Here is a 72,089-nt window from a genome sequence, read left to right as displayed (position 1 = left end):
ATGCAAGTGTATACAGTAATTGAAATGGTTTCATCAAGAACAAATTGTGAGCATGCTGAACCTACGTCAGTAATTTGACCATTATATTTTCACATATGTACAGTGGAGTATTTCACTCCCTGGAATATTTTTTTCTCTAAGATGTTTGGTAAACGTTTTAACCACAGACCCTAACAGTAGCTCAGCTATTGTAAGAAGTATGGTAACAATCTTCTCACAGAATGCAATCATCAACAAAGAGCAAAAGTTATAGGGAAAATACCAGCCAAATCTTAGTGATGAAAATAATAAAAAAGTTAACCACCTATTTACAACACAACATAGGTTTTAGTTTTTGTTTAGAATTGAATTATCTAATTACAACCAAAACAATCACAGTTGTGTCTTAAAATCTAAATCTCAAAAATCATTACTTTCAAATTTCATTTAAGGTGATTATTTTCACCGGCAATTTTAAATTAATTTAGAAAAGCTGTCCTGCCAGATCTAAGCAGAAGCTATACATATTTATTTTGAGATTATTGGACAGACATCCCTTTGGATTTAATGAAACGGACAGGTAGGAAGCATTTATCACAATTAACTAGTTTCCTTTTACTTAAACTAAATTTTATTTCGGCAGTTTGATAGTTGAGAGGGTGGGTGCTGCTGAGGTTATTGTTTTTTTTTTGACTATAATGGATCTTACTTTGATTCCACTGTTAAGTAGCATTGGAAAGAATGAGAGTTTGATCAATGACAGTGACTTTCCTTGTCATTATTGAGAAATATGGAACTGACAAAGGTAAACGTTACACTGAAAATAAATGACATTTTCAGCATTCTACATTTGCTGCATTTACATTTTGTAAAGAGCTGCATTTATATATCACCTTATTACATCTCAGAAACTGACTAATTGCGTATGAAGCACTTTGAAACCTCATAAATTATGTTGGCAAATGTTGCCGACATTTTGCATACAAGAAGATCCGATAAATAACAATTAAACAAATGACTAGTTAATTTAAACAGAAAATACTGGAAATACTCAGCAGATCAGGCAGCATCTGTGCTGAGAGGAGCAAAGTTAATGCTTCAGGCTGATGACCTTTCATCACTACATAATTTGGAGAGAAGAGTAGAACTTCTTCAAGATGAGCGTTCCTGGAAGAGAAATGATAGTGAATTAAACACTAATACAAAAGCAAAATACTGTAGATGCTGAAATCTGAAATACAAACAGAAAATGCTGTAAATACTCAGCAGGTTAGGCAACATTTGTAGAGAGAGAAACAGAGTCAATATTTCAGGTTCTGATCAAAGGTCAACTGTGTCCACCTGAAGTCTTTGAACAAGCAGTTTGACATCTCATCCAAAGAGTAGAATCTCCAACGTGCTCTCAGTACCATAATGGAATGTCAGCTTAGGTTATGTTTTCATGTCCTGGTGTGGGTTTGAACTGATTCAGAGGCAAGAGTGTCACCAATTGAACCAAACCAAGAAGCCTTGGCATTCATTTTGCATGGGGAGAGACTATTCTAGCTGAATTCTTGGGGCAGCTAAAGAAGCTGACTTCAAATATCCACTAAGTATTTGTCAGGTTGCTTACTGGGGTAAATTTATGCTGCAGATTGAACTTTTTGCTCATTAGTGTGGAACTAGATTTTAAAAAGATCCAGCTGTTGATATATGCTAGTGTTCTGATATTGCTTTGCCAATTGTGTCATTGTGTAATCCTTTGTTTACAAATTTGATAAATTGTCATGCAACATACTTTACCAGAAAAGATGATATCTTTAAACAATTGGATTATTTAGTCTTCACTTTTATTCCTACTTAGTATTTAAATGGATGTCATATTGGATACATTTTGCATTCAAATCTGACCCTATCTTTGAAATCTGTCCCTTTCCATCTGGGACAGTTTTGAGAGCTGTTAGATAGGGGGGGAAATGACAGTTATCTGCCAAACTGCTCCTTTTCTTTACATTCATTTTGCACTCTATGTTGTGCTAGTCTCACACACACCATTTTGTGTGGAGGAGCTTCAGAAATCTTGAATTTAATTTTTAAAAAGAAAAATTATTCACGCATTAATATTGCCTGCTGACATATTCTTTTTTTAAAAAACCTTACTGTTGTGTGAAAGGGTGTGATCAGATGGTGAAGGTTGCTGACAGGTTACCCATCCAACAGCACCATCACACCTTTACAGAGAACTTTGACCTGCTGGGAGACCAATTTCTTTAGAAGTAGCTTCCACTTTTGAAAGAGTTGCCCAGCGAAAAAAACATGAGCAAGGACAGTATTTAAAGATTATAGTTCTGAAAAATAAGAAAGGATAAAAATTAAGAGGGTAGATTAAATGCTAGAAAAATAAAAGTAAAGCTAAATTAATAAAAATAAGAGGAAACAAGAATAAGAAGGAGCTAGGAACGAGGGAGGGGAAAAGTAGTACTTAAATTGTTTTAAGATAATTTTTAAAAAAGAAATCTGCAGGGTTATGGTTTTCAGTATCACATCAAAGTAAAGATAGCCTATGTCATTATACTCATAATTCAATATTGTACCATGTTAATTATTTGGCTTAGGATCCTGATACACTGGCTGTGCAGTATTGTTTATATATTCAGTTTAGGGTCCTGAAAAAAGCAACAGCTTGTATTTAACAGAATAAACTGTCCAAAAGCACTTCAGAGAGGTGAAGATTACCGGATAGTGAGCAGGGTTGGGAGAAGGATTAGGGTGGTTGCCAGAAAGCATGATCAAAGAGGTAGGGTTAGATGAATTTCTGAAGGAGGGGAAAGAAATCCCAAGGCCAGAGAGGTTTGGGAAGAGTTTGGAGCTGATATGATTGGTGGTGAGGGTGCAAAGAATGTCAGAGTTGAAAGATAAGAGGGCACATACAGGAGCACACAGCTGAAGGAGATTGCAGAGGTAGGAAGGGGCAAGGCCAAAGAGAGGGTGTGGACGGGGACAAAGACTTTAAAACTGATGCATTGAGGAAGAAGGAACAAATAAAAATTGTTGAGGTAGTGAGTAATAGGGGAGCAATACTTAGAGCAGGATAAAATTTTAGCAGAGGAATTTTGGACAGATAGCAATTTGTATAGCGTGGAACTGAGAAGTTGGAATTCAGAATGCTGGAATAACTGAGCCTGGAAGGAGCAAAGTTGTGGATAAGTATTTCAGTGGCAGTAGCAATGAGGTAAGATGGAGGCTGGCAATGTTATAAAGGTGGAAATAGGCAATCTTGAGTCATTGTTTTTTTATTTATCAGCTCAATTTCAGATACCGACACTCATTGTATTATTTATTTCTTCATTTTAGAACCACTATACACTGATTGTTGTACAATATTCAAACATGATCTTTGCTAGGGTGGTCTTGAATCATTCTATGTTTGTAATCAATATTATTCACACATTAAATCCGTGAGCTATTATTGAGTCCTATTTGAAAGATTTCTTAAAATGTTTTCTATCGTCTATATAAGATGCTGGATAACTTTAAAAATGGGGCAGTTTGGCAATATGACATTAAATTATAAGTGGCAGTGACATTGAAGGAGGCAGCTGAGAAATTACAGAATGATCTGAACAAAATATGTAAGTGAACAGAACAATACCGGATGCAATTTAAAGCAGCCTAGTGTAAAGTACTGTACAGGAAAAAAAAATGTGGGCAACTTATGCAACATAAATGATGTGGAATTTTCGAGGATGAAGACACTACAGAGTCTTCGTAGACTTGATTCTCTACATTCTCTACAACCAATACAGAACAGCAATATATAAATCAAGTACAATGTTGAACTATATGGCCAAAACAGTAGAATGTAAGTCAGAAGTATCATAACCAAACTGTGCAGTGCTCTCGGCAGACCACATCTTGTTTACATGTCCAGTTTTGGCCACTGAGGCACAAGTGCGACATTCAAATACCGGAGATAGTGGAGAGGAGAGACACTGTGCTTATCCCTTGTGCTAGAGGTCTGAGTTATGAAGAAAGACTGGGAAGACAGGCTTTTCAACCTGGAAAAGAGAAACGTGAGAGATGATCTTATAGAGGTATGGAAGATAGTAAATGGTATGGAAAAGCTAAATCTGTGAAGTTATTTAAAGCAATAAAGTACTTATATTTATATAGTGCTATTCATGATCTCAGGAATCGCAAAGCACCCCACAGTCAATGATGTACTTTTGAAGTATAGTCATTGTGTAATGTAGGGAAATGTGTCAGTCAATTTGTGCATAGCATGATCCCACAAACAGCAATGACATAAATTACTAGATAATCTGTTCAAATGATATTGGTTGGTAGATAAGTGGTGGGAGAACCCCCATGCTCCTCTTCAAATACATCCTCCTGAATAGTGGGATGGGCCTCAATTTAAAGTCTCATCCAAAAGACAGCACCTCTGACAGTCCAGCACTCCCACATTACTGCACTGAAGAGTCAGTCTAGATTATATGTTCAAGTCTCTGGAGTGATGCTTGAACTTACGATCTTTTAACTCCAAGGTAAGAGTATGCCATTCAGCCAATCCTGACACCCAAATTAATTTGTGAGGGTTGGGCAAGAGGCCACAGGTTGAAACTAGTAAAAAGCAAATTTAGGACTGATATCAGGAAGTTCTTCTGCACACAAAATGGAAAGAACACCTTGAATGGGCACAGCCTGTGGGTAGAGTCGTAGAGGCAAGAATCCTGGAATTATTTAAAAATCAACTGGATGATACAGTGGGAAGATAATTAGGGCCAGTTTTAATGGGTGATCTAAGATGGGCTGGATAGCCTTCTTTATCTATGTGTAGCTTGTGATTTCCTGATTGAGTACATAGATTCATGGCAAGAATAAAGTACTCTAGATGACTTATTTTTTAACAGCCAAAAGACTTGCAGGTTGATAGGTAAATTGGCCATTATAAATTGCCCCTAGTATAGGTAGGTGGTAGGGGAATATAGGGACAGGTGAGGATGGTGGTAGGAATATGGGATTAGTGTAGGATTAGTATAAATGGGTGGTTAATGGTCGGCACAGACTCGGTGGGCCGAAGGGCCTGTTTCAGTGCTGTATCTCTAAATCTAAAAAAAATCTAAAAAATCTAATGGATATCAGTTTTATTTGTTAAAGTGTTTTGGAACTCATGATTTTCCCAATTTGTGGCACAGCATTTAATAAAGTATTTCATTTTTAATTGCATAAGGGTTGGGTATTATTACTCCAAAGTGGAAAGGTGGATTGAAGTTCATTTCATAATTGCCCTTTTGCCTCAGTCTTACTCATTAACTTTCTCTCTAATATGCTTCTATGACTGAAGTGTTAAATTGTTATTTTATCTGTAGTAGTTTAGCCAGAACAGGAATTTATTCTGGGATAGGGTCTGGTATTTCTCTTCAGAATAGAAGATACCTTGCTTTACGTGTAACATTCAAGAAGAAAGCTGTTTTTTTCCCACTTTTGCTTTGGTATTGTTGGTATATCCAGTAAAACATATGGCTTGGATTATTAAACCCAACTGCTTTTGTGAGATTTTCAGTAGCTAAGAAAACAATTTTTAAAACCTGGTACAAGTTTTAGCATCTGGTCCCATGACAGGTAAGAAATACCTCCGATGGCTTACTGAATGGCCCTGGGCCATACAGATCAGAAAAATCCCAGGCTTGATCCCAGGCTGTGCTGAGGTAGGTGTCTCAGTCAAGCCATGACATGACTGCTACAATAGAGTACAGTAGTATAAAGGTTATGTTACTGACTAACAATCTAGAGGTTTGGATGAATAATCCAGTAGAACATGAGTTCCAAATCCCACAATGACAGTTTGAGAATTTGAATTCAGCTTTAAAAAAAAAGAAATCTAGAAATAATGAGCTGTTGGATTGTCGTTAAAGGCCAACTGGTTCACTAATGTCTCTCAGAGAAGAAGACCTGCCATCCTTAGCTGCTCTGGCCTGTACGACCCCAGTCCCACACAAACATGGTTGATTTTTAACAGATCTCTGAATTTAAGTTCCCTGCCAGATAACAAGAGCCTTCTGCTGCTGGGCAAGAAGTTCACATCTTGTGAATGAATGATTTTTTAAAAAATGGAGTCAGTGGCTGCAGGCTAAACAAGCGAAAAATCTGTCAGGATTCATATTCATGATCACAAGCCAGTGGCCGCTGCTGGATGGTTGTCAAGGTCAGGTTCAGCTGCTATGTCCTCCACAGATAATCAGCCTGCCTGGGTTAACTGTCTAGATTCACCAATGAAGAAAGTGCATTTGGGTGATGGTGGAGTCCAGCCTACACATGCAGAATTGCACCCTAACTTCAGTACTTGAGGAGAGTGGGACAAAAAATCACAGGGCATGAATGGGCTCCAATATATCAGTCCTGAGATGAAAATATTTTGTCCCTATTTGAACCGGATGAAATTAAAAGGTTTGAAATTTTCCTTTAGTTATTGTATTACTCATTATTAAACTCTAACTCACTACATTTAATATAAATTGATAATAATATTATTGATTGCATGAAGTAGAGCTGACAATGCTGCATGAGTACATCATTGATTCTACAGCTGTATATGGATATCCAATCAACATGTAAGGGGCAAAATTACATGGGGCCAGAAAACAGCGATGCAGAATTACCCTGAGCTCATTGCTTCTGAAGAAATTCAGCACACATGTAAACCTCATGCTGCTGCTAATTTAAATGATTACAGTGTGCAGCCAGTGCTAACTATGCTGTTGAGTGGCTGTATGCCTGAGCAGTGAGTGCAAAATCATGAAAGGTTAGCATGAGTTAAAAAGTAGGCTAGACTAATTAAAGCCAACTTGCATCTCTTAAAGGCGAGGTGCATTGTGGCTGGAGCAGGTGCTAGAAGTCATTCCAATCGTGATTTTCACATGGAGGAAACTCAATAATGACACAACATGCCTTGGTGCAGGAGGTGGACAGGAAGACAGAGGTCATCTATCCACAGAGGGCCAGGAGGCCCTGCAGATAAACTTTGCAAAGGCACTGGGACCAGATAGCCATGGTGCTCAATGCCAGGAGTCAAGACCTGGATGCTGTGCCACAACAAGTTCAATGACCTCACACGAATGGTCAAGGTCAGTGAATACATTATCAAATGCCTTTTACCACCAACTGCACCATAAGCTTCAAACGCTTGCTCAATGCACCACACGCCCATTATTCACCTATGTACAATGCTTATCAATCACCACTCATACCTAACATTCATACCTAAGATTCACCTCACCCTCATGCTCACATGCTTAGTATTTCTGCAAGCCTCACACCCACACCTTGCAGGTTGTGCACACTGCCAGCTGTTCAACCATGACAGGTGCATCACCCAAACAGATTGTACCACTCTCATTAGTCTGGCACATGTTCCTCTCTATTGTAGGACAAGGTGGTGCACAACCAGCGGCAGGTGCAGCTCGGAGCATAGGAATATAGCAACAGGAGTAGGCCATATAATAGAATCATGGAATGTTTTCAGCACAGAAGGAGACCATTCAGCCCATCAAGTCCTTGCTGGCTGTCTGCAAGAGCAACTCAACTCGTTCTACAACCCCTCCTCTCCAAGCGCCCCCCCCCCCCCCCCCGGCCAACCACCTTTCCCCATAACCAGACCAATTTTTTTATCTTCAGGTACTTATCCAATTCCCTTTTGAAAGTCATGATTAAGTCTGCCTCCACCACACACTCAGGTAGTGCATCCTAACTACTCGCTACATGAAAACATTTTTACTCATGTTTGCCAATCATCTTAAATCCGTATTCTTGGGTTCTCGATCCTTCCACCAATGAGAACAATTTCTCTTTATCTACTCTGTTGAGACCCGTCATGATATTGAACACCTTCATCAAAGCTCCTCTTAACCTCCTCTTCTCTAAGGCGAATAACTCCAGCTTCTCCAGTCTATCCACATAACTTAAGTCCCTGGTCTCTGGAACCATTCTTATAAATCTTTTCTGCACTGCACTCTCTCTGAAGCCTTCAGATGCTTCTTAAAGTTTAGTGTCCAGAATTGAACACAATGCTCCATGTGAGATCAAACCAGTGTTTTGTAAAGATTCATCATAACTTCTTTGCTTTTGTACTCTATGCCTCTATTTATAAAATCCAGTATCCTGTATGCCTTTTTAACCACATTCTGAACCTGCCCTGCCTGCTGCAACGATTTGTGCGCATATACTCCCAGCTCTCTCTGTTCCTGCACCCACTTTGAAATTGTATCCTTTATTTTATATTGCCTCTCCTCAATCTTCCTGCCAAAATGTATAACTTCACACTTCTCTGCATTAAATTTCATCTGCCCAAGCCTCTGCCCATTCCAGAAACCTATCTATGTCTTCTTGAAGTTTATCATTATCTTCCTCACAGTTCACAATACTTCCAAGTTTTGAAATTGTGCCCTGTACATCCAAGTCTAGGTCATTAATATATATCAAGAAAGCGGTGGTCCCAGTACCGATCCCCAGTGAACAGCACTGTATATCTTCCTCCGGTCCAAAAAACAACTGCTTATCAGCACTCTCTGTTTTCTGTCACTTTGCCAACTTCATATCCATCTGCCACTTTCCCTTTTATTCCATTGGCTTCAATTTTGTTGCTAAGTCTATTGTGTCACTTTATCAATTGCCTTTTGAAAGCCAATATACACAACATCATCTGTATTACCCTTGTCATGGTCCTGTAGTTTTTTTTGGGAATATGCAGTGTACCTTTATGGTTTGCAAAGGATCAGTACTGCTTTAAGAACCAGCAGGCCGCTGGAGTTACCGAGAAGGTGCATTTTCGTTGCCTTGGATATAGCCATTCGGAGACTGCGATTCAAAAAGTACATTTTCATTACCATGGATACAGCCACTGGGATTGAGCATCATGCGATACATTTGTTACAATTCAATTTTGAACTGGCTTTTTAGTTGAAGACAGTCTGTTCTAACAGAACACACACAGACAGCTGTGGTGTTAGCACCTGAAAAAAGAGCTCTTAGCCATTTAAACCGAAGGAAGAGAATTTTAGTCTGTTTATTTATTATTATCTCTCAAAATTCTAAATAAAGTCAAGCCAAAATGGAGATCTCTGATAACTTGAACTGAAGGAAGGGAAGTTAGAATGTGACAATCTTTTATCCCTCAAAAGCTCTAAAGCCAGATTGATTCTATTGAAAGTGTTCACAAGTTGTTAATTGTTGAAAAAGAGAAGGAAAGCATTACTTACTGCTGGAATTAGACTATGGACTGTTTTACTGTTGAAGAATCTTTTTCCCCCATAGGACGGCTTGAGGACTTCACACAACATTGGACTGTAAATTTGCAAGGACTCTATTTTTTTCTATTTTAAATGTTGCTTATATCTTCCTAGTGTTTAAGAATTTAGTTTTTCTAATTAAACAGTTAATTTGTTGATTTAAAGACACCTGGTTTGGTTAGCCTCATTTAAGATGGTACAATTTGGCTGGGTCTTCTTTAATTTGGAAAGTTTAAAATGATATGTTAGGCGATCTGTGGAGTGACGGGATTGAATTAACAGTGCGTTTCTCCCACCACAATCAGAATCGTATATTTTGACTGGGAGCTTTGACTGGAGTGGTTGGTCTAACACCCTCACCAACCCTCTCTGTTGCTTCATCAAAAACGCAATCTAGTTAGTTAAAGATGATTTGCCTTTAACAGATCTGTGCTGGCTTTCTTTAATTAATCCATACTTGTTCAAGATTCTGAGGGGGCCTGACGGGGTAGATGCTGAGAGGATGTTTCCCCTTGTGGGGTAATTTAGAACTAGGGGGCATAGTTTCAAAATAAGGGGTCTCCCTTTTAAGATGGAAATTAGGAGGAATTCCTTCTCTCAGAGGGTCGTTAATCTTTGGAATTCTTTTCTCCAGAGAGCAGTGGCTGCTGAGTCATTGAATATATACAAGGCTGAGTTAGACAAGATAGTCAAGGGTTATGAGGGGCAGACAGGAAAGTGGAGTGAAGGCGACAATCAGATTAGCCATGATCTTATTGAATGGTGGAGCAGGCTCGAAGGGCCGAATGGCCTACTCCTGCACCTATTTATTTCTTACATTCTTATGTTCTTCTTATGTTAATTTTGTCCTGGATTATTATTCCTAAAAGCTTTGCCACCACAGGGGTTAAACTGACTGGCATTTACTTGCTGGGTTTATCCTTACCCTTTTTTGAACATTTTAACCCCTCGAGCCTGTTCTGCCAATCAGTGAGATCATGACAGCTTTGCGAACTAACTCCATATACCTGCCTTTGCCCCTTAATAACCCTTAATAACTTTGGCTAACAAAAAATATCCATCTTGGTTTTAAAATTGAGAATTGGTCTAGCATCAATTACTGTTTATGGAACAGAGTTCCAAACTTCTATCATCTTTTGTGTGAAGAAGTGATTCCTAATTTCACTCCAGAAGGGTCAGGCTCTAATTATTAGACTATACCTGCAGCCCTGGACTCCCCAACTACTTTCTTTCAATCTACTCTATTTGTTCTGTTAATATCTTTAAAACCTAGATCAAATCACCCCTTAACCTTCTAAATTCCAGCAAGTACAACCATAGTTAGTTTAATCTCTCCTTGCAGCTTAACCCTTGCGGTTCAGGTATCATTTTAGTAAATCAATGCTGTTCTCTCTTCAAGGCCAATATATCCTTCCATAGGTAAAGTGTTCAGAACTGCTCATGGTAGTCCAGGTTGCTGTAACCAGGGCTTTGTATAGCTGAAGCAGGACTTCTACATCCTTGTATTTTAGTACTCTAGATATAAAGGTCAGTATTCCATTAGCCTTTTTGATTATTTGCTGCACCTGTTCATGCCTTTTTAATGATCTATGTACCTTGATCCCCAAGTCTCTTGGATCTCTACTGTTTCGAGCATTTCACAATTTAGAAAGTACCCTGTTTTACCCTTTTTAGTTCCAAAGTGCAAGACCTCACTTTGAAATCCATTTGCCACAGTTTTGCCGATTCTCTTAACCTATCAATATAGCTTTGTAAATTTACAATTCCATCTACACTGTTTACAATATCACCTACCTTTGTGTCATCTACAAATCTGGATATGTGGCTTTTTATCCTATTATCTAAGTTGTTAATAATGTTACGACCAGGTGAGGAAGGGGTCTCGGGCTCCCCTTTTGTCCCTTCTCTGGTTTGACCACGACAGGGTTTATCTTTTTAACACAGTGATTTAACTTACAAACTCAGTGAGCACTTGCTCCTGTTACTCTAATATATATTTTCAAATGAATCAATCAGGCAGGTTTTCTTGAATTTAAACAAGAAAGATGTAAATTTATTAACCTTATCATTCTATACGGGTTAAAATTACTAAAATACATGACGCATTCATGCTCACATTCATACGAGAGGCACACACACACACAAACAGATACAGACAGGAAAAAGCAGAGTTGGGAGGTTGGAGTCAAGTCCTCAATAAAAGTGGAATTTAAATATAGAAGTGTAATCCCAGTGTCCTTAGGTGAAATTGAAGTCTTGAAGTCCTCGCTGGGTCACGTGCACAATTCGGGCTTGCTTCTCTGGTAAATAGAGTCTTTATCAGTCCTCCTTGTTAATGACTGTGAGAATCTGTAGATTTGAGGTTTAGCTGCAACCAAGGCTTTCCTGGAACTTTGCTGAAGAGGGAAAAAGGAGAGATGTTCCTTCTTTGAGTTCAGTTACTGTCTGCTTTCTGAGGCACAATTCATAAAATCAAAGTTACACCAGCAGGCATGTCATGTGACCACCTCTTTGTTCAAAACAGAAGTTTCTGGAAGGTTTTTTTGAATTCAAAGTTCTGCTCTCAATCTGTGCAAAAATACTAGGTGGGGGTTTGGCTCTTTAAATGCCAATGGGTGTCGATGGCTTTTGACGACCAACATTGACAAAACCATTCTAGGTAATTTAATCAGGGAGCACCCCCATTGTTCTGGCTAGACTGGGCAATTACCTTGGTCTCCCAGCTGGCCTTTGGCTTCTCATATGCAAATTGTGCGTGGCCATCTTTAGCTGTTCTGTTCTGCTTTTTGTCATGCAGACCCCCACCTGCCAAGAATGAGGCATATTAATTTTGTCATATGAACATTGATTTTAAACTATTGCTGGATTGAAGAAATGACTTGTTTGAAGATCACCAGATGCTGGGCTGGAAGGACATTTGCATGCTAAAAGACACTGCTTATGGAGACAAAGGACTATTCCCTGCTCCAATTAACCCAAATGGATTTTGAACGCCAGACATTGAAGGTGTAAGAAAGCACACTCCAGGGCCTGCTAAGATGATGCAATTCACAAAGCCAGGACTGGTTAAACCAGCTGGTCACATTGGCTAACTGGCTCGTCCAGATTTTTTGAACAAGCCACGGGACAGTTTGAATTCAGAAGGCAGTTGGCAATTGAAGCTGAAACAAGCAAGCCTCTCTCCTGGCTGTCTCTCCCACCTTCTCCCAAGCCACCGGACCCATGGAAGACACGTAAACCTCAAGAGAGAAAAGACTCTGACATTGAAACAAGTTGAAGCGTGAACGGGGCCCCAACGAATAGCAGGACTTACCGGCAACCAAAGACTCCACATTGAATTCAAAGGATAGTAACTAACTAACAGATATTGCCTCAAGCTTTTTCCCTTTAATCTTTTCTACTTTTTCTGTCTTTATCTGCATGTGTGTTTATCGCCTATGCATGCTAACATTGTCGAGTCACATATTCGTAGTCGTTAACTGGATTAGAGTTTAAGATTAATAAACTTCTACCTTTCTTGTTTAAATCTAAGGAAACCTGTCTGATTTCTTTGTCTTACAATTGGAGCAGTGAACAAGGATTCACTGAAGGGGGAGCTATAACACGGTGCTTCTAAAATTAAACCCTGTTACGGTTAAACCAGGCAAAGGCTGAGAGGGAACTCCTAGACCCCTTCTCACCTGTTCGTAACATTTTTAAAAACATTATTTCTAATAATGTCCAGTAAAAAATTCTCGGGCAGATTTCCATACGGCAAAATTAATATTTTCCATTGGCATGTGGGTTTTCCATCACAATAAATACCATAAGAAAACAAAAGACTTGTATTTAAATAGTGCTTTTCATATCCACCGTACATCTGAAAATGCTTTACAGCCACTGAAGTATTTTTGAAGTGTAGTCACTGTCGTAATGTTGGAAACATGACAGCCAGTTTGCACACAGCAAGCTCCCACAAAAAGCAATGTGATAATGACCGGGTAATCTATTTTATATAATGTTAATTCAGGGATAAAAATTGGCCAAGACACTGGAGATAACTCCCCTGTTCTTCTTCAAAATAGTGCCATGGGTTCTTTTATATCCATATGAGAGAGCAGACAGGGCCTCAGTTTAACATATCTTTAGCAAGACGGCAACTCTGAAGGTGCAGTACTCCCTCAGTACCATACTGTAGCGTCCATCTTGAGTTTTGCACTCAAGTTCTAGAATGGGACTTGAACAAGGAATCATGTGACTCAAAGATAAGCGTACTACCAATTGAGCTACAGCTGACACAAATGAACAGTTGAGGCCCCAACACAGAACCTTGTGGGACACCATTAATCATTTCCTGTCAATTAGAGTACCTGCCCATTAACCCTATTCTCTGTCTCCTTCTGCTCTTCTAACTGGAGGGGGACAGGCACAACTGCATGTCAATACCCCAGTGGAGGAGACAGTGGTTACCATCAATGGCATGGCCATTGATGAAGCCGGTGGGGTTGATACCATCAGAATCCTTATACCTAATTCTGCTTCTCATGTGCCCCCTCATCCCGCAATCTCTTTTGATGCACATGCTGTAGATGGTGTAATCATGCATCTCTCACTTTCCCACTCCTCTCAATACTACCAGCCCTTGTGCCTTTCTCTTTTCAAACCCCCTAGAACTGCAGTCTGGCCAGGCAGTGGTGGAAGAGCAAGAGGTGGAAGAGCGGGAAGACTGAGATGAAAATGAAACACTGTCACGCGCTCTCACACTTGCAACCGCTAGCTCAGATACTGACACCGCATGCAATTTAGAGGATAACTTAGAGGTAGGATCCACATGTGGTGAGACACTGGGCACAAGTGACCTGCAGCTGGACAGGGGGACAAGGGTTGCACAAGTGCCAGCTTGCAGGTGGGCAAAGCCGTATATAAATTCTGCTGCCGCGAACTCAGAAGGGGACCTTAATGGGGCGACAGACAGAAGAAGGTTGATGGGTATTCACAACGAAATACTTTGTGGATTTGTCAAGGAGCATGGAGGAGTCTGGCACCAACGTAGCACACAGATGTTGGGTGACTTTTGCTTGAAGCCCATCCTTTCCAACGAGGAGGTGGTGGCTAACTCCAATAGCAATCTCAGCTTCCATTGCAGCACAGGCAAAAGCCAACCAACATCTATGTGCCTCAGCAGAAGCTCAGAATTCCTTAATGCAAGGTCAACTTGCTTCCATGCAAACTCAGACTGCTCTCATGAATGCTTAGCTTGTTGCCATGAAAGCTCAGACTGCTGCCATCATGACTGTGTTCAAAATGGTTTTCAGGTTCTCACAGCATTTCAGCAATCTGTCCTCCAACAGATTAGTAAGATTGTTGAGGTGTTGCTCCAGGGGAGTGGCTGTGACTCTGTGGAGCACAAACTTTGCTGTGCAATCTCAGGATAACAGCATTCTTCCTTCCACTAATGCTGCTCCACCAGTGCTCTTGCGGTTGCCATCAGCCAGCCAGCAAAGGCTGCTGCTGCCCTTGCCATGATGGTGCAGTCTGAAGCTGGGCCTTCGAGGCCCAGAGCTGCTCAATGTCATCCTGTAAGGCCATCTGCACTGAAAGCCAGCAGCCCTTCAGCAGCCATGCTCCAGGCAAAGGTAGCACTGTACAGGAGCACTCGGACTGGCAACACACATGAAAGACAGACACTAAGGGAAAGCACAAGGGTTATTAGCCGACATTTGTATGCAATATGCCATGATTTCATTTATAAATTTGGTTTGGAATGTTTATTTTGTGTTGGCTTTTATTTTTACGTTGTTGTCAAAGTGGATACTGTGATAATAACAGAGGGAAGGCAAGGTGTGGGACTGTTGGTGAATGAGGAATTGCAGTTGTGTTCACATGTATCACAGCTGAATGAATCATTGCTGGACAGCCTGGTCAGAAAGGGACTGCTTCTTCCCTTCCTCCTCCTGTTCCTCCTCATACTCCTCAGCTGCTCAATGTATAGGCGGCATAGGCTGTGCCCTCATGATGATGAGGTTGTGCAGAATGCAGTAGACCATGACAAATCTTGCTCTGCTGAGTACTGATCCCTTTAAATATTGTTGCTGGGTGGGGTGGGGTGGGGGAGGGATCCTTCCTGGTGCTGAACACTTGTTCAACTGCATAAGATCAAAAGAGGACTTTAGCTGGACTGTTGAGCTCCAAAATGGCAGAACTGGGGTCAAATCAGTGTGATGCTTAATCTGCATACTTCCGGCAGCCACTCCCTGTGTGGACTAACACCCTCATCAAAATAACATCCAGCACAGCTTGCAGCTTGTACCAGAATTGTGTGCTAATGTGGCCTTCATAACACCGGAAACCCAAACGCCAAGGAATTGAATTTTGTGGCCTCAATGCCTTTAAATGCCAGTGCTGATATTTAAAAAATGCAACAAAATGATTTTTAAAAAATTCCCAGTCATGCTTGAAGCTATTGACTACCAAAATAAAATGTTGTCAGGCCTAAAACTCAGTCTAATTGCCATTTTCACTCAGACATCAGACTATCAGAAAACCTCATGAGCAGAGCAAGGGTGACTAGTTGTTGGGGGAACACATCAGCAATGAAGAAGTGTTGGAAGAAGGCATTGAGATATGCATGGATACCTGAACAGGGTACACAACTAGAATGGCTGAAAATGAAGTCCAAAAATGTTATAAAATAACAATGTGGCATTGATGGTTAAATAATTATGGATAAAATGGTCAACATTTGTTCAACACTGTTGATGGGTAGTGTGTCCACCTATGTGTTAATTGTATTTAATTTTATGCAGGTGGTGGGCATTCACTGGGTATTCACTTGAGCCCCCTATAAATAGTCACAGACTAAAACTGTGGTTGTTGGGTTAGGAAATGTATGCTTGTAATGTATAATGCTGTAGACAAATATAAAATGTGTAATGATTGGCTCCAATCTATCCTTCACCAACTGGCATTCAGGAATAGAACATTATGGATAAATTTTATCAACCTGTTTGTATTTTTACTCTTACAGTTACATTTATGCTAAGCTCTCACATTCAGTTCTGACTGGACAATCAGAATGTTAAGGATTAAATGCTGTTTATGGTGTGCACCCTCAACTTTCACCCATTTCAATTTATGTGGAAAGCCATGTTAAGTTACCAACTCAATATATGTTGTCATGATAGGCCCCCACCTGCCAAGAATGAGGCACATTCATTTTGTTATGAACATTGATTTTAAACTGTTACTGGAGTGAGGGGAGGACTTGTTGAACAGATCAGCCATGACTGTAAAAGACATTTACATATTAACAGACGGTGTTTAGAAGGACAAAGCAGCCATTCCCTGACATTCAACCCACAATGAACTTTTGATCACCAGATATTGAAGGTGGGGGTGCTCGCATTCCAGGTCGACTGCTAAGATGGCCGAATACACAAATGGACATGGCCAACCCAGCTATTCACATGACTAACCTGCTGGGCAACCTGAGTTTTTTAAATTGTACAAACAGTTTGGGCAGAAAGCAGAATGCTCCTAGACTGAGAAAGTCGCTCCTGGATGGCTTGCCACAGCCTTTCCTGTCTGCCTGCTCCCATCTCTTTCTCACAAGCCTCTTAATCCACTGAAGACACATGAACCCCAAGAGAGAAAAGTCTCCTACAGTGAACAAGGGTTTAGAAGAATACTGGGCCCCAACGAAAAGCAAGATCTACCTACAATCAAGGACTCTACAGTGAGCTCAAAGACCTGTAAGAAAAACTCTTCAGGTATTGGCTCACACCTTTCCACTTTATTTCTTCTGCTCTTTTCTGTCTCTATTTGCATGTGTGTATCGCATATGCATGTTAGCATGGGCGCGTCATGAATCCATTGGCGTCAACCAAATTAGAGTTTAAGTTTAAGTTTAATAAATTTCAACTTTTCTTCTTTTTAAACCTAAGAACGCCTGTTTGTGCTGGTTTCTTTGCCTTATAATTGGAAAGCGGTTAACAAGGATTCACCAAAGGGGAGTTAAAAACACAGTGTGTTTAAAATTAAACCCTGTTACAGTAAGACCAGGTGAAGGCTGAAAGGGACCCACTAGACCTCTTTGTCACCTGGTCGTAACAATATGTTATTTTTTCCACTGCAAAAGTGCTAGGAGATTCTCTCATGAGTTATTTATATCAGCCTGACATGAATCCTCTGATGTGCAGCAGACTTCATTTCCGTTATCCTGAGGTGGCAGTTTTTACTCCGGCTGGGATCAAAGTAAATAACTGTGCAGCAGTTGAGAAACCTGAGTAGGAATCAGCTGGAAATTCGCAACTAATTCCATCCTGCAGCCACAGTGTAATTGATGCTCTTGAAATGATAATTGGACAGGAATTGTTCCTTCTACGAAATGCAGTACAAAATATTGAGGTTCTTACTGAGTAGGTAAGTGAGGTTTGGACATTGACAGACTGATAGCAGAATAGAAAGAAGATAAATTAAGAGGACTTCTTAGTTTTACTTTATCACAATGTTTCTATTATTAAACGATGAATTTGGTGAAAGACAGTGCAAGGTACAGCAAACAAAACCAAAGATAGCACTTATCCAACAAGCTATGAAAATGATGTTCATATATTTAAGATACTGCTTATTCCATAAAGAAAGCTATAGAAACTATTAGTGCTTCTTGCAGTGGAGCCAGATCCTCAGTATCGTAGTCTGTAAGGTTTATAACAGTATCCATGAATATAGTGTCCTCTGGGTCAGTTGCTATGGAGACTTCAATAAGCGCCACAGTAGGAGTGTATATCTGCATTGGAGTTGGCACAGCAACAGCTCTAATGTTTTCAGGAATGTGGTTTAATAATCCTCTATGCTGACCCCTTAAAGGCTAATAGAGTGAATACAGATTGTAAATGTTAGCACAAAACTACACAAAAAGATTCATGTTGGCAGTTTATAGCATATTATTTGACAAGCTGATGTTAAAAGCAATCAGGCTAGGGAAGACTTGAAGAAAAACCTACAGTGACTAATTATATATTTATATGCAAAATACTTTTGAATACATTATCAGCATAAAATACCGGTGTTCATGACATTTAAGGGATTGTATTTCATTTACAGCTAGGACCTCTTAGTGACAGAATGTCACAGTGCTAGATTGCATTCCACATTTTAAATATCAGGAAGAATAAAATTGTATATAAGCTATGTTAACATCATTAACCAATTCAAAATTAGTACAATTGATATGGCTTAAAAGCACTTATTTTATACAAGTAATATCACCTTTTTTTGTCGGTACAATTGCAAATCAACTGCCATTGAATTACTTTTCATCCTCAGAAGAAATAGGTGATATAAATTAACCCAGCTCCATTCTTTACAAGGTTTGGTTAAAATAATTTGCAAGAGAGCAGCGTTTCAAGGCCAGTAGGGCAATATTTGAACTTAATTAACTCTTTGAGAGCTCTTGAAATTTAGGGCAATGATTTCAATTCTTACTTATACTAAGCAGTTACTGTAAATAAATAAATGCCTTTCCACATTTCCATAAGTTCAGTCTTCAACATTACAAAAGTATTTAATATTTTGCAGGCCTTAGCTGATTACAAATAAATACATGCAGTGAAGTATTTTTGTATGCAAGTATGGTTCACATATATTTCTGCCATGGATTTTCCCATGTCACCATTTCTTTATAGAAGTGTACAGTCATCCGTATACACATCTGATTACAGAGAAATTTTTATGTAACAAGGATCTAGAACAGTTTGAAAGTATCAGAAACAATTCAGTTCTGAAGGTATTGAAGTGATTTACATGTATTTGACATTGATTTTAAAAACTACAGATATACTAATAACAGAAATATTATTGAAGGTACTATATGAAAAGTTAGGTAACTTAGATCTAGTACACGAATCTCACTAAATTGAAAAGTGCAACAAAATAACCTAATTAGTATTTATGCATGCATTATCCTGATTTTATGTTTGATCTGCACTTTTATATAATGGAGTATAATTCACAAACTTACTATGAAAAACATTATGGCCTAAAAATTGATTTGTGCTGGAATTGAGGTGTAACCCTAATTACTAGTGATGCTGGAAGCAGGACCAGGGAAATTTGGTCCTCTGGCCTCATTATGACAGTACTAGTGAGTTGTGGGTGCCAGTCACAGCCCCAGAGGCAGCTTGCAGGTTGATGCGGGTGGGGTAGGTGGGGGTAATAGCAAGATCAACTGTAGGCCCCAGGAGATTTTGAATGGGGAGAGGTAATTGGAAGGTGGTGAGCAGTGGCTATCTGCAGCTGTGGTTTTAATGGGGAACCCAGAGAAGCATTCCTGCTCTACAATGAAAGAAACTTTTAAAACATTTTGGCTGACAACATGTTGCATGCAGCGATAAATTGCGTCTAATGTGGCAAAGGAACCTGAAACAGGCATTAGGCTCCTAATTTTCAGAAGCAATGGGCCTAACGCCAGTTACAGGCACATGCTATGGAAGTAACTGAGCACCTCTAAGCAATATGGCAACTGGCATACTTTTGGTGCAGATTGAGTGCACATGTGCTAAATTAAATCCTTAAGTGTCCATTTTATCTTTAAAATGAGTGCAGCACCATCAGATTTCTAGGTCATGACTTCATTACATAACTGCAGCAGATTTGACCTCTGTGGTAACATAAAATAACTCAAATTATCAAAAGGCTTTGAATCTCAATTGCCAAAAGTGTTATTTTGGTTGCTTTTGTACTTTTTTAAACTTTGAAACTGAAAAATGTGCTTATAATTTTTATTTTGACTCACTGATGCTGATTGTTGTGATTCAAGTACAAGGTATATTTATATTGATCACTGCAACTTTTGGAGTGATGTTCAAAAGAAATGAACAGAAATGTTCATGCAACTTGTAAAGGCACAGCCGATCTAATTTAGAACGGCGTTATTTTCACTTGAGTAGTTCCTTCAATAATGGACTAAAATCTGTCAGTTATTTATATTTCCAAAATTATGCGCAAGAGGTCAAAATACAGTATAGACTGCAGTCCAAGGCTACAAAAGCACAGTGGAACTCTGATACTAATATGTGGTATTTGCACCTTTGACATGTATAACTTTAAAGCAGACTTGTCACATCAAATGAATAAGTAGAGTGAATTCATATTTTATATATATATATATATATAAAAAACATTTCAGGATTGCTGGTAGATCAGTCTGAAGCATTCGCTTTAGTGTGAGTAAGCATCTTGGTTGATTACTTTTCAACTTTTGACAGCATTTCAAAGCTTACTGATAATAGCATTGTTGTGTATTCAGAGTAAAACTAATATGAGGTCTTAACTGGGAGCAGCTATGTTGCAAACTTTATTTAGAACTCCCAACAGAGAGGCCAGCAGACAGACAGTATACAAAAGTTATTACAATACAATAAATCAGTTTAATACAGTATACGACACCCCACCACCACCCCCCCTCCCCCCACTACTTAAAAAAATTAAATTGCATTCAGTTCATTTCTACATGGGAAATAATCCTGCAATTTCTCATCATCACACCCTTTAGACCAGCCATTTGTGACATAATTGAGTACTTTACTGAGCACCAGATCCTTGCAAGTTTCTTCAGAAATTTCTTTCGCAGACACTGGCATGACATTTGTGCATGTAAATTAATTTATAAGTAATTCATTTGCTAAAAATGAATCAGTGTTCACTACCTCAGTGTCCAACGTACTCTTACTAATCCCTACTGTAAATACACAGCCCAATTTAAATGTATGTTCTTAAGCCAATGGTCTTCCCATCAGGGATACTTTGTTCCCTGCTTCTACTACCAATGGCAAATAATAGGATGCATCATTGTATTCCACCTTAACACTCACTTCACCTAATACTGGAACACTGTTATTGGAATAACTCATCAATTTCACACCAGTTTTTCATAAGGGAATGTGATTTACAGACTTCTTGTACTCTCCTTCTGAGATAACAGACACTGTTGTGGCTGTATCAACTATGAAAGTAAGTTGTGAATCTCTGACTTTCATTTTTACTGTGAGTGCTGTAATTATATCTTCAGGCCTTTTTCTTCCAACTTTCATATGCTGTTTTTTCTGTTCTCTGAGTACAACTCTTGATCTTCCTGCTCGATAACATCAACTTCTGTTTCCATATCCATCATATGCACATTCAAGGACTCGCAGCATTGCTGCGACCAGGAGCTTTTCCATGACCTGGAGCATTACTGGTTCCTCTACTCCTGCATTCTGTCTGGATAGGACTGACTTTCCCACAGAAATAGCACTTTGACTGGACATGGGAGCATTTGGATGGTTGGTGGCTACCCTGGCAATGATAGCATGTAAACTTCTGACTCTGAGTCAGTGAACTTGGCTGCCTTGAACTGGTTCCTACTGAAATCCGGAGGACCTCCCCTACCAGCTCAGGAAAAGAACTTCCTTGCAATCTGCGCGATCACTTCCTGTCATTTCCATGGCTGTAGCCTCATTCCAGGCCTCCTTCTTGGTGCTTATTGCATTTACAAAAGAACTTGGCCTGGATTTTACTGTTCCTTAGATCTCCAATGAATGTGTCTCTAAGGTTGACTTCTAAGTTGGCACCAAGACCACAGAGATGAGACAGTTTCTTTAATCCAAGGATATAATGTTTAGTTTAGTTTAGTTTAGTTTAGAAATACAGCACTGAAACAGGCCCTTCGGCCCACCGAGTCTGTGCCGACCATCAACCACCCATTTATACTAATCCTACACTAATTCCATATTCCTACCACATCCCCACCTGTCCCTATATTTCCCTACCACCTACCTATACTAGGGGCAATTGCTAATGTCCAATTTACCTATCAACCTGCAAGTCTTTGGCATGTGGGAGGAAACCGGAGCACCCGGAGGAAACCCACGCAGACACAGGGAGAACTTGCAAACTCCGCACAGGCAGTACCCGGAATTGAACCCAGAATTGAACCCGGGTCGCTGGAGCTGTGAGGCTACGGTGCTAACCACTGCACCACTGTGCCGCCCCTGTAATAATCTGTAATAAACTCATGTGACAACTGCTTCCTTTCACAAAATGCAACTTGGAGCACAATTGTGTTCTTAGTCGAGCCATAATATGAGTCCAGAATCTCATTTATTTCAGAATAGTCCAAAGTACTGGGGTCTCGTGGACAACATCGGCTAAACATCACTTCAAAAACATCTGGCCCTATCATGATAAGGAATACCTTAACCTCAACTCGGATTTTATTACCTTGCAGCCAAATATGTCATGTTTGTTCATAATTACATCAGCCCTCTTTGTTAGGGTTGAATTCACCAATTGTCCCAAAATAAGTCTTCAGTGCCATTTTTTAAAATTACATGCTCACTGAGTTGTAGCTGAATACAAATTGCAGACACACAAAGCAATCTTTCAAATTGCTCAAACTGCCACAAAATAGACTTTGGGAATTTCAAAAGTACGTGAGAATGTTCTTCAGACTGTAATCTCTCAAATGAGATGTAAAAAAAAAATCAATCCCATTCTTTTGTCGCCATGTTTCTGTTGTGTATTCAAAATAAAACTAACATGAGGTCTTAACCGGGAGCAGCCATGTTGGAAACTTTATTTATATCTCGCAACAGACAGGGCAGCAGAGGCAGTACACAAAAGATATTATAATACAATAAGCCAGTTTAATACAGTATACTACAGGCATGATAGTCCAACATATGGAAAGAGCATTAGTAAATAGGAAATGCCCATAAATCATGACTAAAAAAAACACTGGCATTGCTTCCAAATCCAAAGTAACTTAGTACTGTAAGTTTAAACATAAATTAATAGCATTTGCCTCTCAAACATTACATATCCTATAAAAGTATCATTCATTTATTAAAGCTGTCATTTGTACCAGTTGTAAATGTTTATGTATTATTATAAAATAATTATAGGACTTGCTTTACTGTGCTGAAACATGAGTATGAAAGCACTACAAATTGGTAGTGCAGGGAAAATCAATGAGTAAAACTAATGTCTTTCTACTTTTCAAAATCTCTATCCAAATGTTGGAGAGATAAAGTATGAATTATATTGGTTAAATAAGCACTGGGCTACCAAAGATGCACTTGGGTAACATGTTTGACTATGAAAGAAAGACAAGAAATTGCTGCCCCTGCATAAAATCATTCTCACACATTTCTGATGTCATTGTGAGGTATTTTTATACTATGCATCAGGTCTTTGGAGAGTGATCTAAGCACAGACATACATCGGTTTTCTTTTGGAATAATGGCAAAGTGAGTTCTGGGGTTGGAGGTGTGGGGGACGGGCACATGTACATTGTAGCCACAACACATGCACAATGTAATTGCATGATGGCATCATAAACAGATCATGTCCCTTGCTGCCTTCATCACATTACATCTTGATGTCCACATTACAGGGCATGTATCAGAGGACTTTTTGGAAATTCTTCCAGATCGTACTGCTGCTGATGCAGGACTTTTAGGGGTATAAATAGGAACAATAAGTTGGACTAAGATCTGGTTTAAAACAAATTTTCCTGGTCTCTCATTTCGCAAATTTCAGTAGCCTTACGTTCATCTCACTGCCACTTGAAGAAGACCTGAGCCATGTAGCTGTAGTTTAATTTGTGGTGGGGAGGGGTGATGGGATGGGGGGAAAGTAAGTTCAGAAAATTAGTCTGGAATTTCTACAATCTATGAGTTTGCTTCCATATACATTCTTCTTCTTCTTTGGCTCCCTTGTCTCAAGAGACAATGGGTAAGCGCCTGGAGGTGGTCAGTGGTTTGTGGAGCAGCGCCTGGAGTGGCTATAAAGGCCAATTCTAGAGTGACAGACTCTTCCACAGGCGCTGCAGATAAAATTGGTTGTCGGGACTGTTACACAGTTGGCTCTCTCCTGTGTTTCTGTCTTTTTTCCTGTCAACCGCTAAGTCTCTTCGACTCGCCACACTTTAGCCCTGCCTTTATGGCTGCCCGCCAGCTCTGGCGATCGCTGGCAACTGACTCCCACGACTTGTGATCAATGTCACAGGACTTCATGTCACGTTTGCAGACGTCTTTAAAGCGGAGACATGGACGGCCAGTGGGTCTGATACCAGTGATGATCTCGCTGTACAATGTGTCCTTGGGGATCCTGCCATCTTCCATGCAGCTCACATGGCCAAACCATCTCAAGTGCCGCTGGCTTAGTAGGGTGTATATGCTGGGGTTGTTGGTCGCCTCGAGGACTTCTGTGTTGGAGATGTGGTCCTGCCACCTGATGCCAAGGATTCTCTGGAGGCAGCGAAGATGGAATGAATTGAGACGTCGCTCTTGGCTGACATACGTTGTCCAGTCCTCGCTGCCGTAAAGCAAGGTACTGTGGACACAGGCTTGGTACACTCGGACTTTTGTGTTCCGTGTCAGTGCGCCATTTTCCCACACTCTCTTGGCCAGTCTGGACATAGCAGAGGAAACCTTTCCCATGCGCTTGTTGATTTCTGGATCAGGAGACAGGTTACTGGTGATAGTTGAGCCTAGATAGGTGAACTCTTGAACCACTTCCAGAGCGTGGTCGCCGATATTGATGGATGGGGCATTTCTGACGTCCTGTCCCATGATGTACGTTTTCTTGAGGCTGATGGTTAGGCCAAATTCGTTGCAGGCAGCCGCAAACCTGTCGATGAGACTCTGCAGACACTCTTCAGTGTGAGATGTTCATGCAGCATCGTCAGCAAAGAGGAGTATCCTGATGAGGACTTTCCATACTTTGGTCTTCGCTCTTAGACGGGCAAGGTTCAACAACCTGCCACCTGATCTTGTGTGGAGGAAAATTCCTTCTTCTGAAGACTTGAACGCATGTGAGAGCAGCAGGGAGAAGAGGATCCCAAACAGTGTAGGTGCGAGAACACAGCCCTGTTTCACGCCACTCAGGATAGGAAAGGGGTCTGATGAGGTGCCGCTGTGCTGAATTGTGCCTTTCATATTGTCATAGAATGAGGTGATGATACTTAGTAGCTTTGACCACTTTTGGGTCCAAATTTGTTAATAGGTCAATGACAAATGTCCTTTATTCAGCAGTCATCTGTGTAATGCCAATTGTGTCCACTCAGTTTTGCCTGTGATTATGAGGGGAAAATTACCTTGATCGCTTGAGTGGAGTGAATATTAGAAAATGGGGCAGGTTGGTGTGTGCATCTGTAAAGAAGGCAGCCTGATTTTTCTCCATTAACATAGTGTCAGGCAAACCCCCTACCTGCCAAGACTGAGACACACATTATTTCGCCACATGAACAAAAACTTAAAATTGTAAGCCCTGACTGGAAGGACATTTGCATAGTACCAGATAATGTTGAAACAATGGGGACCCAGCAGTTACTTCTCCAATGCACAGAAATGGTCAGGACCGTTTTAGTCACTTGACTAACTGGCTGTTGCAGAGAATTTGAACTTCCAACAAAGGATTTTGAAGAGACTGCTCCATATAAGGAGCTAGTCACATGACTAATCTGCTGGGCAACCTTGGAGTTTGTTTTGAATTTGAACTCCAACAAAGAAATTTGAACAGAGAATGCCATGTGCTCATGGACTCAGAACATCTCCTCTTCTGTCTGCCTGCCTCCATCTCCTTCCCATGGAACTGAATCTTGTGAAGAATCTTGTGAAGACAAAACAAGAACAGTCTCTTACGTGAACAAGGTTCAAGATGAATACTGGGCCCCAATGAAAGGCAAGTTCATATCTTCAATCAAGGACTACAGCGAGTTCAAGAAACAGTAACAAGATATTGCCTCAAACTGTTCTATTTATCTTTTCTTCTGCTCTTTTCTGTCCCTATCTGCATGTGTGCATTGCGTGTGCATGTTAGCATGGCGCATCGTATATCTGAGGTGTTAACTGCATTAGAGTTTAAGTTTAAGGCTTAATAAATTTCATCTTTCTTCTTTAAACCACAGAAGGCCTGTTTGTGCTCATTTCTTTGCCTTATAATTGGTAAGTTGTGAACAAGGATTCTCAAATGGGAGCTCAAAACACAAATTAAACCCTGTTACAATAAGACCAGGTGAAGATAGCAACAGATCCCTAGACACCTTTTGCACCCAGTCATAACAATAGGATATCCCCATGATCCAACCTCCTATGATTTTCAAGCGATCCTCAATTTTATTGCACTCTGCTCAATCTGCTTTTCACAGTTGGAAGCAGAACAGTGCAGTAGACCGACCCAGACTGTTGGAATGGAATTGAGGCCTGAGTGTTTCATGCTTTCTGAGGAATTATGGTATAACAACAACAACAATAACTACTTAAATTTATGTTGCACCTTTAACATAAAAACATCCGAAGGAAGTTGCACAAGCCACTGTCGGATTCATTCAATTTGAGATATTTGAATCTGCTTTCTTATTTAATGCTGTGTGCTACTGCTGAGAACTCACCAAAGAATCCTGCTTTCTCCAAGCATCAGTGATTTGGCAATTCGGCACAAGCTGTTAAGCACTCAGGCCCCAACCTCATTCAAACCTTCTGGCTCTGCCTGGGCTCCTGACTGTTTTATTAGGCTTCTGCATACCTGAGTCTTATGACCAATCAGGTCAGTCTGATGGATGATTGTAATACATTGTGTTGCAATCCATTAGTCATTCAATAAATAAAAAATGATACTTACATGCATATGTAGGACCTTATGCTGAAACATCTCAAAGCACTTTTCATAAAGAATTACAATGAATTCAATAGCAGGCATTTGCTTGGTTATTCAATAGCTATAGTATTAGGACAGAATTGTGATCAAGTTTCATGATGTTCATAGTAAAGGTTGGATTTTGTTCTCCCCCAGGCATCGGATTCCATGGTGGAGGGGGTCTGAAGATGGCTCCAGATGAGGCCCACCAAGGAGCTTGACGCTGTGAAGGCCCAGCCTGATCCCCAATGTGGTGGCGAGGCTCCGTGGTGCCCCCCCTCCGCCCGCCACCGCTGGGCAATGGGACCTCAATTAAAATATTCAAATCAATAACATGAATACATTTAACTACAATCCTGAGGGCCTGCCGCGATCTTCAGCACAGCAGCCGGCACTCCCGTGCCTTCAAATCCCGGTCTGGGGAAAATGGTGGGGAGTGGGGAGGAGGTAAGATTTTCAGTGTGGGGGTGCGGTGGGGGATGGGGTCAAATAAACCTAATGGGTGTAGGGCTTGGTAGGAAGGGTTGACCTTTAAACTTTGTGCAGTTTTGGTGGGGGGGTGGGGTGGAAGAGCAAATAGGTACTGTAATTGTTATTGGAGGGATGGGAAAGGGGTGTTAGAAGTTTATTTATTTAATTTTCGGGGGTTACTTCTTCAAAAATTTAAATGTGCTGGAAGGGCTGGCTGCCCTATAAAAATGGCACCAGCGCCTGCGCACAGGCAGCTGACGCCATTGCTGGCGACGGACAGCCCGACCCCTCCGCATGATTTGGTGGGGGGGGGGCAGTCCACCCTGGCCATTTAAATTCTTTGGTATGCTGCCCCTGTGGGTGGGCTACCTTTTTCTGAGCTCGCCGCTCTTAAAATCCAGCCCTAAGTCTAAAATTGCAATACAGCAATACGTTTATGATAATCCACGGTTACCCATTGTCACAATACCTAGTAAGAAGCAGGAAAGTAAGCTCTTTGTTGAGGGTTGTTATCCTTACATAATAGTAGCCCTATTTCAGTACAGTGCAAGCACAAAGATCTTGGAAGTGATGAAATCTCATGAGAATTAAAGGAATTGCAAGATATTGTTTCAATTTCTTTAATGTCTGAACAAAACAGAAGACAGCAGAATTTTTAATGGACACAGTATCATCAGTAGTTTCAATGTGAGGTTTGCTAAGTCATAGGGATTGAACCTTGCAACAATTGCCCCAGTTAGGATGTAATGTCTTCACTGAATTTTCATACCAAAAGTTCAGTATGTAAGGGAAATGTTTTATTTATTCTTTCATAGGATGTGGGCATCGCTGGCAGGGCCAACATTTATTGCGCATCCCTTATTGTACTTTGGAAGGCGGTGGTGAGCTGCCTTCTTGAACTGCTGCAGTCCATCCAGGGTAGGTAAACCCACTGTTAGGGAGGGAGTTCCAGGATTTTTGGCATTGCGGAGGTAGTGGCTGCTGCTGGAGGTGCAGTTACTGAAGGTCGAGGAGCATCGCTGGAGCCAGGCATCATGTAGGTCAGGGCAGGAGGGATCTCAAGGGGTGGGGCTCACGGGGAGGCAGAGGGAGTTGGCAGCAAGGACAAGGGGGTGGCCCTCAGCGAGCTCCCCCTTACCAATGCCGGTTCCCTTGTTCAGGCACTAAGTCCCTTTTAATGAGGGACCCCACCCATCCCCCACTGGAGCCGGGAAGCAGCCTGCACGTTTTTTTGTGTCATGCTTCCTGTGCAGCGACAAGGCTGCTTGCTGCACAGCTAATTGCAGCTGTGGCAGAAAAGGCCCTTAATTAAGGGTTAATTGCGCACTTAAGGGCTTCAATTGGTAACAGGGCAGGAAGATTGTTCACAGGCCTTCCCGCCTGGACTAAATTTTGGCGGAGGCGGGAACTACTCTGCCACCATCCCACCCAATTTTATGCTCTCCCTGCTTCCAAACCCGACGGGGAGAGAGCAAAAAATTTCCACCGCCACTCCCCGCACCACGCCCCCCCCCCCCCACCCCCCCAGTCTCTGACTTGCTCTTGTAGCCACACTATTTATGTGACTGGTCTAGTTCAGTTTCTGGTCAATGGTAACCCCCAGGATTATGATAGTGAGGGATTCAGCGATGGTAATGCTATTGAATGTTAAGGGGAGTGTTATGGTCAAATGAGGAGTGGGTGGAGGGCTTCCCTCCTTTCCCACTCCTTGTTTGACCACGACAGGTTTATTGTACTGGCTAATTCAGTAGGTGTTTGATTACTTGCTATGATCAAAATAAAAATTAATTGGATAGATTTTCTTGAGTTAACAAAGAGGTTAACTTTATTGCACCTAAACCGAACTAATAAAATAATAAACAACGCGCCAGCTTTCATTCACGTGCACACACTAGAGAGTTTACATGCACACAAATAGGTTACAGAGTGGGGAAAGGTAGACTAGTTGAATTACAGTCCATACAAAAGGTATACAGTCTGTGAAGTTTGTTGATTCGGCTGGCTTCAAGCTGAATTCAGTGGTCCTGAGGATTTTTTGAAGAGGTAGATGACTGGTTCGATGAGTGCTTTGGAGATTGCAATGTGGATGATTTCCTCCAATGGGGTTTTGGATTGTAGCTGGAATATGCAAAGATGGTCAGTCAACAAGCAGTATTTACAGCTTTCAAGCTGGAGAGAGAGAGAGAGAGCGAGAGAAAGAGAGAGAGAGAGGGACCACCACTTCGGGTCTGCTCATGTCAGAGTGCAGTTGCTGCTCCTCCGCTGCAGAGAAAACATCAGCTTAAAACCACAGATGGGAAGAAGCTTGTTACATTACAGTCACTCAGTCATTCAAACATAGCAGTTAGCAGTTGGCAGTATTTCTCTTCTGGCTGAGAGAACAAGTAGTTTGTTTAAACTTCCTGGGTCTTGGTTCTTGCTGGGATATTCACAAACATTTTGTCCCTCTACTCACAGTCCTTTGCAATGTAGGATACAGTGTTGTAAACTAGGTGTTCATCTTAAACTGAAAGGATTATTTTACTGGCAGCTTGTCTTTTACAAAAGTTCTTTTTAAATTTCTTCAAAAAAAAATCAAGTCAGATCTCCAGTCAGTGGACCAAAGAAAATTATAATTCAAGAAAGCACATTGACATAACAGGGTGATAGTTAGAGTCTCTCTTGTTAGAGAATGTCATTGCCTGGCACTTGTGTGGCACGAATGTTATGTGTCTCTTATTAGCCCAAGCCTGAATGTTGTCCAGGTCTTGCTGCATATGAACATGGACTGCTTCAGTATCTGAGGAGTTCGCGAACATCCCCACTTCTGATCTTTTGATGGAGGGAAGGTCATTGATGAAGCAGCTAAAGATGGTTGAACCTAGGACACAATCCTGAGGAACATCTGCAACAATGTTCTAGGGCTGAGATGATTGGCCTCCAACAACCACAGCCATTTTCCTCTCTGCTAGGTATGACTACAACAAGTGAATATTTTCTCCTTGATTCCCATTGATTTCAGTTTGGCTAGGGCCCCTTGATGCCACACTCGCGCTCTCTCTCTCTCTCCAGAAAACCTTGTGTGAAGCTTAGCTGCTGGTTGCTGGATCCAAGACAAAAACACCAGAGGAAGAAAGCCACCTACAATGCTGCCTACAAGAAAAGACAAAAACACCAGGTGGAGCAGTGACAAACTGCACATTTACCAGCCAAAGACTTCAGGAACACAACTCCAGTCGGAAACCAACAGAATCATCCAACCCCACAGACTATGTATCAATTTTTATTTGTTCTGGACTCTAATCTAACCACAAATCTAACCCTCAGCACTCTGTAATCTATTTGTGTGTGCGTGAGTCTCATGTGAGTGTGTACATGAATGTGTTGGGTATTTATTCTTTTATTTAGATCGGGTTTAGATTGTTAAGTATAATGAACTCACCTCTTTCTTGTTTAAACTCAAGAAAACCTGTCTGATTGGTTCTTCTACGATCACCACTAAGGTAAAAGGTAAAACCCTCACTGAAGTGGTCAGCAGCTCACTGTCTAAAATGGAATAAACTCTGTTGTGGTTAAATAAGAGGAAGGACAAGAGGGGAGCCTTGTGACCATCTCCTCACCTGGCCATAACAGGTGGTAAATTGTTTTTTAGTGCAAATTATTTGGTGAGTGTGGCAGTGAATTTTTCAGGTAATAATTGTCAATGGACACATGGAGCATTTCCAGTTTTATTGAATCAGCATGCCTTTGTCAGGGACGGTGTTCTATGTCATGATTCAGGCAGTTCATTTTACAAAACTGTGAGAAATCAGATATACAATTTTTATCCCGTGATATTCCAAATCTTTCTTCTTAAACTCCAAAGCAAGGCTTTTTCTTCTTCACTGTCATCTTGTCTTCTCTTAATTTGTTGTCATACAGAAATTTATTTCTTTTGCAATGCCAGGGAAATAGAAACTTTCTAACACACCATGGAGGAAACAATAATTGTTTTATAATTCAAACTGGAAATTAAGTACAAGGGCAGCACACAGATACTAGAATGGCCCTAAATTTGAGAGCTAGATCCTTATTTGACTGCCTGTGTCCTGTGATACAAAAATAAAAAAAATTCTTCAACTCAGACAATCCAGAAGGAATGGGTAGGAAAGTGGAACTGAAACCCAAGATCAGCCATGATTGTATTGAATGGTGGAGCCGGCTCGATGGGTCATATGGTCTATTTCTGCTCCTATTTCTTGTGTTCTTGTGTGCAGAATAACAAACTGTTGTGACTATCCCTTAGTGCCACACAAGCAAGTGACACAAAGGCAAGTGACGTTCACTTTTATTTTATTGTAATTTTATGAGCTACCACATGATTTTACTTTGATCAACAAAATGTTCCGAGAAATCATTGAGTTGGGGAAGCGGGGGAGGGTGGTGGGTGTGGCAGAAATGGGGGTGTACTTTCAAGCCAGCTCTCTGAATATTTGCACAGGAGGGCCAATGTAACAACCAAACTACAACTTGCATTAATATACTACCTTCAGAGTGGAAAAAGGTTCCAAGACACTTCAGAGGCACTAAATCCTCAAAAAAATTTCATTCCATAGTGTGTGAAGAAAATTTCAGGCAACTCTAAACAGTATAGCCAATGATTGAGTTTTGTTATTTTGTTACTGACTGTATTACTAAACAAAGTTCGCAATAATTGCAACCATTCTTGAATAACATTGGGGAAAGCATTTTGCACATATGAACAGAAGAGGGGAATTTCCTCTGTGCTCCGTGTAGCAACATAATAAATTAGTTTAAAAAGGTATTTCAGTATCATTCCTCTCCTTGAGCATTGACATTCTTGAGAATTTCCTAGGTCTGGAGGAACTAGCCTTGCAAATCAATGAGAAACATCTCTATTAGATATGCAGCCTTTCAGAGAAATGCCTACCGGCAATGACATGACACTTTGTTTGCCACGCACTGCTCCTTCCTGTGCATGTTTTCAGAGGCACAGGAGTACCTGTCAGTATTCAATACCTCACTTGACAGCCATTATTTTTGCTGTGTTCTGAGCTGCTCCTTACCATTAGAAAGAACATGCATTTACATGGTACCTTTCACATCTTCAGGATATTCTAAAATTACTTTTGAAATGTAGTGCACTGTTGATTGGTAGACAAAAAAAAAGCAATGAGATGAATGGCCAGTTAATCTGCTTTTAGTGCTGTTACGTGTATAAATACAAGTTAGGACAAATTTCCTGCTCTTTTATAAATGATGCTAAGGAATCTTTTATGTCCACCTGAGAGGGCAGACAGGATCTCATTAATGCCACATCTAAAAGATATTATCAGCAGCAATGCAGTCCCCTCAGGTCTACACTTAAGTGTTAGCCTAGATTATGATCTCGGGGCTTGAACCAGCAAATATCTGGCTGAGAGGCATGAGTGCAACTACAGAGCCACAGCTGAGAGTTGGGTAATAATTTGGTGGTTTTGCAAGATCAGATGCCTCTTCTGCATCAATTTTGTTTAAATCTCAGTTATTCATGCACTCAAAAATGACTGAGCCTCAAGCAACATGAATGGAGTTTGGAGCTCTTGTCCAGCCTTTTTTTTTAACATTCTGGGGCAAGTATTTTCATGTGTGTGAAGATCGGTTTTATTCTGACTTTACCATGACTCAGCAGAAATACAGACATTCTCAGCCATGATCTCAATGTTTTTTGACGAGTCAGTTTTATAACTATGCCTGTTACTGGCTGAAAATGCTCTGAGATTTGAAATGTAATAGATATTCTGGTATATTATATCTAGGAATGCAAAACATAAAAAAGAATCTGGTACAAATACATCATCACATGTATAAATCCTGCAAGAATGACTCCAAATGTGTTACTAGTAAAACAGTGCAAGATATTTGAATAAAATTTAACGAGCTTCTCTGATGATGCGGCTTGTTAAGACAATAAGCATAGAAATCAGTTAAGGTCCTAGGTTCAATCCCCACAATGTGCTGAGCTAGCTTATCTCAGCCAGGGCAACAGCAATGATAATACACTTGTCCTCAGTGTTGCTTGCTTAGGAAAGAAAAACCACCAAAGTATTTCCTCTCCTGATGAAAATTCAGTAACTATGATGTATTTCTGTGAGAACTATGATTTCCTTTGCTCGACCATTAACAGCTATGCCATCAGCTTCCTAAGTTCTGGAATTCCCACTCTGCCTCTCGATATCTCTCTCCTCCTTCAAGTTGTTCCTTGAAACGTACCTCTTTGACCAAGTTTTTGGCACCGGTCCGAACAACTCCTTATGTAGCTTTGTATCAAATTTTGTCTGATAACACTCCTGTGAAGCACCTTGGGACATTTTGTTATGTTAAAGCTGCTATATAAATGCAAGATGTTGTGTGGTAGTTGGGATGAGGGCAGGATCAGACTTGGCTATGATGCTGAGAGTCTTTTTCCTCGGATGGTGATGGCAAACACGAGGGGACATAGCTTTAAGTTGAGGGGTGATAGATATAGTACAGATGTTAGAGGTAGTTTCTTTACTCAGAGAGTAGTAGGGGCGTGGAACGCCCTGCCTGCAACAGTAGTAGACTCTCCAACTTTAAGGGCATTTAAGTGGTCATTGGATAGACATATGGATGAAAATGGAATGGTGTAGGTCAGATGGTTTCACAGGTCGGCGCAACATCGAGGGCCGAAGGGCCTGTACTGCGCTGTAATGTTCTAATTCTAATTCTAATTCTATTCGTAGTCAAATAGCCTTCCAATACTTACTATCATAAAGAATGACAAGTTGACTTCAGTGGAAATAAAAGTCAGGTGAGGTGTATCATGGGGAGCTGATCTTCAGTTGCTCACTTTGCATGCCGAGAATGTCCAAACTGGTTATGGTGGCTGTACATGCTTTCATTAATGTGCTAATCTAAATTGTCAACGCCTGAATTGTCAACAGCTAGGATCCATTCCTGTCACAACTAGGAACACCTACCACAAAACTCTGCCACCACTCTGTGGTGCTGATTACTATGGAAATGCATATTGCTATAGAGGGCCAGAGAATGTCAGCATTCATTTTACAAAGTTTTATTTGTAGCTTTATTCCTACTTTTTAACTAAAAAGAAAATAAAAGGAATAAATTGGTGGTGCCAGACCTAACAATGTAAATGTCCTCATCATGCCATTGTCTCTTTATATACATGGTCCACTTGGCTGGTTGCTGAACTATTTAGAGTCGTGATAAACAATAGAGACCAGGATTTTTGCAGTTTAATCCCCAGTCTGAGCCACGTTAGCAAATCCCAAGCTGGGTGGCACCAAGGATGGTAAGAATGGCCTCAGTACACCTGGGCTATGCAGCGACTATTAGCCAAATACACTGTTACTGATTGATAGTTTTTTTTTAATTCATTCGTGGGATGTGGGCGTCGCTGGCTTGGCCAGCATTTATTGCCCATCCCTAATTGGCCTTGAGAAGCTGGTGGTGAGCTGCCTTCTTGAACCGCTGCAGTCCTTGGGATGTAGGTACACCAACAGTGCTGTTAGGAAGGGAGTTCCAGGATTTTGACCCAGCGACAGTGAAGGAATGGCGATATAGTTCCAAGTCAGGATGGTTTGTGGCTTGGAAGGGAACTTGCAGGTGGTGGTGTTCCCAAGCATTTGCTGCCCTTGTTCTTCTAGGTGGTAGAGGTCAAGGGTTTGGAAGGTAAACATTGCTTAGAAGTGTACCTATTTGAATATTGGTTAAGGTTAGCATCAAGCGCAGCTATGATGGCTCCAAAGCCAAATATACCTGCCAACAGAGACTGCCTGGCCTCGCACATTAACAGTAGTCACTTGGATGAGATATCGAAAACCTGTTCTAAAATGAGTCAACACTGTCAGCCAAAGGGAGAGAAAATTAGATAGAGGAAAAGAAATGTACGTAGTTAAGTACCTTGCAAAGTACTTTGTCGTCATTATACCACTTCTTTTAATAAAATAGTTGTACTGTCCTGCAATAACAGTAGTTTATTTTTGACCCAATTATTAGATTGTTAGATCAACTACTCTGTAACAGACTGAAAGGTGTCTCATGACTCAAATTAGAGTGACCTGATTGGACAGCAATGATAACATGATTCATCATTCTGTTTATGGCTCCATATAAGTGCTGTGTCGCTGACATCACAAAACCTTTAATAAAGTCATTGGACATCACCAAAAGACAAGGCAAATTATATGTGCAGCATGCTTTACTTTTAGTAGTTTTAACCAGCAGTTTTTAAAAATGTGATACTGTACTCTTAACTCAAACTGTATGCTTGTTCTAGAATCTACTTGTGCTGATTATAGGTTTGAGAAAAAGTTAGAAGATTGCTCCAATTATATTATTGTTAACACCTTGTAATTTGCTCAGTGGAATCTTGCATTTTTCTATCCAGATATGGCTATAATGAAAGAAAATTGCTACCTTGTTGAGGTGGATGGCGCCCGTTCTGATTAGTATTAATTACACAGCTATTATTTGTAAGTATGTTGATCGTCATTCAAATATTAGTACTTCAAGCAACCATATTTTTCTTGAGTCATCTCCTCTGCATTATAGTTGTCACCTTGATTTCAAATGTTATGATACCTTCTAACATGAATAATTGGAGCTTTTTCAGATTCACTTTATTAACCAGAATCAGAAAGCAATCAGCAAGTGTGAACAGTGAGCTAGAGATAGTTTCTATGCAAATTAATGCATGAAAGATTGCATGTGTGCACTTGCCAGTGGTATCAAGCTTCTTCCACGCTGACACTGACATTTATCGATAAATAATTGGTTTGACTAGGTCTGTCAAAGGAGAAAATCTTGCTTTGAAATGACAGAGGTAGATAAATTCTTGACTAACAAGGGAGTCAATGGTATCGGGAGTAGACAGGAAAATAGAGTTGAGGCCACAATCGGATCAGCCATGATCTTATTAAATGGCGGAGCAGGCTCAAAGGGGCTGAATAGCCTACTCCTGCTCCTAATTCATATGTTCATAGTAACAATTTTGTAGCTTAGACCACTAATCTTCAAATCTTGATACTCTGACCTAATTCTATGCAACACTTTCAGTATTTTTTCATACAGACTTTTTGTTAGCAAGTATCCTTCTAATTTAGTTAATTTAAATGTGAAAAGATGATCATAATATCACTGATAAGGCAAAAATGTCTTGTGTTTGCAGTCATTAAGGGTGTTATGTGAAATAAGCTTGGGCAGCCTCAATACAGTTCGCAGTGGACACTGAACCACAACACAAAATTTCCCTTAATTTGGTCATAAGGTGGTTGGCATGTAACATAGACAAAAAGCTCTTTTGAGGTTGGGGCTGAGACACATTACTGGGATAGAATTATGCCACATCTAACAGTGCTATGCTTAAGCCTAGGCATACTTGACATGTAAAATGGAAAGTGCTCCATCCTCTAGAGCTAGTATCCCTTACCATGAAGAACACACTGTCCATAATAATAAAAAAATCATTTTTTCTAGTTTATGATGTAGTGTTCGATTTATTTTTACTCAAGATGTGATCTAATCTCTGAAGTTTTATGATTTCTGAACTAAGTTGCTTTAAAACCCCCACTAATATTAATTACATTATTCCTCACATTATGGAGATTACTATATATTATATATAAATGTTGTCATGGAACTATTTTTTTCTTTTCTGTTTAAAAACAATGTGCCTTTAAGAACTAAGGGGCACAGTTTGCCAGCAGCTGCATCCATTTCCTAGGCAAGGACAGGAGAGAGAGGAAGTCACATGGTATTGTAACTTTTGACTGTGTGTAAAAAAACTGCTTAAACCAATTTGATCTGGAGTCCAGCAAAGCGTGCTCACTGATTTAATGTTTTCTGAAATAAAAAGAAAAGTGCTGGAAATACTCAGGATATCTCTCCCTTCGAAAAAAATCTACATTCCTACAGGCTGTGTTATTCCCTAAGGAGGGAAAACCCCCCCAAAAAGAAAATTTTTATTGTTAGAGGTAGCAAATTCCTTTTTTTACTTCCAAACTCCAAGAGGTCTTTATCTCAGAAGTGACTCTCTGTTATCTGTTTGTGTTTTCTGGAATTCTCAGTGAAGTTTCTAATGAAAGATTACCAATTTTAAAATCCAAATAGACCTGTTGCAATACTCCTTGTTGAAAGAACTGTGTGATGCCTGCTGCAACTGAAGTGCTTTGAACACCTGTCCGAAAGACTGTTCGTCGAATTCACCTGGAGACTTCGAGTGACATCTGATTATTCTACTCTGGGACACTTCACCAAACCAGGAATGTAACCCACAAAGACTTACAACCCAGTGATTTATTTATTCTGAAGGAACAACTCTGATATTATTGAAGCCGGTTAACCGTTGGTTTTTGAATGTATATGTATGTGCATGAAGGTTAGAAAATAAGAAGTTATAAAGTCTTTTAGATATAGGTTTATCTCAATAGTGTTGAAGATTTAGTTTATTAAAGGTAGTTAATTTGTTGTTGTTTAAAGATAACTGGTTTGGTCCGTATTATTCTGGGGGGTTAATAAAGTGTTTAATTTGGCTAATTTCTGGTAGGTGGGAAAACTTTAATATGCTGTGACCTGTGGAGTATTGGGACTGAATTGACAGTGCATTACTCCCACCTTGGTCATAACAATATATACATATTGTCATGTTAGGCCCCCACCGGCCAAGAATGAGACACATTAATTTTGTCAGTAACATTGATTTTAAACTGTTACTGGAGTGAGGGGAGGACTTGTAGGACAGATCAGCCATGGCTGGACAAGACATTTGTATATTAACAGATGGTGTTGGAAGGACAAAGCAGCCATTCCCTGACATTCAACCCACAATGGACTTTTGATCACCTGACGTTGAAGGTGAGGGAGCTCACATTGCAGGTTGACTGCTAAGATGGCCGAATACACAAATGGACATGGTCAAACCAGCTAGTCACATGACTAACCTGCTGGGCAACCTGAGATTTTTGAATTTGTACAAACAGTTTGGGGAGAAGGCTGTTTGTTCCTGGACCTCTCTCCTGTCTGTTCCCATCTCTTTCTGACAAAGCTCTGAATCCACTGAAAACACATGAACCCCAAGAGAGAAAAGTCTCCTACAATGGACATAGTTTAAGAAGAATACTGGGCCCCAACGAAAAGCAAGATATACCTACAATCAAAGACTCTACAGTGAGCTCAAAGAACCGTAACAACAACTCTTCAGATATTGCCTCAAATTTTTCCACTTCATTTTTCTTCTGCTCTTTTCTGTCTCTATTTGCATGTGTGTATCGCATATACATGCTAGCATGGGCGCATCGTGAATCCATAGGCGTCAACCAAATTAGCGTTTAAGTTTAATAAACTTCAACTTTTCTTCTTTAAACCTAAGAAAGCCTGTTTGTGCTGGTTTCTTTGCCTTATAATTGGAAAGCGGTGAACAAGGATTCACCAAGGGGGAGCTAAAAACAATGTGTTTTATATTAAACCCTGTTACAGTAAGACCAGGTGAAGGTTGAAAAGGACCACTAGACTTCTTTCTCACCTGGTCATAACAATATATATATGAAAGTCAAATTAGGATTTGACTTGTGACTCTATGAATGTAGATATGCATCCACAAGAATCTCCTAAGTGTACCTTATGTGTAACTCCAGCCTTGTGGCAAAGTTAATCAATATCTCCTTGATTATTATAAATATCCATTAGTTTTACATGACCCACTGTTACTTTGTCCTGGTCTTCCTAACTACTCTAATATGCCTCATCCCACCTCCCAGCTTCATCAATGCAATCAGGTTCCAATTCCTCTTCTCCTCTCTTGTTGGGCTAGGAACTATTTTCTGACTTTCTCCTGCTCCTTAGTCAATCCAATATACCTTAGCCCTCCTCCAAAAGTAATTTATTTTCACTTTTTAACAACACCTGCTGAAGAATTTGCTTAAAATATATAAAACCAATACTGTAAACCTCATTTGAAACTATTCATCAAAATAAGCCGAGCATAGTCTGCAGAATTGCCCCTTTTCTTTAATGCAACTGCAACCAATCCAGAAAATATGCAAGAGGTCTTTAGGAGGATTAGTATTTCTACAAACACTACATTATTCTCATGTTTAGATTATTTTCTCAAGCCAAAGCCACCTTCTGAAAAAAAATCATTGTTTATATATATTTTGGCAGCCCCTTTATTGCTGTCAACCACACCAACCCCACCTCTGTAATCAGACATTGCTTAACGACTTGCAGAAACAAGCTTCCATTATTTAACACTATTTCATTTATTCTCACCATAATTTAACATGACAATCTTCACATTCACAAACATCACTAATTACCACCAACATTTTGTAATTAATTAAATTACCCATTTCATTTAAAAATCTGTATACTCAATACATTGTACAAATCAATCAACAATTTCCTCACTATAATTATAGTTAAGTTTCACTCACAATTTTAATTGATAGCCTCACCTCTTTTTATTAAAAACTCACCCATTTTCTCTGTGAACAATAATATGGCAGATCTACAATCTATTTATATAAAAAGTAATGAATATGACATGCATTTCCTGTGCACGTCAACCTTACTTCTTATTTTACGATATCGGGCTATGTTTTGTATGTCAGCATTCATAGGAGTTAAATCTTATGTTAACATTTAATAAAGTTAAAACCTATGTCAACATTATATAATGTTAAAATTCTACATCAATATTTGGAGAGCACATCTTTTTAATAGTTATCTTATAGACTTTCCTGCCGACTGTGGCACTGTGTTTTTATTTGATCTTGAATGTGGGCAATACTGGCAAAGATATATTTATTGCTCATCTAGATGCCCGTAGAAGGTGGTAGGCTTAAACCTTAAACATTTTGTGGTTGAATGATAGGGCTCCAGGGGACTCATTAAATAATATGTGGGTGAGTCTCAATGGAATCGAGCAAATTCATTAAGTAATTCATGATTGAGTCAATAGAATCCAACGAACTCATTAAATAATGTGTGGGTGAGTCAACGTAATTGAGCAAGTTAATTAAATAATGTATGATTGAGTCAATAGAAGCAAATGAACTAATTGAGTAATTCATGGCTGAGTTATGGAATCAAACAAATTAATTAAATAAACCCAGTTGACTCAATGGAATCAAGTGAATTAATAAAATAAATTGGGACTTAGTAAATGGAATTGGGATCCATGGGCTGGGCCAGCAAATTAATTGATTAAGTAAATTGAGGCTAAATAAATAAATTACTGTGGCTGCTATCACCCTATTCTCTCTTTGCCCCTCCATGCAACTGTATTGTTTAAGCCTGCCCATTGTTCCTCCATGTCCATTCTTCTATCCAACTTCTCCCTGTTTATATTTATTACTCCTCTATTTATATTTATAACTATAAATCTTAAATAGATCCTATCATACACGATGCTTTCACAATTCTGCCATGTCCATTCCCTGCTGATGCCCAATACCACCATGGATATCCACTGTCTCCCCAGAGTCCATTGAGCATTATCAAACTACTCCCCTCTCTCAATTACCCACCCACCCAAAATGTGCATTATTTCTTCCATATCCACCACCTGACACCCAAATTTCTCACTCCTGCTTCAGTTATTCTATTATCCATACCTAATTATTACACTAATACCTTTCCTTGATATACTAACTGCTTCCTCCCACTCACCAACCTGAAAACATTTCCCCTGGGAAATAAAGATAGTGTGCAGATGACTTTGCAGTGGATGAGTCACAGAACATGAAGGAACCAGGAGTGTGAAGACTGCAAGAGGAGCCTCCCAGCCCAGATGGAAGGCTCAGGGGAGGATAGCTGTTGACTGCAGGGCCTCAGGACTCTGCTCTGAAAAGAAAAATGCTCAACAGCAACACATCAATGTGGGTGGACTCCCAGGATATGCAGCAAATGCAAGGCTTATGGTAGTGTCCCCTGCCATCTTATATTGCAGCATCAAGAAACATTTTGGTGTACCCCAAGGCTGAATTTTCATTCCAGGGTTTGGGCGCTGACGTTGAGACCATTTATGGCTCCACATCACTGCCAGATGTCTGATGCTATTTTGAAGGAGGTGGCCAATTAGTGGCATGTTGGTGCGTTCGCTGTCCAATTGGAGCATCGGACATGTTGATGAGACAGGATGTAGATGTGGTGGGACCGATTTAAAGGGAACCCAGCAGCCATGATTGTAGATGCTGGCATCCTGGGTGATGGCAGAGGCAGCAGAGCAACAACATGGCATGCACCCATGGAAGGGTGGTCCCATGATTTGCTGATGCCATCTTGGAGGTGCTGTTAGAGGTAGTGGCAGGTTGGAAGAGCGTCCTGTTTCCAGAGGACAGCAGGAAGAGGCTAGCCAGTCAGACAAAGCAGACAGGGTTGGATGGCTCAGGAGGTGAGCAGCTGCAATGTAGTCACAGCACATGGGTGCTGTGCAGGAAGCTTCTGAGGTCTCGCAGGGTGAGTGCAATGTTGCACCTTGATGATAGGCCTCCAGTTCTGGAGTCACCAGCACACCTATGAGCAGAGGAGCCTGAGGGTGCATCCTGCTTGGGTACATTTACTATATGTGTGCCCAGGCACACACCTGAGCCATGGGCAATGCTCACACCGCAATCATTTGTGGAGCCTTGGACATTATCTGCAAGTGAGCCACTGGGTTTGGTGACAGAGGGCACCGTGGTCTTAACTCCCTTGCTCTTGGCTTTGCAAGAAAAAAGAGAATACAACATGTGAGAAAGGGGTTGCTGTGGTGATGGAGTGGTGCGCATCACAACACTGATGGCCATAGAGAAAGAGGAGGCCCTTGAAATTTCCAGGGTGGCAGTTCGGCAGGAAATTGGTGAGGACAAGATGGGCTTTGTCCGAAACAGGGTGAAAGGATCTTACCATTTCCATGTGACAGGGAGGGAACTCCCTCCTTGTTTGTTTACTCCTAAGCTGTCATTGGACTGCTACAGCCCTGCAGAAGCAGCTATTGACAGAGGAAAGCTTTCCTAAGCAAAGTCTTATGTCTCCTGCAGAGGGACAGCCTCAGCGTATCACTGTGCCATCGGCGGCAACTTCAGAGGAGGAAGATATATTGGAGGCAGCACTGTCAGAGCAGTCAAGTGCACCCTCCACTAGTGCAGAAGCACTCACCTCGGTGGGGTCTCAAGCAATTTTAGAACGGGTGGCACAAAGTGGCCAGCACTTCACATGCGAGCAAGAGGAGGTGATGGAGGCAGAGGTGCTGTGGGCAGTTCCTCTCAGAGCATGAAGGACAGGCACAGTCATTCTCACCTGGGCTGAGATGCAGAGCCTCCGGGGTCACATACAATGCAGGTCTTTCTGGAATGGGTGATGTGTGCTCAAATGTTGGAGTTCCCTTAGGCCATGCAGAGTCTTGGGCAGTGAATGGAGGATTCCATTCATGAGATGTGTTTCACTATGTCTCAGGCATGAGCGCATGATCTCATCCATTCAAAGAGTGGCTGACCTCGTGGAGAGCCATACACGGCATCACTTTGAGTAGATGGAAGAACATCACACTAACATTCACAGAATGCTTGCCACATTCTGTAGTATTGACAGGTCAGATGCACTGATGATGCAAAGATGCGTGGACAGACAACCAAATGCACTTCAGCTGCTAGTTCCCTCAGACCTGCATGCACTCCATGAAAGGGCTGGGGCAGGCAGGGATGATGCCAATGGGCCATCCTTAATGATGCACCTTCATCACTGGCCACCCTTGGCCCCTCTCACTGAGGTGCCATCTATACAGCAAGCCCCCATGAGGCTGCCCTTGCATCATCGCAGGTGTTGGAGCCTGTGGCAGTACCCTTGCTGGCACTGCGATGCCGAGGACGGGCTTCATAGGCATCTTAGCCGCAAGCAGAGAGAAGCGAGCAGCCTGCCTTCACCTGGCTGAGCCACAGGGGGAGCAACCCTTTTGGGTGCTATGTCAGGCGTTTCACTTTGTGGTTTACTTGGTGATTTTTGTCATGCTTCTGTTCACTGATTAAGCCTCAATGCAATGAAGTGGTTGATGGTTGCACCTTGAATTGTGTGACCTCATTGTTTTGAGTGCATTAAGGTACCAGCATGATGAAGTGTATGTATGACGCCAAGATAGGTGGTCGGGGACACTGTGTGGCCAGCGGTGATGCGTCTTCCAGGCATTGTGGGGAAATAGGAGATGGCTCTGCATGGCATGCATTTTGGATTCAGCTGCTCCTTGTGGGTGAGGAGTGGTTTTGTGCAAACACCATCCAGGATGAGCCATTTTCAGGAAAAATATGCCTGGTTTAGTGAGGCCCAAGCATCCCTGCCATCCTGGTCAATGGTTTGACACCTCAGCCTGACCTATGACACCTCAGCTGGACCTATGGAAAGCCTTGCAATGCAGGATCACCAAGCTCCACCATGTCCCCAACCTCCTCCTCCGAAGATATGTGATGCTCCTCTGCATTTTCCTCCTCAAGGTCCACGCCTATCTGGAGTGCCCTATTGTGCAGAATGCAGCATAGCACCACCATGCGGGAAACCCTTGAGGGAGTGTACTGGAAGGCATCCCCCGACTGGTCAAGACACAGGAACCACAGCTTCAGGAGTCCGATGATCTGCTCTATTGTGACCCTTCTACAGAGATGATGGCAGTTATAGTACCTCTGTGCCTCCATTGTAAGTTGTACACAGGTGTCAGCAGGCATTTCTTCAACGGATAACCCTTGTCCCCTAGCAGCCATCCACATAGTTTCTCCAGTGGCATGAACAGCTGCGATACCTGCGATTACCTCAGGACGAAGGCTTCAGGGCAACTGCCAGGAAACCATGCACATACTTGCAGAAAATGCTTGTGGTGGTCACATTCCTCCATGAGGGAACACAAGTCAGCAACCAATTGCCTTGATAGTCGCAGTCTCCAGTGGCACTGCTACTCTGACATATCCAGGAAGCTGTTTCTTTGGTGGTACACCCTATGGTGAATGTAGCTCCTTTGTGCCCTCCCTGTCCCTCAGGCATCACCTCTGCATCCCTCTACACCAAGGGGCTGCATTTATTGTTAGTGCTGCTGCTCCTCATCATTACTTGTTGCTAACTCAAAGTAGCTAAGCCCCATGTCCACTGATGGCCCCCCTTGCCACCAACTACATGGGAATGGCTGCCTGGCACCCCCCCCCCCCCCCACCCACTGCTGTGCCCCACTGACCCCTGCAGATGCACTCTCCCACAAATGCCCCAGCGCCTCCTCTGAAACACTCTGCCAGCTCTGCTTTTACAACCACCACTGTGTGCCAATGCGTGATCTCCTCTGCTTCTTCCATCATTTGTGCAGTGTCGGGGCTGCTTCTGTTTCTGTGACTGGCTCACTGCTGTGCAGCTGCTTTATCTCTGTGGATGTGCTGCTGAACCAATATGTTTGCGTGCGTCGCCTCAAATCTCATACACCTCTGAAACGAGCTCTCAAAAGTGGTTTATTATCTGCCTCAATTGATGACCCGACACGCTTCAGAGGGGTGCTAGGACTCCAATACGACGCCTCCACCAAAATCGCTGGTAGGCGGGACCGCATCAGAAGACCAGCATGCCGCCTGGAGATGCAAATTTGCTGGCATGCCTGCCTCCAAACCGGCCTCTATCGCAGGATTCATATCCAGTCCCTGGAATGTGTAACATGCACATCTACAACTACATCTCCAGGACAAGCCGGTACATCCTCAGCCTATGTACAGACTGCAGTTCTTGAAACATGGAGCACACACTGTAGAGAGCACTCTTCTAGGCTGTAGAACATTGAAACTGGGATCCAAGTCAACATCTCCCAGAGCTTCCAGGATCTAATGGGAACCTTTCAGTTTACTCTCCCACTGATCAGTGTCCAACCAGAATCTGGGCAGAAGGTACCAGGCCAGGCTGTCCAGGCAGCAGCAACAGAAGTCCAACCAGCAGGTGGTCAATATCAGAGTTTTGCTTTCATGAAATGAGGTCCACATCAGTCCCAAGAAACTCTTACCTATGTTTGAGGGCCAACATGTTTTGTGCCATTGCATTCCTGTAGAACCGAGAAAGAGCACCAGATTCAATATGCAATAGCAATCAAAAGAAGAACGGTGATAAACAAGAGGTAAGTGTACTTTGTGTTCTCAGAAACCTTACTTCTTTCTGTTGAATGCACTGTAGGGGTTCAGATCTGCTCTATAACTGCTGGAAATGGGCAGGATGGTGGGGGGGGGGGGGGAGGGTTGGTGGGAGAAGGGTGGGGTTATATGCACTGAAGACAGTGGTACCATTCCCTCCAGGTGGTTTCCCAAGTGATCCCTCTGCGCATTTCTCTGGCTGCCATCTCCTCTGTTTCCAACCCATCGGGTTGATGGGCTCTATGTTCTTCTGCCAAGCCAGTCTAGCACTCCTCCTCCTGGATCTACAGTTGCAGTTCTTTTTGGAGGAATAAATTATGCTAAACACAATTTCTTTTTAATTCTGTCATGGGATGTGGGCGTCACTGGCAAGGCCAGTATTTGTTGACACTTCCCTAATTGTTCTTGACAACTGAGTGGCTTGCTAGGCAGATGCATCCTCGCAGGGACAGAGGTCACTGGGTTTCGCCGCCATTGCTGGAATCCCCTAGGAGCAGGGCATCATCGTTTGCACCCATGTGGCCATCAAGATACCGAGTGACCAGCTACTGCAATCCCTCAACAGAATAGTTTCCACTCTTTGACCATCCAACTGGTCTGCAACCACAACAAGAGCTTTCTCCATGTATGCGCTCATTTTTCTGGCAGTTGGCAATCCTTGCCAGTCCACGCTGCCTTGGATCTTCACTCCAACCTCCAAAGTTCATGGATGGATCCTAGAGGACAAAGGTTATCCCTTGAAAACAAGACTGCTCACCCCCTTACTGCAGCCCCAGACAGAGGTGATACAATCAATGCCACCTGCTCAGTAGGACAACTATTGAGCAGGCCATTTAGCTTCTGATGATGCAATTCCAGAGTCCGAACCGGTTGGTGGTGCCCTCCAATCCTCTCCTGCAAGGGTCTCACTCACTAGTGAGTGCTGTGTATTCCATAACATGGCCCTCCAGAGTGGTGTGGACTTTGAGGAAGGCGAGGCCTCATTGGAGGAAGAGCGGGATCAGGAGGTGAGAGAGGAGGAGAAAGTGAAGGAGAGAGAGATGACGCTGAACAGGATGTTGCCCGGCTGCACAATGAGGTGGCTGGGCATGGCTCAGGCTGCGAAGGGCTCGTCAGGATGCTGTGAATGTCAGGGATCATCTGATTCAGGAAAGTTTCAGCTGAGTCCCTCTGACCCAGGTTGAGGGGCATGACATGGAAGGGATTCTGAGATACCTGTGCTAACACATTCATGGAAGATGCAGCCTGGAGCATCTAATCACTTGCCGTCAAAGAAGGAAGCATATCTGCCCAGAGGTTTTGCCCTCACCGTGGAGGATCCTGTTACCTCTTTCACCACCTCATACTACTTTTCCTGTCGTGACAGCAATAAAAGGAATCCCAGACATGTGGCTGAAAATGTCATCATTTTATACAATGCAAATAGAGGAAAACAGTAGACAAAGAGAGTAAGAAGGCACCCCAGTGACCCACTTAGAGCTACATGCAACCTGGTGGCCTTCTCCTGTCACCTGCCGGGAAGAGGACTCCATCCCCTCCCTCAAGGCCTCCAACACTAGATCCAGGTCAGCATCGCTGAAGAGTGGGGCAGCCCTGTCCCAGGTGCCAGGCCTCCAGCTCTCCTGTGACATTTCGCTTCCCTCTGGTGCTGTGGAAGGCATTGGCACAGTCTGCAATCCCTTAGGACAACCAACAGCTTCAGTAATGGCTGCTGTGGGGAGTCTAAATCAGTCCCCCATTTCATCTGACTGGTCTCCATTCCCACCTCTACTTGCTGTAATTGGACAGGGAACCCGTCTCCATGTCATCTCCCCCCCCAACCCCCCGCCCCCCACCCCCAACCCACACCCTCGTGAAAAACTTAACATTAATCAGTTTCCCACCGGAGGTGGCCACTCAGGTTATCTGCCCTCAAACTGGATAGTAAATGATGCACATTGCAGTTACTGATCTTGTAAAACGTGTCCTTTAATCCAATTCACAGCAAAAAATATTCTAACATGGTCATTGAAACATAATAAATTTTTACTATATCTTCCCCAACAGTTTTTAAAACAGGAATTGTAGCATGGATCTTGGTAAAGTATCATAGACAGTTCTTCATAGATTAAGGGTTATGAAAGCTATCCGTTACATTGTATTTACTATCTACTGTATATGCATCAGCAGCATCCTGTTTTCGCCAACATCACTCAGCCCCAATACACTGTACATTTGTATTCATAAGGAATGTACAGTGCTGAGCTCTTGAGATTCTTTGGATTTTCTTTCCTGTTTTCCCCTTAATACAGTGCTGGAACAACATGATTCCAAATGGATAGCAGCAGAATTGTGACATTTATCGAGAAATAAAAGTCCAGTAATTTTTATTTTTATACGATAATGGAATGCAGGCATTGCTGGCTAGGACAGCATTTATTGCCCATCTCTAGTTGCCCTTGAGGAGGTAGTGGTGAACTGCCTTCTTGAACCGCTGCAGTACATGTGGGAAGGTACACCCACCGTGCTATTCGGAAGGGAGTTCCAGGATTTTGACCCGGCGACAGTGAAGGAACGGCAAAATAGTTCCAAATCAGGATGGTGTGTGACTTGGAGGGGAGCTTGCAGTTGGTGTTGTTCCCATGCATCTTCTGCCCTTGTCCTCCTAGGTGGTAGAGGTCATGGGTTTGAAAGGTGCTGTCCAAGGAGCCTTGGTGCATTGCTGCAGTGCATCTTGTAGATGGTACACACTGCTGCCAGTGTGTGCCAGTGGTGGAGGGAGTGAATGTTTGTGGATGGGGTGCAAATCAAGCGGGCTGGTTTGTCCTGGATTGTGTCAAGCTCCTTGAGTGTTGTTGGAGCTGCACCCATCCAGGCAAATGGAGAGTATTCCTTCACACTCCTGACTTGTGTCTTGTAGATGGTGGACAGGCTTTGGAGAGTCAGGAGATGAGTTACTCACCGCAAGATTCCTAGCCTCTGACCTACTCTTGTAGCTACAGTATTTATATGGCTACTCCGGTTCAGTTTCTGGTCAATGGTAACCCCCAGGATGCTGATAGTGGGGGATTCAGCGATTGTAATGCTATTTAATGTCAAGGGGAGATGATTAGATTCTCTCTTGTTGGAGATGGTCATTGCCTGGCACTTGTGTGGCGAACATCCCCACTTCTGACCTTATGATTGAAGAAAGCTCATTGTTGAAGCAGCTGAAGATGGTTGGGCCTAGGACACTACCCTGAGGAACTCCTGCAGTGATGTCCTGGAGCTGAGATGATCGACCTCCAACAAGCACAACCATCTTCCTTTGCGCTAGGTAAGACTCTAACCAGTGGAGAGTTTTCACTCTGATTCCTATTGACTGCAGTTTTGCTAGGGCTCCTTGATGCCCTACTTGGTCAAATGCTGCCTTGATGTCAAGGGCAGTCGCTCTCACCTCACCTCTTGAGTTCAGCTGTTTTGTCCATGTTTGAACCAGGCTGTAAATGAGGTCAGGAGCTGAGCGGCCCTGGCAGAACCAAAACTGAGTGTCACTGAGCAGATGATTGCTAAGGAAAGTGTCGCTTGATAGTACTGTCGATGACACCATCCATCACTTTACTGATGATCGAGTGTAGACTGATAGGGCGGTAATTGGCCGGGTTGGATTTGTCCTGTTTTTTTGTGTACAGGACATACCTGGGCAATTTTCCACATTATAACTTTCAACAGGTTAGGAAGCTTGTGTTCCAAGTGAAAGTAATGCGTGTTACAGCGTAGAAATCGAGGCATTCCCTAAGTCACTTTTGCCATATAAAGTAAGTTTGCAGAACACAAACCTTTAAACTTGTATTTTAAAATAACCTGGCTGCTAAGTTATTTTAAAACACAAGGTTAAAGGCTTGGAGCAGAGATGTCCAACCTTTTTGCGTGGGGGGGCCATATTACAATTTTTGTCTGACATAGGGGGCCGGTGAGACAATTTTGAAACGATAAAGACATTAAAAATGTATCTTACTGTTAATCAAAACAACAACAAATGTGCATTTTTGTAAAGAAGCTTTAAATGAGAAGACTATTTTATTGACTTACTTTCTCATCACTATGTTGGACACTGATTTAGTGAGATAACTGGCATTTTTTGCTTGCCCAAGTAGTCAATGTCTGCCCGCATATTTGTGTAGTGATGCAGATTATTCAGAATAGATGTCCATCTGTCAGGAGTGAACTTGATTACTCTCCCTACCTTTTGTCTTCCTGTGACTGTCTGTCTGTCTGTCTCTCTCCCCCTCCCTCTCTGTGTCCCCCCTCCCTGTGTTACCCCCATGTTTTCCCTCCCTCTCTGTGTTGTTCTCTCTGTGTTGTCTCCCTCTCGGTGTTGCTCCCTCCCCTCTCTCTGTTGCTTCCCCCCATGTCATCCCCACTCTTTCTCTGTCCCATTCTCTCCCTCTGTCCCCACCTCTCCCTCTCTCTGATCCCCCTCTCTTTCTCTGTCTCCTGCTCTCTCTTTGTCCCCCACTCTCTCTCTCTGTCCTCACCTCTCATTCTCTGTCGCCCCACTTTTCTCTCTATCCCCCCTCTCTTCCTCTCTCTCTCTGTCCCAACTCTCTCTGTCCTCCACCTAGTTTAGAAATACAGCACTGAAACAGGCCCTTCGGCCCACCGAGTCTGTGCCGACCATCAACCACCCATTTACACTAATCCTACACTAATCCCATATTCCTACCACATCCCCACCTGTCCCTATATTTCCCTGCCACCTACCTATACTAGGGGCAATTTATGATGGCCAATTAACCTATCAACCTGCAAGTCTTTGGCATGTGGGAGGAAACCGGAGCACCCGGAGGAAACCCACGCAGACACAGGGAGAACTTGCAAACTCCACACAGGCAGTACCCAGAATTGAACCCGGGTCGTTGGAGCTGTGAGGCTGCGGTGCTAACCACTGCGCCACTGTGCCGCCCTCTCTCTCTTTGTTCCCCCACCACTCCCTCTCTCTGTCCCCATCACTCTCTGTCCTCCCTCTGTCCCCTCCTCTCTCTGTCCCCCGCTCTCTCTCTCTCTGTCCCCTCTCTCTGTCCCCCATTGTCTCTCTCCCGCAGCTCCTCACCCCCACCGCCCACACTCTCTCTCTTCCCCACACTCTCTCTCTCCCACTCTGTTTCTCACACTCTCTCTCCCCACCACTCTCTCTCCCTGTCACATCTCAAGCTGAAATGAATCATAATTGAAATCACAGCTGTAACATTAACAAAGATTAACGAGTGTTTGATTGAAGACTTCTGGAGAGTTTTTGTGTACTGCTCTCACTGTGGCTACAAAGCTATTTGACCTTACAACAACCCTCAGGTCAGATGTTTTGCCCGAAGCACAAAGCTACATTCAGTTTCCCTTCCAAGTACCATATATTCTTCAATACTCAAGCTCGCACAACCAGTCATGACACTCTCTCCCGCACTCTCTGTCTGTACCCCCCACCTCCTCTGTCTCCCCCAGTCTCTCTCTCTCTCCCCCACTCTCTCTCCCCCATTCTCTCTCTCCCACTCTCTCTCTGTCCCCACTCTCCCAGTCTCTATTCTCCCCCCACCCCACTCTCTCTCTTTCCCACTCTCTCTCCCCCTTTCGCCTTCCCACTGACCATTGCTGAGAGCACGAACAGCGCTTCCAAACTTGGGACAGATTCGGGGTTTTCCGGCAGTTTCCAATTTTTTAAAAATCCCACCGGAAAGCCCCAAAGCTGTATGGAGTTCGGAAGTGCTGTTCCTGCTCTCAGTACCTGTCAGCTGTGAAACTAACACTTGTGACATTTTTTAAAAGCTGGTCTGAAGAAGCCAATGGGAAATTTCTCATCCATGAAAGTCCCATTCACAGGACCCCAAAATTGTTGACCATGGACACTGGTGTCCGTGCATGGACTCGTTGCCAACCCCTGATAAAGGGATGATCATTTAGGATTGAGATGAGGAGAAATTTCTTCAATCTTTGGAATTCTCTAACTGTGGATGTTCCATTGTTCAGTATATTCATGGCTGATATGGACAGATTTTTGATCTCTCAGGGAATCAAGGGATTTGGGGATCCGGTGGGAAAGTGGAGTTGAGGCAGAAGATCAGCCATGAATGTATTGAATGGTGGAGCAGGCTTGAGGAACCATATGGTCTGCTCCTGCTCTTATTTCTTATGTTCTTATGTTCAGCTAACTCACTACAGAGTGGGGTCACACCTGGGATCTCCTGCTATGGCTCAATTGTACATTGCCTTTTGCAACTCATCAATTGGAAGGGGAGCTCAGTTGCAGTTATTTTAGAATAGTCAGTGTGATGGAAATCACACCTGCCAAATGGAAACATAATAATTTTGCATTTGGAACACTACTTGAACCTTTTTTTCTGGACATTGAACATAACTTGTTTAAAAGGACCACAGAGTTGAACAGCTAAAAACATGGTTGCACATTGCATTCTGAAACAGTTGAATAAAGACACAAAGGGAATGCTCCCGATTCAATTAGCGAGATGGGCTTTGTCAATAGTGATGATCAAAAGACATTGAGAGCCATTGACTTTGTAAGAGACAAAAACTCCATCCCCGCACCGAATATCTGGGAGACTCTGAAGGCCAACAACCCTCTAAGAAATTGCTATTTCAAACCAAGAGATGGTCACATGACTTACCTGCTGGCAAAATTTGGGGCAGTTTGAATTGTGCCGCACAAAATGGTAACAGACTGCAATTTGAAGACAGAAGAGAAAGAAGCTCTCTCTCACTGTCTCTCTCTCCAGCAAAGTCCCAGGGACCCACGGCAGTAGCTTAAGCCTCAAGACAGATCACTTCTTCAGTCTTCTAGTACCAGAGAAGCAAGTTGGAAATTGTGCACTTGACCCCAGTGAGAACGCCAAGACCGCAACTTTTATCAACAATATTTCCACCCGGTAAATGAATTCCCTCTGTTGCGAACTATACTTCAATCACCACCCGCACCCCCCCCCCCCCCCCCCAAATTCTTTCTTCTCCTCTGTATCTATTTGTGTGTGTGTTTCTCTCATTTGCATGCTAGAATGGTTGCAAAGTGTATTTTAGTAACTTTAACTGAGTTAGAGTGATAAGACAAATAAACTTACATATTTCTTGTTTAAAGCTAAGAAAACCTGTCTGATTGGTTCATTTGCAATTGCCATTAGAGTGCAGTGAGCAAATGGATCACTGAGGGGGGTAAGATAAAATCACTGTGTTTTAAAAGATAAACCCGGTTAAGGCCAAGCCAGGAAAGGGGCAAGAGGGGAGCCTGAGACCTCTTCCTCACCCAATAGTAATATCAGTGTGAGCTGGTCATATCTAATAATTAATTTTAATGGTCCAAATGGATTGATGTAAAAGCAGAAATATACATTTAGCAGCTTCCCTCTAAAGGGGATTATAGTAATTTTATTTACAGTTGCTTCCTATTGCTTGTCTTCTGTAGACCCTTTTGAGCTCAGAGCACTCATTGTCAAAGAAGGTGGGAAGCCAACTAAACCCTGATCCCTACCACTGCTGTTCAGTAACCAGCTTTTGGGATGTATACAAGTGCCCCAATGAAAACACAGCTCTATGGTATTGTATGTTGATGCAGTTATCCAATTATCCATCTTTTATAAAAGACTTGTTGGTCTGAATTTTACTGTGGGCTTCAGGACACTGACGTCATGGTGAAAAGCGGGTTCCGAGCCCATATTTGCTAGCAGCAGGACCAGCTTGTTGATTTTACTGCAGGCAGCCTCCTAATTAATGAAGGCGAGCAGGCTCCTGATGCTGCAGGCTCAATCAGAAAGCCTTAGCAGTGCCACGAGGAGTGGTGGGCACTGCTGAAGCATGCAGGAGGCCTCGGGGTGCCTCCAGGTAAGTACATTACAAATAAAAATTTCAGGAGACCAAGCGTCAGAGGGGAAAACCCCCCCAGGGATTTTGTTGGAGCTGCGGGACTTCCTTCCCTGCCCGCAGCCCCCTCTTTGGGCCCTGGAGCCTCCACCTCTACTGGCTGCCTGGTGTCAAGAAAAATAATATGCCAAATAAGGAATATTAATTCATTGGTTGGAAACTTACATTAAACTTTTAATGGAAAAAATCCTGCAGTTAACTTTTAAAAAACTGGCTGCCAAGATGGCCATGACAATTTGCATCTGAATCACCTTTTCACATTCCAAGGCCTCTAACTGGAGACAGAGGTCTGAAGAGCATGGTCCCAGAATAATGGCTTCCTCTAAGTGAGTGCATTACCTAAGATTGCTTCATTAGCATGGCATTCACGGCAATCCCAACATCTTGACTTTGAAACAGCAAACATCTCCAAGTGTAAATACTAGCATCCTGGAGCCTGGGGAGCCAATTCTGAACCTTGAAACCCATTAGAAGGTTCCAGAGAATACACTGAGGCAGTCTTGTGACCATCTCTGTGAAAGCTGGGAGTTTCCTTGAACAAAGAGAGACAAACCAATAATTCAGATTGTGCAGCAGCAGAAAGGCTGCGTGCTTCCCTCTTTCTGTCTCTCTCACACAACACACCACAAGTTTGTGGACCCTCCAAACCTACAGATTACTACAGAGACCAGAGGAAGAGAGCCACTTACAAGTCTGAGAAAGTCCTGACCCAAGCGGGCCAGCCACAATGTGCACTTTGACCAGCCAAAGATTTCACGAATACAGCTTCAGCCAGACGACAACTGAATCATCCAACCTCACAGACTGTGTATTTAATTTCCATTTATTCCGGACTCTAATCCAACCACAAAATGTACTTTTCACTCTGTAATCTATTTGTGTGTGTGTGATTCTCGTGTGAATATGTGCATGAATGTGTAACATTTTTTTTTTGATCGAGTTTAGATTAAGTATCATAGACTCACCTCTTTCTTGTTTAAACTCAAGAAAACCTGTCCGATTGGTTCTTTCACGATAATGTTAAAGGTTAAAGGTAAAAGGTAAAACACTCATTGAGGTGGTAAGCACAAACACTGTTGAAAAAGGAATAACCCTGTTGCGGTCAAATAAGAGGAAGGGCAAGAGGGGAGCCTGTGACTCCCTCCTCACCTGGCTGTAACACCAGCCTGCTACAAGGAGATTGCTCCATGAAGCTGGCAGCCTCCCCATGTAGCTGGGGGCTGCCCCATCATTGGCGAAATGCTGGTGACTCTGTAATAGGGCCTTTAAGTGTACAAAGTGGCTGCCTGACTCCTTGCAGCAGGCAGCTGATCCGCCTCACAGCCCGCCACTAGGAAACTTCTCCAGTGGTGGCACAGTGACGGGAGCCTTCCTGGGGTGGCTCCTAATTTACCACCCCAACCTCCATTCCCGCAACTCAGAGGCCGGTAAAATTCTGCCCTTGTTTTTGAATTAATTCATAGGATACGCACATGTCTAATGCCCACCATGGGTTGCCCTAATGTGATACAACTGAATGGCTTGCTTGGCCACTTCAGAACACAGTTAAGTAGCAAATGGCAACCACATAGATTTGGGATTGGAATCACATAAAGGTCAGACCATGAGAGGACAGCAGATTTACTTCCTAAAGGTCATTAGTGAAATATTTGGGTTTTTACAACAATCCTATAGCTTCGTGGTTCCAGATTTCATTCATTGAATTCAAATCCTTAAACTACCGTGGTGGGATTTGAATTTATGGCCTTCTGGATTACTGGTCCAGTAACACAACCTTTACACTACAATAACTCAAACTGATAAACAAAGGGAATTACAGCTGCAAATTTCAGCTCCAAAGTGCCCATATTTATTGCATGTTTGCCATGCATGCACACTTCTGTTGCTGTCTGTGCTGGATGCTGTTTTGGGTAGATCAGTACAGCGAGTGCTCGGAACATATGCTGGAAGTATGCAGAGTAGGCAGACTGTGATGACAGTCCACTGATTTGATGGCAATGCTACCATTTTCAGCCTCATCATTCCAACTAGCATCCTGTCTTAACCTTGCACAGCTGAACATGCATTCAACAGTTGGAAGGACTCTCTACCACCAGTGCTATTTAAAAGGGACACTAAACACTGTCAGGTTATTTGCTGATTAATTTCTACTGGCTGCTGCTGAGTTAATAGAAGTGTTTGGTGGTTTGTACTGCAATTTAAAGTTGGTGAGGTCTACTGGGAGTAGTATGGCATGTGGTGAAGGCCTTAGTTTTCACTTGAAGGATTCTGCTCAGTCCACTTGCTCCCAGTCATGGGTGCTGTTGTTTTTATCCCTCTTGGCCTGCAGCATGACAGGTAGAATGAGCAGAATGACAAAGAGGAGGACAAGCAGCTTGAAGAGGGAGGAGAAGGAGGGGCAGAAGGGCTTTCAAGAACATAAGAAATAGGAGCAGGAGTAGGCCATTCAGCCCTAAAACACGCCTCGCCATTCATTAAGATCATGGCTGATCTGTCACAGGCCTCAACTTCTCTTTCGGGCCTGCTCTGCATACCCCTTGATTCCCGAGGTCTTCAGGGAGAAATTTTCTGACCTCAGTGAGGAACAGTGCATTCGACACCTCATTTTCACTAAGGAAGTGTTCACTAAAATCTGTCACCAGTTTCAGGCAGACCTGCAGCCTCAGAGCAGGGCAAAGATGGCACAGCCAGGGGCTGTGTTGGTGACCATGGCCATGAACTTTTTCACGTCAGGCTCCTTCCAGGCTGGAGCAGGCGACACCTCGAACATTTTGAAATGCACTGTCTGTGGTTGTATGGGAAAGGTGGCTGAAGTGCTGCATGTAAATTCAGAGATGTACCACAAACACAAAGGATTAGACTCCCTCAATGTGCAGCTGAAATGCGACCATACTCAACGCATCATGCAGGTCAATGCTCATTATCCTGTCAGCTGATAAGGTGCCTTTATTCGGTGTCAGTCCACTGTACCATCAACATTTCAGATACCACAAGAGATCAGAGGATGGCCACTGACCAACAAGGGCTATCCGGTGACCACCTGGCTCATTAATCTGGTGCGCAACCCATACACACTTTGGCAACATGCAATAATGAGAGTCAAGCTGGCACATAGAATGTCATTGAACAGACTGTTAGGGTGCTTAAGCAATGCTTCTGCTACCTGGACCACTCTGGAGGAGCCCTGCAGTACTCTCCTAAGTGCATGTCACAATTCATCAAGGTGCACGCCATCTTGTGCAACCTTGCCATCATGAGGGCACAGCCCTTGCCACCAGGCAAACTGCGAGCAGCTGAGGAGGAAGAGGAAGGGAGGCGGCAGCCAACAGATCCCCTTTCTGACTGGGCTCTCCGTTATTGGCTTATCCGCCTACAATACCAGTTAACACAACACCAATTCCCTATTCACCCATAGTCCCACACCATATCTTCCCTCTGTTACTGATCATCACAGCTTCCTTTTGTCCACAATGCTAAATTAAACGCCACCATAAAATAAACATTACAAACCAATCAATATTGCATACAAAACTCAACTAATCACCCTTGTGCATTCCCTTAGTGTCTATCTGCTATGTACTTTAGCCAGTCCTAGTGCTCCTATGCCATGCTACCCCAGTGGCTGTAGCATGATTTGTTTAGCCAGTACGTAACAGGCCCAACTAGATGGGGCGCAATTCTAGATTTAGTCTTAGGAAATGAATTTGAGCAAGTGGTTGAAGTAGCAGTGGGTGACTATTTTGGAGATAGTGGCCATAATACAGTTAGATTTAGCATTATTACGGAAAAGGACAAAGATAGAACAGGAGTAAAAGTTCTAAATTGGGGGAAGGCAAATTTTACGAAACTGAGCAGTGATCTGGCAAAAGTGGACTGGATACAGCTACTTGAAGGAACATTCGTGGCAAACCAGTGGGAGGCATTCAAAAGTGAGATTCTACAGATACAGTGTAGACATATCTTCACAAAGAAAAAGGGTGGTACTGCCAAATCTAGAGCCCCCTGGCTATCTGGAGGCATACAGGGTAAGATAAACCAGAAAAAGAAAGCTTATGACAGTCACAAAAAACGTAATACTTTGGAAAGCTTAAAGGAGTATAGAAAGTGCAGGAGTGAAGTAAAAAAGGAAATTAGGAAAGCAGATAGGGCTTGAAAAAATATTGGCAGGTAAAATCAAGGAAAACCCAGATGTTATGTTAGTATATTAAATAAAGACAGAGGTGCAAAGGGAGAGCCAACTGTGCAACAGCCCCGACAAACAAATTTCTCTGCAGCACCTGTGGAAGAGCCTGTCACTCTAGAATTGGCCTTTATAGCCACTCCAGGCGCTGCTTCACAAACCACTGACCACCTCCAGGCGCGTATCCATTGTCTCTCGAGATAAGGAGGCCCAAAAGAAGAAAAGAAAGAAAGAAAATATTAAGAGCAAAAGGATAACTAAGGAAAGGGTAGGGCCTATCAGAGATGTACAAGGTAACTTATGCATGGATGCAGAAGATGTGGGCAGGGTTCTTACTGAGTACTATGCCTCTGACTTCACAAAGGAGAGATATGATGCAGACATTGTAGTTAAAGAGGAGTGTGAAATATTAGATACGATAAGCATAATGAGAGAAGTACTAGAGAGTCTGACATCCTTGAAAGTGGATAAATCACCAGGGCCAGATGGATTGTATCCCAGGCTGTTAGAGGAAGCCAGGGAAGAAATAGCAGATGCTCTGAGGATCTTCTTCAAATCTTCACCAGATAGAGGCGAGGTACCAGAGGATTGAGGTCTGCAAACATTGTACCATTATTTAAAAAGGGTGCAAGGGATAAACCAAATATTTATAGACTGGTCAGTCTGACCTCGGTGGTGGGCAAATTATTGGAATCAATTCTGAGAGATAGGATAAACTGTCACTTGGAAAGGCATGGATTAATCAGGGATAATCAGCATGGATTTGTGAAGGGAAGGTCATGTCTTACGAACTTTTTTAAATTTTTTGAGCAAGTTACAAGGAGGATTGATGAGGATAGTGCAGCGGATGTTGTCTATATGGATTTTAATAAGGCATTTAACAAGTTCCCACATGGCAGACTGGTCAGAAAAGTAAAAGATCATGGGATACAAGGGAATGTGGCAAGTTGGATCTAAAATTGGCTCAGGGACAGGAAACAAAGTGTAATGGTTGACAGATGTTTTTGTGAATGGATGGCAGTTTCCATTGGCGTTCCACAGGGCTCAGTGTTGGGTCTCTTGCTGCTTGTATATATTAATGATTTGGACTTAAATGTGGAGGCATGATTGGGAAATTTGCAGATGACACAAAATTGGCCGTGTAGTTGATCGTGAAGAGGATAGCTGTAGACTCCAGAATGATATCAATGGTTTGGTTGATTGGGCAGAAAGTGGCAAATGGAATTCAATCTGCAGAATTGTGAGGTCATGCATTTGGGGAGGGCAAACAAAGCAAGCAAATACACAATAAACGGGAGGATATTGAGAAGGGTAGAGGAAGTGAGAGACCTTGGAATGCATGTCCACATGTCCCTGAAAGTGGCAGGATAGGTAGATAAAGTGGTGAAGAAGGCATATGGAATGCTTTCCTTCATTGGCCGAGGCATAGAATAAAAAAGCAAGGATGTAATGCTGGAACTGTATAAAATGCTGGTTAGGTCACAGCTGGAGTATTGCATACAGTTCTGGTCACCACATTACAGGAAGGACATAATTGCTCTGGAGAGAGTACAGAGGTGATTTATAAGAATGTTGCCAGGGCTTGAAAATTGCAGGTATGAGGAAAGATTGGACAGGTTAGGGCTGTTTTCCTTAGAACAGAGGAGACTGATAGGTGACTTAATTGAGGTATACAAAATTATGAGGGGCCTATTTAAAGTGGACAGGAAGCTCTTGTTTCCCCGAGCAGAGCGGTCAATTACCAGGGGCACAGATTTAAGGTCATTGGGAGAAGGATTCGAGGGGACAGGAGGAAAAGCTTTTTCACCTAGAGGGTGGTGGGTATCTAGAATTCACTGCCCAGATCGGAGGTGGAGGCAGAAATACCAATGCACCATGCATTTCTGTGTGCACGCCAATCAGCCTTTTTCTGTAGACTTCCCTATTGAAGTCCTCATCTGAGTCCTCTGCAGCAAAACTTAGGTGCGACCTCACCCTCTGGTAAGCTGGCACCTGAGTTATTGTTTTCCCCTGCTCTGGCGGGAGGCTATTCGTGAATGGTGTCTCTCCACATGCAGATCCCACCTCTAAGCTGTCCCCTAAAGTATATGCAATATACTTGTGTACGTCAGTTTCTGAGCTGATGGCTGTGAGTGTGAAATCGAGTGATGGCATTTCTTCATCATCAGTCTCTTCTTTCTCTACCATTTCTTGCTCCTACACCACTGCCAGGCCAGATTGTAGTTCTTGGGTATCTGAAAGGAGAAATGCACAAGGGTATGGTTGTGGTAAGGATGTAGTCGGGGGCTGAGGGGAGAGGAGTGCTGGGGAAGCTTGTAAACCATAGAGATTGTGGAATGAGGGGGAAGTAGGATGTGAGAAGGAGGATTAGATATGATCATACCATCATCTTCAGTTGTTTCGGCTGCATTGCTGGCCATATCCTCAGGCATGGGCACTCCATGATAGTGAGCACCGCCTCCTCCCTGAATGTGAGGAACATGCAGCTGTGTCTGTTCCCTGCTGGTTAGTTCCTGCTGCCTATGGTTGTGCTCCACCTTGTCCTGCAAAAGAGAGTTAAGTGTTAGTGAGGGTGGTGCGATGTGTTTGGGTGATGTGGCTGTCATCGTTAAACAGCTGGCAATGTGTGCAAGCTGTGAGATGTGAATGAGACACCAGCAACAGTACTAAATGTGTAAGGGTGAGTTGAAGCTATGAATGTGAGGTATGAGTCACATATGTTACAGATTATTAGTAGGTGATTCAAGGGGGTGGTGGTGAATCGAGCAGTGTGTGAGGCTAATGGTCCATTGTAAGGATATGGCATTTGGGGATGAATTCACTGACCTTCATCACTCGAGTGATGTCATTAAACTTCTTCCTGCACTTCATCCAGGTTCTCAGGACTACACTGCTTGCATTGCCAGTGATAGCTATCTGACCCCACTATCTTTGCAGTGTTTGTCTGTAGGACCTCCTGGGCCCCTTCTGGATAGAGGACCTCTCTCCTCTTGTACACCTCATGAATCAAGACCTCCAGTGCAGCATCAGAGAACTTTGGAGGAAGCTCTCTGCCCTGTTGCACCATGGTCACTCTTCTTGAAAGTCAGATGCTCTTCCCCAGCCATTTCTGCACCTGCTGCAGTCAGAATGTACTTCCCCTTTAAGAGGTGCAGGCTGGCTTTAGTAGTGCAGACTAGCTTTAAGTGGTGCTAGCTTTGCATGAACTTGAACCCTTACTCAGGCATGCAGCCTTTCCATATTGCGTTTAGCATTGGGCTGCATACTGTTATCATTTAAATTAGCAGACAACACAAAGAGAAAGAAAGTCTTTAGCAAACAGTTTACTGAATTACAAAAGAAAGTTTGTAAGGAAGAAACAACTTTAACTCAAGTTGTACTCTAACAAAATAAGAAAAATATACTGACTGCAAGAACAACAACTACTTGTATTTATATAGCACCTTTAATGGGATAAAGCATCCCAAGGCACTTCACAGGAGCACTATTTAACAAAGTATGACACTGAGCCACAGAAGGAGATATTAGGTCAGATGACCAAAAGCTTTGTTAAAACGGTATGTCCCTACCCTCAGGACAGCAACTCCGACTAAACAAATATATTTCCCTTCCCTATACCTATCATCCCTGTGGTCTCAGTCAGACTGCATTACAAGCAGGGAAGGTGGGTTGACTTCAGCTGTTCTGATCAAAGTAAATTATTGGGGACCCCTACCATTTTGAATACCATACACATGTTGTTGCCATCCTCGTAGGTATTCCCTATAATTTTGAATACTGTTACGACCAGGTAAGAAAGGTGTCTAGTGGTCCCTCTCAGCCGCCACCGTTTAATTTTAAACACACACTGTTTTTAGCTCCCCCTTGGTGAATCCTTATTTACCGCTTTCCAATTATAAGGCAGAGAAACCAGCACAAACAGGCTTTCTTGGGTTCAAAGAAGAGAGGTGAAATTTTATTAAAACTTAACTTAAACTCTAATTCGGTTAATGCCTATGGATACACGAAGCGCCCAGGCTAGCATGCATATGCGATACACACATGCAAATAGAAACAGAAAAGAGCAGAAGAAATAAAGTGGAAAGGTTTGAGGCAATATCTGAAGAGTCTTTTTGTTACGGGTCACCAAGCTCACTGTAGAGCCTTTGTTTGTCGGTGGATCTTGCTTCTCGTTGGGGCCCAGTATTCTTCTTAAACCTTGTTCACTGTAGGAGACTTTTCTCTCTTGGGGTTCACATGTCTTCAGTGGGTTTCAGTTCTGTGAGAAAGTGATGGGAGCAGGCAGGAGGAGTCCAGGAGCCAAATGCAGGAGCCAAAAGCTTTCTGTTTTCAAACACTGTTTCTCCAATTTAAAACTCTCAGTTCAAACTCTGCAGCAGCCATGTGATTAAACTGGTCTGACTATGTCTGTTCAGTGTATTGGGAGCAGGGGATAGCTCCTTTGTTCCAACACTGTCTGCTCGTATGCAAAAATGTCTTTCTGGCCAGGGGCCAAGCAATTCCTTGTAACAGGCCTTCCCTTCTTCCCAGCAACAATTTATTGTCCGTTTGGCGAAATTAATGTGCCTTATTCTTGGCAGGTGGGGGCCTGCATGACAATACCATACATAACAATCAGGGAAATTAGAGTCTCTGGAGAAATTTGGAGACGGTAGGCCACCGCTTACTCCACTTACCTTGAAAAGATCCCTAATGTTAAGGTCTTAATGGGGGACAGTGAGGTAGAGAGGTGTAGGGAGGCTATTCCAGAGTTTAGGGCCTAGGCAACCAAAGGCAAGGCCACCAATGGTGGAGCGATTAAAATCAGGAATGCACAAGATGTCAGAATTAGAGGAGCACAGATATCTTAGAGGGTTGTGGCGATGGAGGAGATTACAGAAATAGGGAGGGGCAAGGCAATGGAGAGATTTGAAAACAAGGAGGAGAATTTTTAAATCAAGATGTTTCTTGACCTGGAGCCAATGTAGTTCATTGAGCACAGGGGTGATAAGGAATGGGACTTGGTGTGAGTTAAGACATGGGCATCAGAGTTTTGGATGACCTCAGGTTTATGGAGAGTAGAACTTGGGAAACCAGCCAGAATACTATGGAATAGTCAAGTCTAGAGGTAACGAATGAGGGTTGCAGAGCCAAATGCACAAATTTTGTGATGACACAAATACGAGGCCGTAAGCTCATCTCAGGGTCAAATGTGACACCAAGGTTATGAACAGACTGGCTTCATTTCAGACTGTTGCCAGGGAGAGGGATGGAGTCAGTAACTAGGGAACAGAGTTTGGAGCCCGGAAAGAAAACACTGACTTCAATTTTCCCAATATTTAATTGGAAGAAATTTTTGTTCATCCAGTACTGGATGTTGGATAAGCAGTTTGATAATTCCGCAACAGTGGAGGAGTTGAGAGAAGTGGTGGTGAGGTAGAGCTGAGTGTCATCAGCATGCATGTGAAAAATAATGCTATGCTCCGGGGGGCAGCATGTAAATGAGAAATAAGAGGGGGCCAAGTATAGATCCTTGGACTTTGACTGCTGAACAATAATGAAGGTATTTGAATAAAATTGTAGGACATTATTCTGGGCAGAAAAGTAGTTTTCATTGTGCAAACCTTTCATGGCTTTATTTGTGTGTTTAATGATTTTCTCAGCAGGTGGCTTGCTTTGCTGAGTAGAATTTGCAGTTGGCAGTTCAGTTCCTCCAAGATCATATCACTGCTGCCAAGCTTTTAAACATTTCCTATTGAAGTGGACAAGACACTGTAATGTAGTTTCAGTTATGCATCATTTGTAATTTTATGAAGTGCTATTATTTTTTAATGTGAACTTTTGTTTCATAAAATCTATTTAATAACTTGGCAAACTGTACATATGGCTGCAGTTAATAAAATAAAGTGTTTCCTTATCACAAACATAGATAAATTGCATTAGAAAAAGGTTCTCGAGTATGGATAATTGAAACGTAAGCCAAATCCTTTAACTAGTTTCAAAAAATTAGCTGACTCTACATTAAAGAGCACATTTCACTCCACTATAGCATAACAAGGCATGCCTGTACTGCGCTGTAATGTTCTATGTTCTATGTATACTTGCTACTTCTGGCTTTAAAAATGTGAACCTTTTACAAAAAACTTGATTATTAGAATTAGTTTAATGCAAGAACAGAAACTTCAAACTGGATAAGACAAATCTTGTATTCTTCATTCATGATTACAAGTTTTAATTACTGTTTCTGCAAACTTTTTGGACTTCTTAAAGTACAGGTATTAATAATGGAAAATTGAATCATTTAATACATTTACACCCGGTATCAATAACAAACACTTCCAGGTCGGAATTAACATGAATCATATGCAGAAGAAAGCTCCTTTTGCTCCGCCCAATTCATAGAGCTTGACTCTACCCTCAGGTCAGCAACTCCTACAAAACAAATATATTTCTCTGTCTTGTACCTATCATTCCTGTGGTCTCAGTCAGTCTGTATTACAAGCTGGGAATGGGGGTTGACTGAAGCTGTTCTGATCAAAGTAAATTATTGGGGACCCCTACCATTTAGAATTCATATGTTGTTGGTATTCCTTACAATTTTCAATACCATACATAACAATCAGGGAAATCAGAGTCTCTGGACAAATTTGGAGACGATGGACCACCGCCTAGACCACTTACCCTGAAAAGATCCCTAGTGTGCCAAGAACCACAACCTGAAATCCTGAGTTCAGGATAAAAACTGAGACAAAACAAGATTTGAATTTATCTTGCTTGGCGAGTTGGTCTCAGCATTTAATTACTCACTCATTGACTTTAATAAGACATTTGATAAATGGTCAAATAACAGATAAAACATTTTTTAAACTATTCAATCTATCAAGATTCTGAACAAACCTCAGCTTCAATTATGTAAATTTTTTAAGTAATCTCTATTTAAGCAAGGAACAGGGGTTCACACATGGAAGCAATTATTATCACTTAAGTTTTATTTATCCTCTGCAGCACAATCTTTATTACCCAGAAATGGTTTTTTTTATCCAGAACATAGTCCATTTCAAAAGGAAATGCAACTGGCCATGTCACAATTCTCCACCCCTTTGCTTTCTCCTGAAGGCATGAACTTCTTGCTTTTGTATAGCCCACTGATGTCACTCGTCTTCCAGTACCTGAAAAGATGTTGTATATTTGAGCCTTTTGAACATCAACGCACAATTTGGCAGTAGAGCTTTCACACACCGCTCTGTTTCCTTAATTCAAAGGATGATATGCATACCCATTCTTAACTTCTAGCATCCATTCTTCCTCCACAGTGACGGAGAACAGATGGGGAAGATAACAAGCAGGAGAAAGAAAAAAGGAGGCCAGAAATGTCTTTCTTGTTGACTATGATGATGAGGAAGAGAAAAGGAGTCCATGGAGCAAAATGATATCCTATTTTCTTCTGCCTCAGCCTGCTCAATGTCAATCCTGAGTCACTTCCATTCACCAGTTCATAGACTGACACCCAGAGGAGGGCGACAGGGAGGGGTATTGGGAGACGGGAGTCAGACAGAGAGAGAGAGGAGCACAGCGGGAGCGGCAGGGAAAAATCGAAAAGTGACAGAGTGACGTCACAATCAACAGAGAGACCAGGGAAGAAGCTACCTGTTTGGTGAGTATCTGTTAAGTGATTAATGTCCATTCTAATCCTAACGTTTAAAATAGTAAAGGAACTAGTCGTACGCTTAATAAAATATATTAAAATAGGAAAATAAAATAAATAATTGAATATAATAATTAAGTAGTTCATTAAAACACATTAAGGATAGCAGGACAGGTGATGTGTCACGGCTGCAGGACCTCATCCCTCTTTCTTCCTATATTGTTGGTACCAATGTGGCCCACAACCTCTGGCTGTGCACCCTCAACCTCCAGAATGCCCTGGAGCCGTCAGTGATATCCATGACCCTTGCACCAGGGAGGCAACGTACCATCCTGGAATCACGTCTGCGACCACAGAAACGCCTATCTGTTCCCCTAACTATAGAATCTGCTATCACTATTGCTCTCTTGTCCTTTCTCCTCCCTCCTTGCACAGCTGAGCCACCCATGGTGCTCTGGTCATGACTCTCGTTGCACCCTCCAGAGGAACCCTCTCTCCCATCGGTACTCCGACCTGAATACCAGTTAGAAAGTGGGATGCCCTCTGGGGACTCCTGTACTACCTGCCTTGAACTTCTTATTTGTCTGGCAGCCACCCAGTCCCACTCTGCCTGTGCTCTCTTAAGCTCCGGGGTGACTACCTCCTGAAATGTACTATCCACATAGTTCTCTGCCTCACGGATATGCCACAGTGACTCCAGCCACCGCTCGAGTTCCAAAACCCGGAGCTCAAGCAACTGCAGCCAGTGACACTTCCTGCAGATGTGTTTGTCAAGGACACATGGTGTGTCCATGACTTCCCACATGCCAAAGGAGGCACATTCCACTTGGCCAAGCTGCCTGCTATTACTTAGCTTTACAACTAACGATTGCTAATGTAAAAGCGGAATAACTTACCAGTTATTTGCCAATCAGCCTCTTCCCCTGTACCGTGGAGGCTGAAAAGGCAGAAAAGAAAAGAGAGACCAAAAAGCACCTCTTTCCCCTAATCAGTAAAATCCCTCACACACAACTCACAGCCTTACACTCTGTTCAAACAGCACTATTCTCAGTAGTAATTATGAATAAATTACACGAATTAAAACAAAACCTTAGTAGTACTAACCTTATCACTTACAAAGTAGCTATTTGAGGGTTTAAAAAAAGATCTTTTTCCCCTTATTTTTTAAGCTAATTACAGGCAATAACAGTTGTTACTTACCGAACCAATCAGCTTACAGATTTCCCGTGATGTCACTATAAGTTTTTTTTTCCTCTTTGAAACCTCAGTGCACACTGACACAAAGAGAGAGCCGCCAACTGCTGCTCCAGTCTTTAGATAGGTAAGGGCCTTTATACAGGTCCCACTCCGTATCCGCCTCCTCCCAGGTTCGCTGCCGACTGCCGCTGCTCCGGTCCAAAGACTGGACAGAGACATGGCTGCAGGATGACATAGATTGGGACCTGAATATTGAAGGGTACATGGCATTTAGGAAGGACAGGAAGCTAGGAAAAGGTGGAGGGATAGCTCTGTTAATTAATGATGGTATTAGTGCAATAGAGAGGGATGACCTAAGTTCAGGAGACTAGGATGTAGAAGCAGTTTGGGTAGAGATGAGAAATCATAAAGGAAAGAAGTCACTTGTGGGAGTGGTGTACAGGCCACCTAACATTAACCACACTGTAGGACAGGGCATAAAGGAAGAAATAATGGCAGCTTGTTAGAAAGGTATAGCGATAATTATGGGGGATTTTAACCTTCAAATAGACTGGAAAAATCAGATGGGCAGAGGTAGCCTAGGTGAGGAATACATAGAATGTTTTTCGGATAATTTCTTGCAACAATACATTCTGGAGAGCAGAGAGCAGGCTATACTAGACCTGGTATTGTACAACGAGATAGGATTAATTAATGACCTCATAGTTAAAGCGCCCATAGGTAGCAGCGATCATAATATGATTGAAATTTACTTTCAGTTTGAGGGAGAGAAGAGTAGGTCCAAGACTCGTATTTTAAACTTAAATAAGGGCAATTATGAGGGCATGAAAACAGAGCTAGCTAAAGTAAACTGGCAAATAAGGTTAAAGGATAGGTCAATAGAGATGCAGTGGCAGACATTTAAGGGGATATTTCAGAATACACAGAATAGATACATTTCAATGAGAAAGAAAAATTCCAAGGGTGGTACCCGCCATCCGTGGTTAACTAAAACAGTTAAAGATAGTATCAAACTTAAAGAAAAAGCCTATAATTGCGCAAAGATGGGAGGCAGGTCAGAAGATTGGACAGAATATGAAAAACAGCAAAGACTGATGATAAGATTGATAAGGAAGGTAAAATTAGAGTATGAGCGAAAGCTAGTTAGAAATATAAAGACAGATAGTAAGAGTTTCTACAGATATTTAAAAAGAAAAGAGTTAACAAAGTGAACGTTGGTCCTATAAAAAGTGAGTCTGGGGAATTAATAATGGATAAGAATGCAGATGAATTCAGCAGATATTTTGCATTGGTCGTCGCTACTGAAGATACAAGTAACATCCCAGTATGAGCTGTTTGTCAGGAAATGGAAGGGAGGGAGGAACTCAAGAAACTTACAATCACCAGGGAAGTGGTACTGAACAAATTGTTAGAGCTGCGGGCTGACAAGTCCATGGGTCCTGATGGACTTCATCCTAGGGTGTTAAAAGAAGTGGCCAGTGAGATAGTTGATGCGTTAGTTTTAATTTTCCAAAATTCCCTAGATTGGGGGAGGGTTCCATTAGATTGGAAAATAGCGAATGAAACTCCTTTATTCAAAAAGGGAGGGAGACAGAAAGCAGGAAATACAAGCCAGTTAGCTTAACATCTGTCTTAGGGAAAATGTTAGAAGCTATTATTAAAGATGTTATAGCAGGGCATTTAGAAAAATTCAAGGTATTCAGGCAGAGTCAACATGGTTTTGTGAAAAGGAAATCAATTTTACCAATTTATTGGAGTTCTTTGAGAGAGTTACATGTGCTGTGGATAAAGGGGAACTGGTGGATGCATTGTACTTAGATTTCCATAAGGCAGTTGATAAGGTGCCACAACAAAGGTTATTGTGGAAAATAAAAGCTCATGGTGTAGGGGGGTAACATATTGGCATGGATAGAAGATTGGTTAGCTAACAGGAAACAGAGAGTAGGCATAAATGGGTCATTTTCTGATTGGCAAGATGTAATGAGTGGTGTGCCATAGGGATCAGTGCTGGGGCCTCAACTTTTTACAATTTATGTAAATGACTTGAAAGAAGGGACTGTAGGTCTAGTTGCTAAATTTGCTGATGACCCAAAGATAGGTAGGAAAGTAACTTGTGAAGAGGACATAAGGAGGCTACAAAGGGATATAGATAGGTTAAGTGAGTGGGCAAAGACCTGGCAAATGGAGTATAATGTGGGATAGTGTGAAATTGTCTACTTTGGCAGGAAGAATAAAAAAGAAGCATGTTGTCTAAATGGTGAGAAATTGCAGAGCTCTGAGATGCAGAGGGATCTGGGTGTCCTGGTGCATGAATCGCAAAAGGTTAGTATGCATGTACAGCACATAATTAGGAAAGCTAATAGAATGTTATCGTTTATCGCGAGGGGAATTGAATACGAAAGTAGGCAGCTTCTTATGCTTCAGCTATACAGGGCATTGGTGAGACCACATCTGAAGTACTGTGTACAGTACTGGTCTCCTTATTTAAGGAAGGATGTAAATGCGTTGTAGGCAGTACAGAGAAGGTTTACGAGACGAATACCTGGAATGGGAGGGTTGTCTTACGAGGAAAGATTGGACAGGCTAGGCTTGTATCCACTGGAATTTAGAAGAGTAAGAGGCAACTTGATTGAAACAAATAAGATCCTGAGGGGTCTTGACAGGGTGGATGTGGAAAAGATGTTTCCCCTTGTGGGAGAAACTAGAACTAGGGGTCACTGTTTAAAAATCAGGGGTTGCCCATTTAAGACAGAGATGAGGAGAATTTTTTTCTCTCAGAGGGACGTGAGTCTTAAGAATTCTGTTCCTCAAAAGGTAGTGGAAGCAGAGCCTTTAAATATTTTTAAGGCAGAGGTAGATAGATGCATGATAAACAAGGGGTGGAAGGTTATCGGGGGTAGATAGAAATGTGAAGTAATCAGTTCAGCCATGAGCTTATTGAATGGCAGAGCAGGCTCGAAGGGCAGAGTGGCCTACTCCTGCTCCTAATTCTTATGTTCATATGCTTGTATAGTGTTTGGGCGCAAGTGGCACTGAGTGATTCACAGAGCACAAGGAATGGGAGGAGTGGATGAACAGGCACTGCTTCCCAACAAAGAACTGTGGGACCCAAAAGTCATGTGTACTGAGCTAAAAAGTAGGGAAAAGAAGCTTGTTTGAGGAACATTGTACCTATGTACAGGCTCTGAGGTCAGTCTCTGACTCACTGTTGCAATTGATAGCTGTGAATTCTCGAGTCTGCAGACCTCATTTGTGGCAATGTAATGGAAGGTTTCTCTTAATGAAGGAATCAGCAGCTTCATTGGAATCTGTGACAGCTTCACAACTCAAAATTGATCCAGGGCCAGTAGATCATTCTATCTCCACTGAAGCACACACTGTTTGCTATGGTGGCTCTGGGAACAGATTAGAAAGTGCCCTTTGTGCTAGTTTTCAGAAACTGTTGTCTCACAAGTTTCCAGGATCTGATAGCTGCCATTGGACAAGACAACCCTTTGATCACTATGATGGAGATGGCTGGAGTGTGCCTACATGAGGTCACTATTTCTCAGGACAGCTGCCTATGTTAGACATCCAGTCTTCCAATCAAAGCACCATACAACTGGCAGAACGACAATCAAGGCACAAATTCCAGAGATGCAGCTCCATCCCAGGATCAAACTGTCACATGATGGGGTCCATGAGCTTTTTGTACGAGAGGAGCATCCGACCATCTTTTGATATTGGACTTCGGGCTGTACATGGAGAAGCAGCAAAAGAAGGGCACTTTTACACACCCTGGGGAAAACACAGTGTGAGGAAAGAGTAGGATGGCTTATATTCACTTTTGAGTTGCTTGTAGTCAAGGAAAATGTGCAGTCTCATGGCATTCAGTCAAACATGGGCAAGGAAACCTGCTGCTGATTACCACCCACTGCGCTCCCTCAGCTGATGAATCAGTACTCCTCCATTTTGAATACCACTTGGAAGAAACACTGAGGGTAATAAGGGCACAGAATGTACTCCGGGAGGGGGACCTCAGATTCCATCACCAAGACTGGCTCGGTAGCACCACTGACCAAGCTGGCCGAGTCCTGAAGGACATACCTGCCAGACTGGGCCTGCAATAGGTGGTGAGAGAACCAACAAGAGGGAAAAACCTACTTAACCGCGCCCTCACTAATCGACCTGTCACAGATACATCTGTCCATTGACATTTGACAAGGTCCCACATGGCAGACTGGTCAGTAAAATGAAAGTCCATGGGATACAGGGGAACGTGGCAGTTTGGATCCAGAATTGGCTCAGTGCCAGGAAACAAAGGGTAGTAGTCAACGGAATCTTTTTGTGAATGGAAAGCTGTTTCCAGTGGAGTTCCACAGGGCTCAGTGTTGGGTCCCTTGCTGTTTGAGGCTTTCCTCAGGGTAGTGTCCTCGGCCCAAACATCTTCAGCTACTTCATCAATAAGTTTGCTTCAATCCTGAGGTCAGAAGTTGGGATGTTTACTGATGATTGCACAATGTTCAGCACCATTCATGACTCCTCAGATACAGAAGCAGTCCATATAGAAATGCAGCAAGAGCTGGACAATATCCAGGCTTGGGCTGATAAGTGGCAAGTATGATTTGCGCCACATAAATGCCAGGCAATGACCAGCTCCAACAAGAGAGAATCTAACCATCTCCCCTTGCCATTCAATGGCATAACAATCGCTGAATCCCCCACTATCAACATTCTGGGGGTTACCATTGACCAGAAACTGAACTGGAGTAGCTATATAAATATCGTGGCAATAAGAGCAGATCAGAGGCTAGGAATCTTGTGTTGAGTAACTCACCTCCTGACTCCACAAAGTCTGTCCAAGGCACAAGTCAGAAGTATGATGGAATAATGTCCACTTGCCTGGCTGTGTGCAGCTCCAACAACACTCAAGATGCTCGAAACCATCCAGGACAACGCAGCCCACTTGATTGTCACCCCAATCACAAACATTCACTCCCTCCATCACCGACGCATGGTGGCAGCAGTGTGTACCATCTACAAGATGCACTGCAGCAATGCACCAAGGCTTCTTAAACAGCACCTTCCAAACCCGCGACCTCTACCACCTAGAAGAACAAGGGCAGCAAATACATGGGAACACCACCACATGCAAGTTCCCCTCCAAGTCACACACCATCCTGACTTGGAACTATATCGCTGTTCCTTTACTGTCGCTGGCTCAAAATCCTGAAGCTCCCTTCCTAATAGCACTGTGGGTGTACCTACCTCACATAGACTGCAGCGGTTCAAGAAGGCAGCTCACCACCACCTTCTCAAGGGCAATTAGGGATGGTCAATAAATGCTGGCCTAGCCAGTGATGCCCACATCCCATGGATGAATGAAAAAAACAGTCATGATTTGGACTTAAATGTGGGAGGCATGATTGGGAAATTTGCTGATGACACAAAAATTGACCGTATAGTTGATAGTGAAGAGGATAGCCGTAGACTCCAGAAAGATATCAATGGTGTGATTAAGTGGGTGGAAAAGTGGCAAATGGAACTCAATCCAGATAATTCTGAGGTAATACATTTGGAAAGGGCAAATAAAGCAAGGGAATACACAATAAACAGGAGGATATTGAGAGGGGTAGAAGAAGTGAGAGACCTTGGAGTGCATGTCCACAGGTCCCTAAAGGTAGTAGGACACGCAGATAGAGTGGTGAAGAAGGCATATGGAATGCTTTCCTTTA

The sequence above is a fragment of the Heterodontus francisci genome, chromosome 12 (assembly GCF_036365525.1).
Source record: "Heterodontus francisci isolate sHetFra1 chromosome 12, sHetFra1.hap1, whole genome shotgun sequence".
Taxonomy (NCBI): domain Eukaryota; kingdom Metazoa; phylum Chordata; class Chondrichthyes; order Heterodontiformes; family Heterodontidae; genus Heterodontus; species Heterodontus francisci.
Note: the sequence above shows the minus strand (reverse complement) of the source record.